Raw genomic sequence first — 72,089 nt, 5'->3', positions numbered from 1 at the left:
AGTAAGGAAATCGAATTAGTAATCAAAAATCTCCCAAAAAACAAGAGTCCAGGGCCAGATGGCTTTCCAGGGGAATTCTATCAAACATTTACGGAAGAGTTAACACCTATTCTCTTGCAACTGTTCTAAAAAACAGAAATGGAAGGAAAACTTCCAAACTCTTCCTACGAAGCCAGCATTACCTTGATTCCAAAACCAGAGACCCCACTAAGAAAGGAGAACTATAGACCAATTTCCCTGATGAACATGGATGCAAAAATCCTCAACAAGATATTAGCCAATTGGATCCAACAATACATTAAAAAGATTATTCACCACGACCAAGTGGGATTTATACTTGGGATGCAGGGCTGGTTCAATATCCACAAAACAATTAACGTGATTCATCACATCAATAAAAGAAAGGACAAGAACCATATGATCTTCTCAATAGATGCAGAGAAAGCATTTAACAAAATGCAGCATCCTTTCTTGATAAAAACCCTCAAGAAGTAGGGATAGAAGGAGTATACCTCGAGATCATAAAAGCCATATATGAGTGACCCAATGCTAATATCATCCTCAGTGGGGAAAAACTGAGAGCTTTCCCCCTAAGGTCAGGAACAAGACAGGGATGTCCACTCTCACCACTGTTATTCAACATAGTATTGGAAGTCTTAGCCTCTGCAATCAGACAACACAAAGAAATAAAAGGCATCCAAATCAGCCAGGAGGAGGTCAAACTTTCACTCTTCCCAGATGACATGATACTCTATATGGAAAACCCAAAAGATTCCACCAAAAAACTGCTAGAACTGATTCATGAATTCAGCAAAGTTGCAGGATATAAAACCAATGCACAGAAATTGGTTGCATTCCTATACACCAACAAGGAAGTGACAGAAAGAGAAATCATGGAATCGATCCCATTTACAGTTGCACCAAAAACCATAAAATACCTAGGAACAAATATAACCAAAGAGGTGAAAAATCTATACACTGAAAACTATAGAAAGCTTATGAAAGAAATTGAAGAAGACACAAAGAAATGGAAAAAGATTCCATGCTCCTGGATAGGAAGAACAAATATTGTTAAAATGTTGATACTATCCAAAGTATCATTTATCAAAGTAAAATGTTGATACTATCCAAAGCACATATTCAATGTGATCCCTATCAAAGTAACACCAGCATTCTTCACAGAGCTAGAACAAATAATCCTAAAATTTGTATGGAATCAGAAAAGACCCCGAATAGCCAAAGCAAACTTGAAAAAGAAAACCAAAGCAGGAGGCATCACAATCCCAGACTTCAAGCTATACTACAAAGTTGTAATCATCAAGACAGTATGGTACTGGCACAAGAACAGACACTCAGATCAATGGAATAGAGAACCCAAAAATGGACCCAAAAAGTATGGGCAAGTAATCTTTGACAAAGCAGGAAAGAATATCCAATGGAATAAAGACAGTCTCTTCAGCAAGTGGTTCTGGGAAAACTGGACAGCGACAGGCAGAAGAATGACCCTGGACCACTTTCTTACATCAGACACAAAAATAAACTCAAAGTGGATGAAAGACCTAAATGTAAGACAGGAAGCCATCAAAATCTTCGAGGAGAAAGCAGGAAAAAACCTCTTTGATCTTGCCCAAAGCAATTTCTTACTTAATACATCTCCGGAGGCAAGGGAACCAAAAGCAAAAATGAACTACTGGGACCTCATCAAAATAAAAAGCTTCTCCACAGCGAAGGAAACAATCAGCAAAACTAAAAGGCAACCGACAGAATGGGAGAAGATATTTGCAAATGACATATCAGATAAAGGGTTAGTATCCAAAATCTACAAAGAACTTATCAAACTCAACACTCAAAAAACAAATAATCCAGTGAAGAAATGGGCAAAAGACATGAGTAGACACTTCTCCAAAGAAGACATCCAGATGGCCAACCGACACATGAAAAAATGCTCAACATCACTCATCATCAGGGAAATACAAATCAAAACCACAATGAGATACCACCTTACACCTCTCAGAATGGCTAACATTAACAACTCAGGCAACAACAGATGTTGGTGAGGATGTGGAGAAAGAGGATCTCTTTTGCATTGTTGGTGGGAATGCAAGCCAGTGCAGCCACTCTGGAAAACAGTATGGAGGTTCCTCAAAAAACTAAAAACAGAACTACCCTACGACCCAGCAATTGCACTACTAAGTATTTATCCAAGGGATGCAGGTGTGCTGTTTCAAAGGGACACATGCACCCCCATATTTACAGCAGCACTATCAACAATAGCCAAAGTATGGAAAGAACCCAATTGTCCAATGATGGATGAATGGATAAAGATGTGGTGTATATATATATATATACATATATATATATATATATATATGTATATGTATATATATATATATGTATATGTATATATATATATATATACACACATAATGGAGTATTACTCAGCAATCAAAAAGAATGATATCTTGCCATTTGCAAGTATGTGGATGGAACTGGAGGGTATTATGCTAAGTGAAATTCGTCAGTCAGAGAAAGACAAAAATCATATGATTTCATTCATATGATGACTGTAAGAGACAAAACAGATTAACATAAAGGAAGGGAAACAAAAATAATATAAAAACAGGGGAGACAAAACAGAAGAGACTCATAAATATGGAGAACAAACTGAGGGTTACTGGAGGGGTTGTGGGAGGGGGGATGTGCTAAATAGGCAGGGGCATTAAGAAATCTACTGAAATCATTGCTTCAGTATATACTAATTTGGATGTAAATTTTAAAAACTAAAAAATAAAGTAAAAAAAAAAAAAGAAAATGATGCAAGAGTCATGCTGTCTCTATGGTTGTAGGAGAAAAAATGAAAATGATACCAAACCATGGGTCTTTGTCTTTGGTATCTCATTCCTCTTTTTTAACAATTCTTTTTAAGCATTTGAAAAACTACCTGTAGGATCATCGGTTTGCTATTTTTTTTTCAGAATGGTGCTCTGTGTATATAAGAAGCTCATCAAAAGCATGGAGTACATACATTTTTAATGAAAACACTAAAATGAAAAGGTATCAGCACCCGCAGGTTCACTGCAGCATTATTTATAATAGCCAAGACATGAAACAACCCAAGGGTCCATCAATGGATGAATGCACAGAGCAAATGTACACAAACATACACATACACACACACATAGTGAATATTGTTCAGGCATTAAAAAAGAAGGAAATCTTGCCCTTTCTGACCACACGCATAGATCTTGAGGACATTGTGCTAAATGAAATAAGTCAGACAGAGAAAGACAATAACCACATGATCTCACTTATCTGTGGAATCTAAAACAAACAAAACAAAAAGAAAAGCCAAAACTCCACGCTCATAGATTGCAGAGCACAGGTTTTCACAGTGGTGGTTGCCAGAAATGAAGGTATGGGGTGGGCAAAATGGGCAAGGGGGATCAAAAGGTACAAACTTCCTGTCACAAAACAAATAAGTCATAGGGATGTAATGTATAAGATTAACTCTAGAGTTAATACAGTTATAGTTAATAATATTTTATTGAATATTTGAAAGTTGCTAAGAGAGTAAATCTTGCAAGTGCTTATCACAAGAAAACACTTTTGTAAGTATGCATAGTTATGGATGTCAACTAGACTTAGTGTAGTGATTTCACAATGTATACAAATATCAAATCATTATGTTATGCATCTGAAACTAATATAAAGGCCATATGTCAATTATACTCAATATATTTTTAATTTAAAAAATAAATCCAGGGAGTAAAAAAATTCTAATATGATTATAGAACTACATTTACTAAAAATACTATTTGGGTGGGAAGAAACAATAGTTTTCTCTGGAAATGAAGAAAAAAAAGATTCTATTACTGACTTCAGAACAAACAAATGTCTTGTGACCTTAGCCCTATTTCATAGACATGACTTCAGACTACATTCAGAAACAATGGCTTCAGAATTTCTATTATAGAAAGATAGGAGGGGCACCTGGGTGGCTCAGGGATTAAGCATCCAACTCTTGACTTTGGCACAGGTCATGATCTTATGGTTCATAGTTTCTAGCCCCACGCTGGGCTCAGTGCTGACAGTGAGGAGCCTTCTTGGGATTCTCCCTCTCCCTCTCTCTCTGCTCCTTCCCTGCTCGTGCTCTTTCTTTCTCTCTCAAAATAAATGAATAAACTAAAAAAATAAAATAAAATAAAATAAAATAAAATAAAATAAAATAAAATAAAATAAAAATAAAAGAAAGTTAGGATTGATTTGCAAGTGACAGTAAATGACACGTTTTGAGGTGTTTTTGCAAAGAACAATGAATGCTGTTTTACTTAATGTGTGTTTATTTGGAGTATTTGAGGAATGCTGATAAAGACAGTGGAGGTGATCAATGCCCTGTCATGCCACTTCATTAGGGAAATATGAATGCATTTATACACCCCAATTTGTCTTTGATGTTCATATATATGCAGTTAAGAAAATAACTGTTTTGTGTGAAATAAGCTGGTTGTCAAGTTTGGGGATCACACTGATCATTTAATTAGTGATAGTTGCCTTGGAGGAATTTCTCATGTCTTCTTGAGTGACCTAAAAGGTTTGGACCTGTTTGTATTTTGTTTGCATTTTGATAAAGAAGTATCTTCCCTAGAGCATAGGGAACTTTTATTTGTTTGTAGAGCCTTTATTTGTTTGTCGTCGCAGAATGAAGGAGCTGAATTTAGTCTCACACACGACAAACTTACAGAACCAAGATTTCAATAGTACCGAGTTCCAATATACAGACTCTTATACGAATAATTACAATTTCTTTCCACACATAGAACATCATCAACTTTCAAACAGAATTAGATATAAGTCTCTGGGGTCATTCCTCACTCTCCAACAGTGGCCATAACCACTTATATATAAGATTCTCATCTAAAACAAATAACAAGACAAAACACATCCAACAATGACTTATGGGTCAGTAGGGCTTCAACTGTTCATTGTTGGAGTTGGACAATAATTTTTTAACAGCTCTGTCAAAGCTTAATACACACATAATTGAAACAGTAAAGGGAAAAAGAAAACTTAATTTTCCGATTCTGAACACGTTTTGTTGCAGTGAGGAGAAATTACAACTATTGTTCAGTTATTTAGTGTGTTATGGCAACATTATATAACACAGAACATTTATTGTTATAGAAAGTGCTTTTCACTTTAAAGGCCCAAGTCATAAAAAGTTGTGCACTGGTTGTTATCATTTACCTTTTCCTTAGGTACATTACTTTTCATATGCTTTCATTAGTGCTCTGCTCCCTAGCGTGCAAGTAACTTAACGTCTACTTGCCAAAAGTCAGCTGGGGAGAAAAAAGGAGCTATTCTTGCTTCAATTCTCTAAGATGGAACAAAGCATTTTGCAAGAGACGGTAGTTGTAAAAGAGCCAGACGGAGGAGCCTATAAAGTGTGGCTAGCGAGCATAGCATTATTCTCCCTGATCTGCAAGGCTTAATAGTCTGCAAGCAATTAATAGATGCTATTAGAGTTTTATGTGATCTTAATTTTGCATAGTGCCCTAACAGTGACGACTCTAAAATGCTTGGTTAATCTTTTTTCACAAAGCTTGATGTTTGCTTTTAATACAAGGTAGTTTGTTGGTGGTTGCTATTCTTGGTAAAAGGGAAAATTATTTGAGGTAGCTATCTGGGATTATTTGCCTAGAACTTGAAGACTGAATAAATCTAGTTATCTTTTCTGCTTACTGAAGGGTCGTTTTCAGGTGACCTGATGTCTGCTTCCTGCTTCAGTTTTGGGCAACGAGTTGATGTCAGCATTAAGTAGAAACTATATGTTTTCAAAAAATTAGATTTGGGGATGAAGCACTTGGAAACACACTTGGAAAGCTGTAGTATAGACGAACAAAGATGATAACACCCAGGCGACCCAATGATTTTACTGGATTTTCCCTCAGAGTTTATGAAGAGAGCAGATGCAAAAAGTCACTCAAGTTGCAACGTTTCAACTGGAGCCACTGGTTATTGAGTGTCAGCAGAGTGTTAGACTATACTTTTGCTAACAATTTCCATCGAGAAAGCTGAGTTCATTTAAAAACAATCATTGGACAATTTGGGGGGAAAACAATAAAGAACACTGAAAATGATTTAACAGGAGAAGAAAATCATGAGGGAAAGAAGACCCACATTTCCTGGCAAGATGGAGGAAGAACTGAGCTCCAGGCTCCCTGCTTGTAACTAAACCTTAGTGATGCCACGGGGGTGAGGGTGATATTGCTGAATCTGGGAAATTAATATAAAATCTCTGAGAAGCCCCTGGAGGAGTGGAATGGATTAGGTCACAACACCAGGGACTCATGGGGGGATAAGGCTTGGATATAAAAGATTTTATTTATTTTCATACCCCTTGTAAAGAGGGTCTGCTTTCAAAATTAGACCTGGGATGAGCAAGCTGAACTTAATTTCCCCCCTCAGAAATCATCACTCACTCTTGCTTTCCAGTTGACTCTGATTTCAGAGACCAGGGGGACTTTGTTTGTTTGGAAGGCAAGAAAAAGCCTTTTTAAGATATACAAATATTTATAATATAAATATAAAAAGACTTACAATATAGAAATATAAATAATAGAATATAAGCATTGGCACAGTGGGGAATGAATTGTCTTATCTTTCCATCACATAGTAGGTACTCAATCATACTTCTTTTATTATCAAAATTAGACTCAGTTCAGGAAAACCTTTCCTGGGTAAATGACACTAGATAAGTGTGTTTTAAAAACACAGGTGGAAATTAGCCTGATGTAGTAGGCAGAAGTCATTCTAGCCACTGGGAACAAGATGTGCAAAGGCAGATGCACGGCACAGAATAATGTTCTCAAACTGATTTCTGTGTTCCTTATTTCTGTATGTCTGTGTGGCTGGAGAAAGGAGGCTGAATTGTATATACTTGGAGTGGAATTGTGATAGAAGAGTTTACGGAACACATCCTGAAGCGGATCTAAGGAATTTAGACATTTTCCTGAGGACCGTTAAAGTGCTATGAGCAGGAGAGTTTCATGTCAGATGTAATATCAGAAAGTTGGCTCAAGCTGTGGTGGGGGAGTTGATAGAGCCAGGGAGTGACGCTCAGACAAGGAGGAGGGATGTAAGAGGCAATCCGGATGAAAACTGAGGAGAGCTGAAATAAGTTTCCAGAAAGAGAACAGACAGAGTTCATTTTATTAAGGATATAGAATTTGCAGAATTTTGCAACTAATGGGATATGGTGCTAGTAAAAAAGAAATAGTTGGCTACATCTTATTTGGTTATTTTCAGCATAAGCTCACTCATTATCCCCTGGGAGAGCCAATCAATTTTTGAAAATGTTTATATGAAGTTGAAACCCCCTTCTCTGCAACTTGATCTTCATTTTTCCTGCTGGAACTATAAAAAATAAATCAGGCTCCCATATGACAGTCTTCCTGATGTTTACATAACAGTTACATTTTCATCTCCACATCTTCATTTTTTTTTCCAGGTAAAAATACGTAATTATTTCTTAAATGGTTTGATTTCTAGACATCTCTCCATCCTAGCCAACCATTTTTAAACATACTTAGGTGTAAATACTTTTAAAATGCAGTAGCTCACATCATTCCGGATACGGGCTAGCCAGTGTAGAGCCTAGAAGAAGCTCCTTTGTTCTGAATGCTGTAAGTCTAGCAGTAGAACTGGAGCTTGCATTAAACTATCCCTGGTCCCTTTGTTTCTTCGTTCCTTTCTCTTTTCTTTCCATGCTTTTTGTCAGTTGTATCATCCACAGTGCTTATGTTGAGTTTGCAGTAGCCTAAAATCGTTCAATTATATTGCATTGAAGAGGCCTCCTCTAATTTACATGTAAGTAGCTACATTATTTTAACCTAATGCAGACAATTTATATGATTGTGCAATCTCAGCACATCAATGGAATTGATAGATATGATTTTGAGTTCTGATTCTTTCATTCACCATATTAGTTATTCCCCATGCTGTCTGCTCCATTTATAAAACATGTGCTTATTTCCAAATAGATAATCTTCTTCTGAATTGCCATGACCCTTAATTCCTGTATTCTAGGACTAATTACTTGAAACCTTGTGTTATAGTTATTTAGTGATAGGATTTATCTTTCACAAATGATAAGTTCCTTGATATCAGAATCCATGCTGATTTATTCACTTTTTATTTTTTCTATGGCCTAGAACATAATAAATATTTTGGCAAACATATGAGTGGATAAAGTTAAAGTAGGAAGGAAATCATTACCATTTTCTTTAAGCATTCTTTCTTTCTGTTTTCACAATCAACTTTGTTCCATCCACTGTAGATTGAAAATCTTTTTGTCTGAGAGAGGGTTTCAAAAGGAAAATTCCAATTGAGTAGCTCTGATTTCCATATTTCATTTATAAACATTTTCTCATCTGCTTCAACTGATAAAGCTGAACTTTCCCTTATTCTAATTTATCTGAACATGTGTAAGTGCCTATTCTTGATTATTCAGCTTCCTTTGTCTGTGACACATACCCTTTGCAAATTCCTCTTCCTGTGCAGCCATATTGGCTTCTAGTCTTCCTTATTTCCTCAAGGGAATAATATGTGATTATCTGTAGAAACTTGATTTTAAAGACTATCAGCCTTCTTCCCTTTTCATATATATATTTTCAATTTCTTGATATGTGAAACTAGTACTATCCCTTCCATGACAATTAGATATTCTTATACAATAGTGTTATCATATTCCAAGATCCTCACATTTTGTTGACTAAAACTTTCTCATCGCTCAAGAGTAAGAATAGCAATTTCTAGTTATTTTATCAACTATCTGAAAGACAAACTATATCAAGAAAAGCTGATAGTCATATATAGCTATAAATATACCTATATTTATACCCAGAAGTAAAGAATATATATTTTAATGTCAAAATATATATTTTTAAAGTATATATATTTTAGTATCATACTCAATTGGCAAATATTGAAGGCAGAAATAAGATGAAGATATTGTCATCATCAATATTAATTATCATTCTTAAACTTTTTGGCAATGCTATTAAATAATGGAAAGGGAAAAAAAATAAGGTTGGAAGATAATCAATAGAGGATAAGCATAATCAATGACAGATGATTTCATGAATTTATCAGGAAACCCAAGACAAGTAAGTGAAAAGCCATATAAATGCTGCTGGGAACAGATAATACACAGAATTCAATCATTTTTATTTCTCCTTCACTTTTGAAGATTACTTTCACTGGATGTAGGATTTCTGGTTAAATAGTATTTTTCTTTAAACATTTTAAATATTCTACTCTATTTTTGCTTGCTTGGTTTCTGATGAAAATTCCTCTGAAATTGTTATCCTTGTTACTTTATAGATAAGGTGATTTTCCTTCTCTAGTTTCTTTCAAGATTTTCTCTTTGTCTTTGGTTTTCCTGAGATTTGAATATAATAGGCTTAGATGTAGATTTTGTTTTGTACTTATCATACTTAAGGCTTTCTGAATTTCATGGATCTGTGGTTTGGAGTCTGTCATTTGTTTTTAGAATGTTCTCAGCCATTATTACTTCAAATATTTCTTCTTCTTCATTCGCTCTTTATTCTCCCTTCTGATATTCCAATGATACTTTTTGCAAATTTTCTCACAGTTTTTGGATGTTCTGTTATGTATGGGGTTTTTTCCCCATTCTTCTCCTTTTTCTCCTTCTCCTTCTTCTCCTTCTCTTTCTCCTTCTCCTCCTCCTACTCCTTCTTCTTCTTCTTTTTTTTTTTTTTTTTTTGTTTTTCCTGTGTATTCCAGTTTGGGAAGTTTCTACTGACCTATCTTCAAGCTCACTGATTCACCTACAGCCACAGCAAATATTAAACACAGCCAACCCCCTAGCAACTAAATACACTAAAGACCTATTACCAAAGTTTCTATTACCCAATACAACATAGCTGAAAATTACAAGTCATGCCAAACACAAGGAAAAACACAGCTGGAAGAGACAAAATGAGCATCAGATAAGACTCAAGACCAATGCTGCAATTATCATACATGGAATTTAAGAAAATGGATATTTATTAATTACCACTAATAATTCATTTGCTAAGTGCTTCAATAAAAAAAAAGTAGATCACATGCAAGAACAGATGGGTAATGTAAGCAGGGAGATGACAGTCTGAAGAGGGAATCCAAAGAAAATACTAGAAATAAAAAACACTATGAGAGAAATGGAGAATGACTTTTATGTGCTCGTCAGTAAACTGGGCATGGCCAACGAAAAGGATCAGTGAACTTGAAGATGCTGGTTTTCCTTGCAAACTCAGTTTCTGAGGAATCCTTGAAAAGTTGGTGATTTTCAGCTTTTTCAGCTTTTTCTTTTACTACAGGAATGACAACTTCCAAGCCATGTCAGAGTTGAATCTGAAAGTAACTCTATGTGGTATGTGTGTGTGTGCAACCCATTAGAAGATACAAAGAAAATATAGCTTAATAGCATCAAAAAATAAATAATTAAATACCTAAATAAATGTGTAAGTTTTATATTAAAAAAAAGTTCAATAGAAACTTCCCAAACTGAAACGCACGCGCACGCGCGCACGCGCACGCGCGCGCGCGCGCGCACACACACACACACACACACACACACAAAGAATGGGAGAAAAATCCCACACATAACAGAACATCCAAAAACTATGGGAAAATTAGCAAAAAGTATAATTGAAAAAAATATATAGAGATGTGTTAAATGTATATGAGGAAGACCAAAAAAATACCCATCAATCAGATGCCAATTCTCTCTCAATGAATCTCTAAATTTAATATAATTCCAACAAAAGTATAAGTATTGTTTTTTTTTTTATTTATTTTTTTTATTTTTATTTTTTTTTTTTAATTTTTTTTTTCAACGTTTATTTATTTTTGGGACAGAGAGAGACAGAGCATGAACGGGGGAGGGACAGAGAGAGAGGGAGACACAGAATCGGAAACAGGCTCCAGGCTCTGAGCCATCAGCCCAGAGCCTGACGCGGGGCTCGAACTCACGGACCATGAGATCGTGACCTGGCTGAAGTCGGACGCTTAACCGACTGCGCCACCCAGGCGCCCCAGTATTGTTTGAAACTAAATTTATTTTATTATTGATATGAAAAACAAAACAATAGGAATGTCTGCCAAAATTCTGAAGCAAAAGCATAAAGGGGGTGTGAATCTAGGTTAAGAGATAAACCAAGGCATATTAAGGATTTTAAGAGTTTATTTGAGCAAAAATTGATTCCAACTGGGTGACACCGAACTGAAGGTGGTTAGTTATGAGGGAGCATAAGGCAGGCTGAGGGCAAAATACAAGCTAGCACCACCCCCTACCAGGTGGTATCTGTGTGACATTCCTCAGGCACTCCTGGCTGCCCAAGGACAAGGGAAAGGAAAGAAGACAAATGGCTAACTGATAGATCAAGTCATACAGGAAGTGAGTCTCCTGCGGTTTGCAAATATCTTAGTAAATTACAAGAAAAAGGCAATCTTATCAATAGCCTAATTACCAGACACGTATAGATTCAGTTTCCTGGAGCCCAAGGTTGTAATGCCTGAAGTTCCAAAACCTCCCACAAAAGACCACCAGAGTCGTAAGTCAAAGCCAAGCGGCAAGGGTCGTTTATTGCAGGTTCGAACCTGGTCCTCTGTGCACTCGTCGCCGGTGACGCAAGAGGTCACGATCAGGGTTGGTACAGCGTTTTTATAGACAGAGACAAATAGCACAGGGGAGGTTTCAAATTATGAGGGACCTGATTAGTTGATTTTAAAGTAAGGACATTTGTTGTTCTCTGATTGGGCGTCCTTTGTCTGTCCTTTGGCGGGAAGGCTTTGTCCCTTACTTGTGGCGGGAGGAAAAAGGGGGAAGGGGGAAGGGGGAAGGGGGAAGGGGAGGAATGTGTTGAGCAAGCAGGTTTACAGAAGCGAGAAATGCCGGTTAGTTTATGTACAATCACTCATTCCATTACATATCAGACTACATTTAGGAAGTTTTACAACCCATTCTACTACACAGCGGGTTACATTCAGGAAAGGCCTCACAATGCTTGTAGCAAACAGCAAGCAAAACAGACTTCTCAGCAATTGTATTTCTTATCAAAGATCCATAATAAGCAGAAAAGAGAACCTAGCTTTAAACTAAGGCAGGGCTGTCATTTGGATTGTCCCTTTCAAGGTCACCCCTCTGTAGTGATGTGGGAAACAAAGGCAAGAAGGAAATGGCAGGTAAAATTAAATTTCCTTATAACCTGCAGCCCATTGACCAATACTTGAGGCAAATACAGAGCACAGCATTTCTCCAGGAATCCCCTGCTGTCATAATGTTAATTCCTTATTAGAGGAAAAACAATCTTAGGTTGACAATAGCAAGGCCTTAGGTATCTTAGGAGTCCTCTTTAGTATCAAAGTCCCTCTGGAGGCTTCTCCTTTGACTTTACCTCCCCACCTTCATAGTATATAAGAAGCCACTCATCACAATCTCAAAGCAACTCTTTCTGCCCTTGGGCCCTGTCCCCAAGCTTTAATAAAATCACCTTTTTGCACCAAAGATGTCTTCAAGAATTCTTTCTTGGTCTTTGGCTCTGGATCCCCACCATCGCCCCAAAACTTCATCAGTTAACAGTGCTCCAACACCTGAGTTTGTGGAGAGATTTTTTAAAGTGAAAAGTGGGAGCAGAGTAAGGAAGTTATTGATTTTCTATAGTTAAAGGTTTTCTTTAACCATTACTGATGAGGTTCTTGGGGTGACAGTGGGGTTCATGGGGTTTGGAGCTCACGACGAAGAAAGAATTCTTGAAGATGTCTTTGGGGCAAAAAGATAATTTTATTAAAGCATGGGGACAGGACTCCTGGGCAGGAAGAGCTGCCCTGGGACCATGAGGAGAGACTGGTTTTATACTATGGAGTTGGGGAGAGGTAAAGTCCAGGGGAAGTTTCCAGTGAGATTTTCATATGCTAAAGAAGACTCCCAGGACATTGGAGGCCTAGCTAGTGTGAAGCTAAGGTTGTTTTCCCTCTAGCCAATCATTAGCATTAAGACAGTAGGGAGTTCCTAGAGAAAAGTTTTACTCTGCCTGCCTCAAGTATTTGTCAATGGGCTGCAGGTTACAAGGAAATTGAGTTCTATCTGCCATTTCCTTCTGCCTTTGTTTCCCACATCACTATGGAGGGGTGATGTTGGGGCTCCAGGAAACAGAGTCTATAGGTTTCTGGAGATTAAGCTAGAATGCCTGGAGGGAGATAAGATTGTGTTTTTCTTATAATTTACTAAGATATTTGTAAACAGATGGAGACTTGGGTCTTGCAGGATTATGATCTCTGTCAGTTAACCCTTTGTTTTCCCCCTTTCCTTTGTTCTTGGACAGCCAGGAGTGCTAAGGAATATCATACACATCCCTTCTGGGGGGTGGAGGTGGGGGTGTTTGCGGCCTGTCAACTGGCCTTATGCTCCCTCATCAATACTATTCAACACAGCTTAAAGTCTATCTGGCTATTTGTGATTGGTTATCCACAGGTTTCAATTTCATAACCTTCAGGCATTTACAGGCTTAGATTTGGGTTTTCTTACCCAGGCATGGCAGCATTAGATCCACATCAATCTAATGGCTTTTTTGATTAATTAATTTAACAAGATCTACCACATTTTAAAACATCATAACAAAAAGTACAGTAAATAAAATAGCATGATAGAATCTAGAATTATTTATTCATTCAATAAGTACTTAATGTGCTCCAATAGTAAGTCAGACACTCTTCTAAGAATTTGGGATAGAGTAGTGAAGAAATCCGAAAAAAAAAAATTTACCTGCCTTCATGGAGTTCATATTCTAATAGGGAAAGACATACAATTTAAAAAATTGATATGCAAAATACCAAATACACGAGATGCTGATAAGTGGGATGGAGAAACAATAAAGCAAAAAGGAGAATAAAAAAGACTGGACAGGGGATGTTAAATATTAAATAGTATAGTTAAGGAAAAGCTTATGATGAAGTGACATTTTAACAAAGGTGTGCAACAAATCATGATATTTGCCATGCAGATACTTGGGGGGATTTTCTAAGCACGGGAAACATGAAATGAAAAGGTTCTGACTCAGAGCATGTTCAGTGTTTTGTAGTAACTTGAAAGAGAACCAGAAGTTAAGAGCCCACAATGAAAATACTAAGCAATGAGGTCAGAGATTAAGAGGTCAAGGTCATCTAAAGTTCTGTCCTGTCTGTCCTTATAAGTATTGTGGTTTTTCATCTGAGTTTGATGGGAGTCCACTGGAGGGTTTTAACCAAAGCAATGACATAATCTGGCATGCATAAAATGGACTCCCCTGGCTTCTGTGTTGTGAATAAACTACTGAAGGGGAAAGTCAGAAGCAAGGAGGTGAGTTAGGATAATAATATGGGTGAAATATGATTTTATATAAATAAAGGTGGTAGCAATAGAGACAATGTGAAAAAGTGATGGTTGGGAGAGCAAGTAGAATCATTCATGGGGATGAAAAATCACGGGGTCATGAGGAAAATTCATGGTCATGGGGAAAAATCAGATGTTAAATTTTGGATTTGTAAAATTTGAGATGCCTATTAGATGTTCAAGTGAAACATGATGTAGGTACTTGCATGTGTGATTCTAGATTTGAAGGGGAAATCTGGGCTGCAGGTATAAATTTGGGTATGTATCAGCATTTAGATGGTATTTGGAGATATAAAAGTAATGAGCTCATGCAGAAAGTAACTGTAGAGAAACAAGGATTAAATCCTGGGACAGCACATTGCTAGAGATTGGAGATATTACAAAGTACTAGCAAAGGCAACAGAGAAGGAAGGAGTTGCCAGTGAAGTAGAACAATTAAGTGTGGGAAGCTGAGTAATACATTTGACTGGCCTTTATCCCCAGTTACTGGGAAGTAACCTGTATATACTTGGAATTTCCTGAGTGATAGGAGTGTCTTTGTTATTCATGAAATGCTACTGGATAGTTTACACTAATGGGATGACTCAGGATGGGGACTATTCTAGCCTTGCCAGAAACACCAACCCTGTGGTTAAAAGGTTGAGTCATGTGATATCAGTCTGATCTTTGATGAGGGGAGGAAGGTTGGATATTGAGTTCAACAGAGTGGCCAGTGACTCAATCAAGTATGCCTATGTAACAAAACCCCAATTAAAGTTCTGGATACTAAAGCTAGACTAAACTTTCCTGGTTGGCAATACTCTGTCAGTGGTTGCACATGAATGTGCCTGGAGGATAATGAGTCCTGAGGACAAAGAGGCTTAATGTTTAGGATCCTCCCAGACTTCACCCTGTGCACATCTCCCTAGACTGGTTTGTTTGTATCCTTTTGTTATTAAGATGGTTAGTAAAATGATATAGCACTTTTCCTGAGTTCTGTGAGTCACTCCAGTGAATTATTAAATCTCAGGAGGTCCTCCACAAATTTGTGTCCTCCACAGATTTGTAGACAGCAGATCAGGAATGAGGGTGGCCTGGGAAACCCTGGATTAGTGAAAGTCTTGTGGAGGACTGTGCCCTTAACGTGTGAAGTTTGGCTCAACTCTAGTGTCAGAAGTCATTGCAGAGGCCAATGGAAAAATATACTGCAGAGACAGGTAATGATTATGTGAATCAGGTTATATGCATACTGAGAATTGATGTCTCTACTCAACAATGTGGAATTATGGACGACTTTGAAAAGAGAATGTTCCACAGAGTTTAAGGGAGTGAAATCTTGATTGCAGAGCATTCTATCTAGAATAGGAGAAGAGAAATTGTAGTTAGCAAGTACTGACTACCCTTTTGAGGAGCTTTGCTGTCAGTGAAAAAAGACATTTGTGGCTTTAGCTGGAGGTAGAAGATATGGGGTTAAGAATATATTTTTTTCTTTGTTAAGATTAAAGGTTTTATAGAATGTTGACATTGATGGAAATAATCCATTGGAAGGAAAACCCAGATGAGGTAGGAAACAGGAAGGATAATGTCTGAACATCATCCTTGAGCATCTGGAAGGCACTGGGTTAGATGCATAGTTTAGGGGTTGGCCTGGGAAAAGAATACAGGCAATGCTTCCATAATAGCAGAAGAGAAGGGAGAGTATGGGCATAGATGCCTTCAAATGGATAGATAGGTGAACTTGCAGAGAAGTTGTCTTTTGATTACTTCTGTTTTTAGTGGAATACAAAACAAGGTCACGGTGTGAAAGTGAGGGTAGTGTAGAAGTTATTGGAGGCTTAAGGTGAGAAAAGTAGGTATGAACCCCAGGCAGCACTAAAGAATGTGAGGATAGTGGTCATGAATTTCATGTGAAACCAGTCAGCATGGCAGCAGTGAGTAGGAATGAGGAGCATGGAGAGTCCCTGCCCCAGAGTTAGAAGTGATGGTGTGGTAAAAACTGACATCATTTGACGGGGCTCCCACGGAAGAAATGCATTCAAGATGCCCTTAGACTAAGAAGGTAACGTGAATATTTAGAAAAAAAGGTGAGGCTATGAGGTATTATCTGATAACAGATTAGGGGAACAAAATAGAAAATCCACAAATAAATCTGTGTGTGTATTTAATAACGGTAGGCTTTCACACCAATTCAGAAAAAAATTGGGTTATTTAGTACATTGTTGTAACTGGAGGAAAAAGGCTAGATCTCTGTCTTACATTTTATATCATGAAAAATTTATACAGGTCAAATATTTAAATGTGAAAAGGTAAATCATAAGTTTGTTATAAAAAACAAAAATTAAAAGTAATTTTGAAATGGATAGAGCCTTTCTAAATATGATACAAAAATATAGAAATTATTGTGAATTGTATAGATCATTTTTACTATTTAAAATTTAAAAATCCATTACAAAACATGTACGGGCAAAGGCCAAAGACAAATGTTAAAATGAACGATACTGTTGTTACTTATATTAGAAAAGATGGCTAACTAATTTTATTATTAGTCAATAGTTACCATTTATAGTCAATAAGACCAATAACCCAATATTAAAATGGGCAAAAAAATATGAACAGACCATTTATTTAAAAAAATAAAGGAAATTTAAGATAGCTCTTGGGCATATTAAAAGTTAGTTAATATCAGCCATATTAAAAATGCACATTAAAACTATAAAACTCCAAATTTCACTGTGGCAAAGATAAAAATTTTGATAAAACACCATAGGGGCAGAGATAACACATTGCAGTATATGAGTGTAAGATGGAAAACAAATGAAATAGTCATTAATAGGGCACTTCCTTAAATAAAATATGGCGTATCATTTTAATAGAACACTGAGGAGCCAATCAAAAGAATGAGATAATTTATATGCTACTTTGAAACGTAACAACAGAAATTTTGTCATCACAATTTAGAGAGGAAGCAACATTGCAAAGAGTAATAATGCAAAGTAATACTATGAAAAGGGCAGCTCAAGAGTCAGACATTGTATATGATAGTTACTTTGGATCAAAATCAAAAGCAAGTATACATACACACACAAATAAATATGTATGTATATTTATATTTGCATAAAATATATAAGAATATATAAAAATGCTAATCATTTGTTTCTGAAACAGGACTTGGGTTCCATGGCAGAAGAATGGAGCAAACTTTTTCTCTGTACACCTTTTTGGAACTTTGAAATTTTAAACAGGTGAGTTTAAAAAATAAAGGTAAGCCAGCATCAAATGAAAATAAAACTTTTGAAAATTTAAAAACAGGGGCGCCTGGGTGGCTCAGTCGGTTAAGCGTCCGACTTCAGCTCAGGTCACGATCTCGCGGTCCGCGAGTTTGAGCCCCGTGTCGGGCTCTGGGCTGATGGCTCAGAGCCTGGAGCCTGCTTCCGATTCTGTGTTCCCCTCTCTCTCTGCCCCTCCCCCGTTCATGCTGTGTCTCTCTCTGTCTCAAAAATAAATAAACGTTTAAAAAAATTTTTTTTTAAATAAAAAAAGAAAAAAAGAAAAAGAAAATTTAAAAACATAGTGTTAAATTTTAGATAATAAAATAATATCATTGTGAGGGTGAATTCACAAGGGAGTTGAAGAATACTGATGAGAACTTACTAAAGAGAATGGTGTGGTTTGTTTAATTCTATCTTGGTTAAAACATTAAAGTTAAGCATGGTTGCTAAAAATTTTCAGGCAATTAATAAAAGAAAGTAAATAGGATGTATACCTTCCAAGCGTGAGATGAAGAACGTAGGAAACATTATCAAGTTGATCAAGAGATGAGGGAAAGAGCCAACCTACAGCTGTCATTCCAAGCAAGGCTATCCGAGTGCAGTCAAAAGACAGCCATCCCCCATGATATGCGAGTAATTCCCACAAGATAAGCAAAATCATCCAATTAACCCACAGATTTGTGAACTAAAAAAAAAAATAAAAAATGCTTATTGTTTTACACCGCTGAATTTTGAGGTGGTTGGTGATATAACAATATGGGGGTAAAAGATTCTTGGTACAGATGACAAGACTTTTTGGATTGGCTTTTTTGGTTAGTATAGAGTAAGTGCAATGGTTCACCAAATGATCAAAATATGATTGGCTTCTTAAAAAGTACCAAGGGTCTAATAACCCCTGTAGTCTACACTTCTTGTTAGCGTTAACTTATGTTCTTTCAACTCTTTTTGCTCAATTGTGAGGTAATTCTTCTCATTTGCCAGCCTTACCCTGCTTCTGACAGTTGCCTTCTCTTTTCTGGCTCTCTTGCCTCTGTTTAACCTGCCACAGCCTTTTGTTTCCCCCCCTGTGCTTCAGAAAAAGGAAGATAACTTGGCATACCTGCCAAAGACTTGTGACAGTAATATATGAGCAGGGTGCTCCCCTGATGTCTTAGAATAAAACGGTACCCTCAAGAAGACAAACTCTCTGTCATTTGGTTTCCAGGGATACAAACATATCTAAAAATGCAGAGCTAAATACATTTAAAGTAAGAAATTCTTTAAAAAATGAAAGTGCAGAGAATGATCTAGAGGAAAAAAACATGGGCTTTGGAGTCAGACACTCCTGGGATTGAATCCTGACAGCCATTTACCTCCAGCAAGTTACTTAGCTGCTTGGGCATCCCTTTTATCTTCTGCAACATGTGAGGATTATATGAGATAGAATAACTGAACTCCTAGCACAACCAGTATATTTCTTCTCCCAAGTCTCTCTGGCCTCACCCACAACTAAGACTGCTTTTACCTTACTCCTAAATATCCCCTAAATCCTTTAGCAATTCTGCCCTGTCTCAGCCCCTCCCAACCACCTCTCTTTCTGAGCAAAAGCCCCGTGGTTATGAGGCTCCAACTACCAAAGACAAAGAGAAGAGAAAGCTATAAATAACATCTTAAAATTCTTATTTAGATACATTTTCAAATTGGAATCCTTTATCCTTTCATTAAGAAATAATGCTTTCATGGGGCACCTGGGTGGCTCAGTCAGTTAAATGTCTGACTCTTGATTTTGGCTCAAGTCATGATCTCACAGTTCATGAGTTCAAGCCCCACACCAGGGATTCTCTGTCTCCCTCCCTCCCTCTCTCTCTCTCTGTCCCTCTCTCTCTCAAAAATAAGTAAACATTAAAAAAAAAAAAGAAATAATGCTTCCATGATTCATTAACAGAACATTATTTTAAATTTCATAGAACTTGCAGAACAAATTGGGAAGATTACTTTGTAAAGCAATTGTGAGGACACTGTTAGATACAATTATATGCCATAATTAATGGGATATGGCTAGTCAATGTGATTTATGCATCTATGGAATGATGACCATTTCCTACAGGTTCTTCTCATGACACAGGTCTTTGACAAAGTAAAAACTGACATCTTGGTTGTCTGATAATCGTTTTCTCAGGTGTTGATTTCACTGGATTACTTACCTTCCATTTAAATATCTTTTCAATTTAAGTCCCTGATTTGTGCCACATCCACTTTCATAAACATTGAATTATAGATGATAAGTGTGCAATTTTTCTTTTGATCAATAGGGTAACTTTCTTGTTCTTACACTACTCTAAATAGGAGAACTACAAAAAGCAAGAAAATCCTGACAAACAAGGTACCAAGCACTTATTCCACGGCTGAGAGATAAAAATAGAAGCTACCATTTATCGAATGCCTCAAATGGGCTAAGTACTTTATGCACATTATTTTATTTAATCCTAATGAAAACTCTTTGGGGCAAATATTTTTAGCCCCATTTTACAGGATGAAGTATTAATGCTTAGAGAATAAGTAAAGTTCTCCAGTTAAAAATGGCCTTTTAAATATATGTTTGGATGCAATACTATTAAACCAACAATAAAATAGGTATAATAACAACGAATCATCCCCTCTTTTGCTGCACCTACCCAAAAACAATGTCCCCTCTCCTCTGCGTTTATACAGTAGGAATTCCAGATGCTATCAATTTCTCCTTATATTTCCTCCTCTCAGCATTCACCTGCCACCCAGCCTTATTCATTTGACTTGCTACATCTGCTTTTCAAGTGAACTGCTTATGCTATTCTTGAAGGATTTTAGAGAAGGGCATTTTCATGTCAGTGCCCAGATGAAGAGTTGAATTTTAAAATGAAGATGAGGAGAAGTCAAAGGTGGGAGGGATCTTTTCAACCTTTCAAAACTGTATGATGATTATGGGTTAAAAATACAATTTTGGTATAAATTCCGTGAATAGGGGTTTGGGTTGCCATCAGAAGGCATGTAAGTGCAATATTATTCTCCGTTGCTTCTATTGTCTTTGGCCGTGACAGTCAGGAAAGCTTTTTACAGCACAATGTAACTAATCAAGGAATTGTTTTAAGTGTATTTTTGGTACATAGATGGTACTAATAAGTAAAGAGCGGTTTATTTAAGCAATTCTTATATGATATATCAAGAAAAAAAGGCGAGGAATCAGACTAGATTTTTATGCAATTAATCTTAAATTCCTTGGAATTTGGATGCCATATTTTCATGTCTACCAGGAACAAAGGAAGAATAGAATACAAAATACTAATTTCATTTGTTGCATGATACTATTTCAACACGATATAAAACTAAACAGAGCACACTGAGTTCTCAGAAATTCTACGATGTTAACATCTTGCTCTGATCCCATAGTGGTGATCCAAGTTAGACTCTACCATCAGAATGTAACTCCTTCTGATAAACTAGATATTCATGAGAAAATACAATTTCTAGGCATCCCCCAAGTCAAACACGTCTTCACTTGCCAGAATCATCTCACTTAAAGAAATCGTAGAAGGTGGGGCTCCTGGGTGGCTCAGTCGGTTAAGCACCGAACTTTTGATTTTGGTTCAGGTCATGATCTCACAGTCATGGGATCAAACCCCACATCGGGGTCTGTGCTGGGTGTGGAGCCTGCTTAGGACTCTCTCCCTCTTTCTGCACCACCCTCCCCTGCAACTTGTGGGCACATGCACTCTCTCTTTCTCTCTCTATAAAAAAAGACAAAAGAAAAAAAGAAAGAAAAATCTGAAAAGGAACTATTCTTTTAAGGAAACATTTTTCTTCTTTATACTACGCTATTGGATTTCCCTACCAGTTCATTCTTAAACATAGCCTGAATCTCAACTCTCTAATTCTCCAGAGGGTGGAACTAAAGGTATATTTTGTAGCACACAGCTTGATATTACAGTCTTGCTTGACTTCTTTCTCTTCCTTGTCTCACTTTTTAATTCCCTGCCCCCCCCAACCCCCCCCCAACCCCCCCCCCCCCCCCCCCCCGCCAACCTCTCACTCAGTTTTTCCAGGCAGTGCTTCCTGAAAAATCACTCATTCTCACATGGATCATCATCTCACGATCTGCTTTGGGGGAACTCAAACTGAGATAAGCATACAATAAAAATGTGAAAGCTTCTGATCATCAGAATAATTTAACCCGACTTTATTTGGCACCTATTCCGTTTCTACACTGGTGAGATGTACTATAATACGCTTAACGCTTTCTCCATTGAAATTTTTCTGGGGCTGAAATTTGGATATCTTTCATTATCTTGTTTCAAGTTTAGGTTATAAAATGGCATTGTGATTTAGTGCCCCGAGGCACTTTTCAGACTAAATTAGTCCAAGCCCTTTATAAATGCCTAGGAGAAATTAAACAGCTTAGCCATAATTGTACAACTGGCTAGAGGTAAAAGTTAAAATGAGAAGCATCTTTAGTGCTTTTTCTAGCCAGTACACAGTGGTGTCTTCCTGCTACAATATGAGCATTCCCCCCCCCCCCCCTTTATCTGCCTTCAGTGGAGGGAAAACAGCTGGTCACCATCTTTCCTATTTGGCTAAAGAGTGCAAGAATGGATTATTATAAAAATCACCTCCTTCCCTCTAGTCTAGTGGGTGATGACTCCACTGAAGGGAAGGAGCCATAGAGGGAAACCTTTCAATGTTACTGGCCTGTTTCCATGCAGTCTGTGGATAATAGAGCTCTTTGATGTCTGGTACTTTCATAGCCACCAAACTCAGCTTTCCAGTCAACAGAAAAGCTATTTTACACTACTTTTGATGTGATGAAATAACTTAACTAGACATGGTTAATCACATAGCTGGTGATTATGCCATGCAAGGAAAAGCCATTAAAATAAGCCAAGTGCCGCCTCTATAAAGAACAAAGGAAAACTCCCTAGCAGGCATGTACATAGCTGACTCAAGTGCTCTGGCATGACTCAGTGTTTTACCATCCAGATTCACTCTCACTATTTTCATAAGGTGAAACATAAACATCACTGCTTCCATGAGAATTCTGCATACCTGCCTAACTTGCTTATTTCTTATTCTGTGAGGCAGTCACAATTTGTCTTTACCCTGTTCCAGACATATCTGGCTTTGATCACACCGCGGGGCTGAACACGACAGATTCTGGGACTAAAGCAGAGAAAGCTCTTTTGTAAAAGTTTAATCCCACTTAGGTCATCTGTTTATTGCTTTGTCCAAAACATCTAGGTTTTCAGATGATTTGACTAGGATCACAAATGCAAATCCTATAATAAATGAGAGTACCTACAGGTTAGCAGCATCAAAGGAAAAGAATGCTCTGGGGGAGAACAGCACTGACAAGTTGGTTTATTAGTTCAGCTGGTTTTTAAAGATCAGCCAAGGTCCTGTTTTCAACTAGATTGTTTATTTGTATCAGTGGATGCTCAACTATTTCAAGAAAATAAGCAAACTAGATCTACTAGAGTGGATTCTTTCTATGTAGAGGAAATTCTAATTTTTATAAATTTAAATAAATCAAATATGACATTTAACCCACACTGAAACTTTTCTCAAAGCCTGGCAACCAAATGAGTCAGTGATCTTGAAATTAAGCTATTAATTGTAATATATAATTACATTAAAAAATTAAGTATAGGCTACATAAAACAATGAACTGTCTTTAAGTAACCTAAGAAGTATTGGGTGGACTACCTATGTTGGTTGAACACAGAGGGCACTGTTGTATAAAAACCATCCAAGGGCCAATATAGTTGTTAAGAAGATAAAATTTTAAAAATTAGGACTTCCCAATTTGAGAGAAAGTTACTCAGGGTTGTAAAAGGAATCTATACTTATACTTTGTGCTTAGACGATTAATCTTTTTAGGAAGAAGTATGACAAATCATGAAAAACTCATTCAATATGAGAAAAATTTCATTTTTCAATAATGGATGGGTTTGTTAACTGTATTCAAAAATAAAATGCCAACAGGTCATTAAAAGCTTAATTACAGATGTTTTCAGTGTCTCTAATCACTGTACGGAATGACAAAGAAACGAATTAAGCATTCTGTGCCCTAATTGCTTCATCAATAAAATGATGAGGCTCATTCATTCAGTCAAAAATATTCATAGTGCTCCCACTATGTGCCACAGGATTTAAAGCGGTGAGTCAGACAGAATCTTTGCCTTCTTGGAACTTACACTCCAGCAAAGGGAAGATGGACAGTAACATGATAGTGGTAATGACTCTGCAACAAATAATAAAAGATGATGTGGGGGCGCCTGGGGGGCTGAGACAGTTGAGTTGAGTGTTTGACTCTTAATTTTGGCTCAGGTCATGATCCCAGGTTTGGGGGATCTAGCACCGAGTTGATCTCCATGTTGAGTGTGGAATCTGCTTAAGATTCTCTCTCTCTCTCTTTCTCTCTCTCTCTCTCTCTCTCTCTGCCCCTCTTCCCTGCTTGCATGCATGCTTTCTTAAAAAAATAAAAAAAATTAAGTAAAACAATAAAATAAAATGATAAGGTGACAGTTACTTGGGGGAGGAAAGCACTGCTTTATTCAGGGATCATCTCACCGAATGGGGGAGGAAAACCTAGCAAAGAGGTCTGGGGCAGTCAGAGGAGAGAATCCCAAAGAGCCAGACCAACCCAACCCAAACCAAACCAAATGCAGGATTGAATCAGGCATGCTAGAACCAGGAGAAAGACAGCATGATAAGCATGATGAGTAAAGGCAAGTGTGAAAAGTGGTTTAAGTCAGAGAAAAAAAGAAGAAGCTAGACATATGGCATTTAGGGTATGGAATTTATATTTGAGTCTAAATGTATGGGTAAAGCATTCAAAATTCTGAAGGGGAGAGTGAGATGGTATTTACACATTCATAGATAACCCTTGTGTTTGAGTGCCAACTAGATCTCAGGATAGCAAGAATTGAGGCAGGAAACCCAGTTAGGAAGATACGAGTTACCAGGAGCGGATTAGACTGTTTGGATGAGGGCAGCTAGACTAGATCAGAAATACTCAATTTCTTGGCAATGGATCATTTTGCCAGTCTGTGGAGACTTCTCAAACGAATGTTTTGTGTTTTTAAAAATTTTTTTTTAATGTTTATTTATTTTTGAGAGAGAGAGAGAGACAGACCATGAGCAGGAGAGGGGCAGAGAGAGGCCGAGACCCAGAATTCAAAGCAGGCTCCATGCTCTGAGCTATCAGCACAGAGCCTGATACAAGGCTGGAACTCGAGCTGTGAGATCATGACCTGAGCCAAAGTTGGACGCTTAACTGACTGAGCCACACAGGCACCCCCAGGCTAATGTTTTTAAATGCATAAAATACAATGTAGAGAATTAAAAAAGGAAAACTAGTATATTAACATGTAATTATATAAATATTTTAAAGTATGTGATCAATACATTAAATAAAATTTAGCATAAATGAAAGTTTGAAATATCTGCACAAACTGTAATATGATATGAAAATATCTGATTAATATCAATAACAAGGTTCTACTAATATTACTATGGTTGGTGCTGCATTCATGATTAAAGAAAATGTTAAATTTAATTAGATGTGTATGGAAATAAAATTGCAAGCTTTTCTATATAAATTTGCACGTCCCTGAACTCTTGAGTGATACATGATCATGATTGCAGCTTCCTTAGTCTATACCACTTTTTTTCTTCTCCATTAAACCCCTTCTAGGAAGCTCGAATTCCAGATAACTATACCATTTCTATCTCTAAAGAGAATCTGTGTCAATAGCAGGATAAACTCTATAGAGATTTTTCAGTTTGCCAAGGTATCCTGACTTCACTGACAGTTGGCTTCCATCATAAGATTTAGATGTCAGATATGAATAAGCAATAAAACCAGGGCTCACGGAAACATGCATCCCCAACTGCTTTGAAAATATTTATTAAATAAATGGAACGTACATGACTTATTTCTTGTTTATGTACAGAAACACTTTCTCTTATCCTCTCGGAAACAATAGAAACAATGGGAAAACTTTAACCAGAAATTAAAAGTGCTGGGTTTTGCTCTTGGGTCTTCTCAATTATTTGATTGCCTTTGACAAGGTTCATGATTCACTGATTTCCTCACTTATACTATAAAGCTAAAGTATATATATTTTACACCCACTGCCCTGCATGCTACTTTCCTGTGAAAAACTAAAAAAGTTAAATAAAATGAAATAAATATTTTCACACTATTGATATCACAGTATGATGCACTCCCCATGGTTATTTAGTTTGGTCTGATTATATTGTACATTGAAGAGTTCTAATTGTTTTGACAGGCTTAACACCTTTCAAAGAAATTATGTATGGAATGGGGAAATTTTAGATCTGATGTCGTCTCTAAGGTAGCAAACAGTTTTATCCTCCGTTTATTTAATATTTAAGCACATTTTGTCCCATACCCATTCGGCCCTTCCCACTTCCAGCAACCATTGCTTTCAAGGTACTTTTTCAGTACAGAATGCAGGGGGAGATCTGGACCAAGGACTTTCATTATAGATAAAAAGAAACTGTGAAAATAAAATTATCTTTCTATTTTCAAAAAGTATATATATATATATATATATATATATATATATATATATATATTTTAGGTATCTAGCCTTAAACACAAATATGGGCTATATATACTAAGCCTTTAAAATCTATACAAATTAACCTAATGAGAAGCAGTTCTTGTAAATCTGTTAACCATTTCAATTAGCAATTTTGTTATCACAAAACTTTAAGTCAGCTGTGATAAAAGACATGAGCTAGCTTAGTGTAAGATGACTTGGGCACTAAAAGGTAACTTTCTGTGACATAAAGAGCCATGACATTGACCATTGCAATCAAAGTGTTTAGGTGTGATGTGGAGCTTTAACTTTCACCTATAGTTTTGGAAACCCACAGGACTGGATTAATGGAAAGAGCACTTCAATCTTTACTTCTTGGCCAAGATCAACAGGCATTCCCTCATCAAGGAAGTGAGCCCAGGATGAAAGCCAAGACTGTGAATAACCAAGGGATCTAACTGACCTGATACTATGTGAGTGAAAGGTGAGGTATTACCAACGGTAAATATAGTTGTTTTTATTACATGTAGAATTTGAGAGAATTAACGGGAAGAAAGCTTAGCTATATTAATGTCATCTATGATAACATATAAACAAAGATAGGAGCGAAATGACATAACTGAACCATGGTCTTTGAGGACAGTTACATATTAACCCAATTGCTCATTCTACAAGCTAACGTGTTGGCCAGTTACTTAAAATGTCTATGGCTCAGATTTCTAATCTATAAGCACAGTCATAACAGTGACTACACAGCCCCCCGAAGGAGCACTGGGATAATCCATGAGAAAAAGCGTCTTGCAATTGAGTATGCAATTTGAGTTCTGCTCTTGTCAAAATAAGCATTTCTTTTTGCTGACTTGGACTAGTACAAATTAAATACTTTTCAGGCATTGTAACATAATAAGATCTTCTGGATGGGAGTCCTTATTTTCTTGGTTTGAATTTTCCATATTTTTATTTCCTCTTTTCCTCACCATTGTCTTACCCTTCTTGTTGTTTCTTTTCCTTATTTTTTATACTCGTCCATCCTATACCAATCATGCCTCAGTCCTCCTTCCCCTCCTTTATTGTTATCTTTTCTTCCTCCTGCTGCCTTTCCTCTTGCCTTCTCATCACTGCCTCCTTCTTCTCTTTGGCTCAGTTTCAACACTCATTTGCACTGTGACCCTATCGGCCAGAGCGTGCTAAGTTGCATGATTGTCTCTCCAACCAATCCCAGAACTCTTTGATCTCACAGAGACCTGACCAACCATGGCATTTCTTTGAACTCAGTGCCTTTGGCTTTTCTCAATAGCTCCTCCTAACTTCTGCCTGTAATTTTGCTGTAGCTAGAATTCCACTTGTTGAAAGGTGCCAGTTGTACAGGTGCCAAATATTTGAGGTTTTGTTATGTGATCAGAAATTTGGATATTTTAAATCAGGGAATTTTAGCAGTGCTCTAGTGCTTAAATGGTTCTTAAATACAGATTTAAGACTTAAGACAATACAACTTTTCTGTGAATAAAATTAAAAGGAAACAATGGCAAATACAAAATGGCTGTTTATATTATATTGTTTCTTATCAGAGCAATATAAACAATTTTCTTAGCTGTGCAAAAATTCCACTAAAATCTCCTCCCTCAAATTGTAAAGTAAAGCAGCTTAATAATTTAATAAAATCCATCTTTACAAGTCTTGTGTGTTTATTTAAACTGGATTATAATTAAGATGGAGAAGTAATGGTATAAAGGAGATTAGAAGATTATAACATGCAAAAATATAGAAAAACTACATAATAGCAAGTCCTAAAAAAGGAATAGTGAAGTAATTAGTTGCCTTGACTCGAAAAAGTTAATAACAGATTTGCATGTTACATCAGTCAAGATTTTTTTTTTAATTTGCAAAGTAGAAACAATGTAACTCAGTTGTTTCTCTCCCTCCTTGATTATACTTAAAGAATTGATTGTTTATCTGGAGAAGGATAAAAAAACCTGATTGAATTCTCTAGAAAACTACAACACAAAATCATGTGAGACTGCACTGTTACCATATTGATTGTAAATGTGAAAAACAGTGGGTTGGCCCTTTACGTAATGTAGCTGGAGGCTCTGTGGTTCAGCTTTATTTATAAATAAAAGTGGGAAAGGAAGCAAATTATAATTTTAGAGTGTGTGAATATTTTTCTAAAACGTTCACAAAGGAAGAAAGGTTAGGAAGGGAGGAAGGAAGGAAGCCAACCAGCCAGGCAAGGAAATAAAACACTTTCCTCTTTCTTTTACTGAGAGTTGAACCTAAAGATACTCTAAAAGCTTTGGTCTACAGAATGTAATTGTTAAAACTGTACCAATTTTGGGCGCGTGGGTGCCTCAGTCGGTTAAGTGTCTGACTCTCGATATCAGCTCAGGTCATGATCTCACTGCTCATGAGTTCGAGCCCTGCATCAGGCATGGCACTATCAGCCTGAGGGATTCTTCCTCTTTCTCTCTCCCAATCTCTCTGCCCCTCCCCTGCTCACACTCATGCTCTCTCTCTCTCTCTCTCTCTCTCTCTCAGTAAATAAAGAACATTAAAACAAGTGCACCAATTTGACATGTCTGAGACCTGGACTCTGCTGCTCCTAGAGGAAGACTGAGTATGTATGGTGTTTGTGAGTCAGGTCACAAATTGCTCTACCTTTGACACGGACTAGAACTTGAAATTCAATCTGTTAAGTTTATCCTTTTACTTGAAGCTGTTGTTCCTTTGTAAAACATACCTTTCCCTAGGATGGGAATCACTTATGCTGTTTTAATCACTTATCATGTGACAGAGGAAACTAAAAGTTTATTTTGACAAGAAAGAAAAGGATGGCTCCAGAAGAGATGGTGCTACCAAAGAATAATTATTAGAAAAGTAAAAAAAAAAAAAAAAATATTTGTAACATACATAATTTTTAATGGGAAAGACCTATTTAATCCATATCATATCAAGATCTATATTCCTATTTTTATTTTTTTTACTGAATAAATATCCAATGAGTTTTTCCTATGTGCAAGTCATTGTCCTAGGCTCTGCTGATATCAAACACACACACACACACACACACACACACACACACACACACACACACAGTTATGATGTTCATTCATCTTACCTTCTTTCAGTATGCAGTTATTGAATTTCTAATATGTGCCCAGTAATGGTCCGGGTTAGGGACACTGACATGAATACTAGAGTAAATTTCCCATTTTTCTTTGTGTTTATGTTCTTTGGGGAATGATAGGAAGAGACAAAAAATGTCAAAGTGTTGTCATATTAAATGAAGAGTATTTGAGATCAGGGAATAACTGAGGGAGAGTGGGCATTTCAGATGTGAACTGAATGAAGAAGGGGCCAACCATACAAAGATTTTGAGACAGAACATTCCAGCTATAGGAAAACAACTCAGAGACAGGAGGAAGTCTAGTAAATTAAAATAGGAGCTACCTGTGTTATAGGCTTCATGAGAGAGAGCTAGAGGCAGAATGTTATGAGTTAAGAGTGCTGAGGTAGACAGCAGCCAGATTATGAAGAGAATTATGGCTTGTATGACATCTGTATTTTGAGTGTGCTGAAAACCACTGTAGAGGTTTTCAGCAGAAAAAGGGACAAGAGAAAATGTATGCTTTAAAATTTTTATTCTGCCTGAAAATAAACTATGTATAGACTCTGTGTTGGGGCCACTGCTTACCAAATGCCTTTTAAAAAGCCATTGCCATTTTCATTTCTACTTAAGATGTAGAAAATCACAACGGAACATCATTCCCATCTTCACAACAAGAAAATGGTGGATAATCTACAAAATCTTGACTTCCTTGAATTCATTAGAGCTCTGAGGTGGCAAGACAGCAAAGTGAACTGAATCCCAAGCAGTGACAAGCACCTCTGAGGAGACCCTGGACTATTTCACCTTTGGCAGAGTATGGGAGGAAGAGGTGACTGCCATAGAAGTGAATAATATATAATCAGCCAAAACAAAACAAAATCTAAAAGACTGAATGTGGGATAGCACATCAGTTTAGAATGACACAAAGCCCCTCTCACAATGGTGAGAAGAGGTACTTGTCACTCACTCACCAAATCCTCTTCATGGGCTTCCACCAGGTAATCATAAGAAAAATGGGTGCAAGGCAGGAGAACAGAGTAACTTCCCTGCAATGGCACAACTATGTAAGAGGTGACCGGCTGCCGCTGAGGGACAAGCACACAACACTTATTCCCCAGATCCTGTCTCCATGAGAAGCAAAATCCTAAGCCACTGAGAAAAAGGCAGCAAATCTTTCTGCTCCCGTGCCTGCTGGAGAGTGATACAAGCAAAGCCACTGGAGGAAGGGGAGGAAACCCTCCTTTGTGCCTAAACAACCAGGCAAAGATTCACTGCCTCTGGGGGAAAGGTAGAAACAAAAGCTGTCTGCCCGTTGGGGAAAGGGCAGGAAATCTCCCCAAGGCTCAGAAGCTTGACTGATATCAATCAGGGGTATACTACTTCTGAGGGAGGGGCAGAAAACTCTTTCCTTCTCAAGACCTTTCAAAGATAGATGACAGAGTTTGGCTGTCATGGGAAGAACAGGCAGGAACGATGAAGAGACTCAAAGCTCAGACACAAAGACCTTGCTTAAGACTAAACCTGAACCAGGAGAATAGAGATTCACGGCCCCTATCACAAGCTTAGCAAGGCTACCAAGCAGTAACGATGCACCACAGTGTGGATTTTAAAGCATTGTGAGCAGTAATTGTGAATGTAGAGAAAGACCCTCAATGTGATAAAGATATCTAGGACCTACAGAAAACCGTAGGCAAAGCAGGAAAAAAATAAAATCCTTTGGCACGCCAGCCTTCACACTAAGCACAAAATGACAAACACTTACCATTGGAGAAATTTGAAACTCGTGGTACGTTGGAGGTGACAACAGCAATCACAAAATCTACAGTTTGCTCAACTACTGGATGGATTGGCTCCATCTTCCACATCAACAGCCTGGCGTTATTCTAGGCATAAATACTATTGATTTCAATTTCAACTGATTTCCATGAAACATGTTTAGCATCAAATTGAAATTGGGGACATGCAAAAAAAAGCAAGGGTGAAAAAAAGATCCATTCTCAAAAGAGAAAGCAACTAATAGAAGCAAACTCAGAAATGACTCAGATGTTAAAACAATCAGAGATTTTAAAACAACTGTGAGTAATATATCAAAGACTCAAATAAAAAAAAAGGACATTATGCAGGAACAAATGGGGAATCTCAGCAGAGACGGAAACTATAAAAAATGTCAAATACAAATGTGTACAATTTAAAAAACACTCTTGGGTATCAAGAATTCCTTTGATAGCCTTATAAATAGACTGGACACAGCTGAGGAAAGAAACAATCGACTTGGGTCTGAAGAGAGGTAAAGAGAAATTATTGAAAATGAAGCAAAAGAGAAAAGAATGAAAAAAAAGTCCACTAGAATTATGGGACAATCACAAATAGTTGAACATATAGGTAAGTGAAGTTCCAGAAGAAAAAAATTAGGAGGTTGAAGAGATATTTAAAGAGATATAGGATAAGAATTTTCCAAAACTAATGAATACAACAAACCACAGATCCAAAAAGATAAGAGAACACCATGCAGGATAATTACGAACTATATATATTATATATATATATAATAATATATATAATATATATAATATATATACACATACATATATATACTTTATACATATATAATTATATATGTTATATTATTATGTATCTATGTATTATATATATATATACTATATATATAGTTTGTAATATATATATTATATAGCATATGTGTGTGTGTGTGTGTGTATATATATATATATATTATAGAGGTAAACAAAACAAAAATGTAAACAAAGTGTAGGCACATCATAGTTAAACTTTGGAAAGCCAAATACAAAGTGAAAATCTTGAAGAACAAAAAAATAAACAGAAGAACAAAGGTAATAGCTATGGAAGACTTTTCATCCTTTGTTATACTACCCAGAGATAATGGAGTGACATCTTTAAAGTACTGACAAGGCTAAACATAACAAAACTATCGATACAGAATTTTATGCCCAGCAGAAATCGTTTACAGAAGTGAAGGCAAAGTACAGACATTTTTAGACAGAGAAAAGCTGAAAAATTTCATTGCCAGTAGATGTGCATTACAAGAAATATTAAAGGAATTTCTTCAGACAGAAAGACTATAACACAAATGTAAATTTGGATCTCTATAAAGAAGAGCACCAGAAATGGTAAAAATGCAGGTGAATATAAAAGATATTCTTTTTCCTGTTTTTAAATAGGCAAATGTAAAAGATAAGTGAGTCTTTAATACAAAATAGTCACAATATATTGTGGGGTTTATAACATAGAGAAGTGAAATGCACAATAAGAGAAGCAAAAGAAGTGGGAAGGAGGAAATGGATTTAAAATTCTTACTGTCACACAGTTCTTACACCATGAAGTGATATCATGCTATTGAAGATAGACTTTCATAAATAATTTATAGGGGGGCCTGGGTGGCTCAGTTGGTTAAGCGTCCAACTTTGGCTCAGGTCATGATCTCATGGTTCATGAGTTTGAGCCTTGCGGCAGGCTCTGTGCTGACAGCTGGGAGCCTGGAGGCTGCTTCAGATTCTGTGTCTCCCTCTCTCTCTCCCCCTTTCCTACTAATGCTCTCTCTCTCTCTCTCAAAAATAAATAAACATTAAAATTTTTAATAAAAAATAATAATTTATATTAAAAATTTAGAACAATTTGCACATGCACAAACGCATAAACCTGTGGCTGTCACTTTATATGGCAAAAGGGATTTTGAAGATGTTAAAGATCTGGAGATGGGGAGGTTATTCCGGATTATCCAGGAAAGCCTAATATAAACATAAGGGTCCTTAAAAGAAAAGGCAGATCAGAGTCAGTAGTGGGTATGTAGCCACAAGACAAGAAATGCAGGTGGTCTCTAAAACTGAAAAATATAAGGAATGGAAGGCTTCTGAAGGAATACAGCCCTCCCAAAACCGTGACATTAGACTTTGGAATTCCAGGTATGTAGGAAAATAAATTCATGATATGTTAAGCCGCTAAGGTTTGTGGTAGTTTATTGCAATGGGAATCAGGAAACCAATACAACTAGTTAAGTAACAGTATGGGTAAAATGCAATAATAGAAATACTCAGATAATTTTAAAAAGTTCAGAAGAGGCAGAAAAGAACAGAGAACAGATGGGAAGACTACAAAAACAAAAATATAAAAATAAAAAATAAAAAAGCAAGACGGTGGATTTAAATCCTGTAACATTGATAATTATATTAAATATAAAAGCTCTAAACAGAAAATATAAAAGGCAAAAATTGTGACATTGGGCAAAAAGGCAAATCCCAGCTATTTGTTGTCTACTAGAAAACCACGTTAAAGGAAAACACACACAAAAATAAAAGGATGGAAGAAAATATGCAATGAAACCAGAAACATCGAAGAGTTATAGTAACATTCAACAAAATAGTCTTAAAAAGAAAGAATCATGGGGCGCCTGGGTGGCTCGGTCGGTTGAGCGTCCGACTTCGGCTCAGGTCATGATCTCACGGTCCGTGAGTTTGAGCCCCGTGTCGGGCTCTGTGCTGACAGCTCAGAGCCTGGAGCCTGTTTCAGATTCTGTCTCCCTCTCTCTCTGCCCCTCCCCTGTTCATGCTCTGTCTCTCTCTGTCTCAAAAATAAATAAACGTTAAAAAAAATTAAAAAAAAAAAAGAAAGAATCTTAGCAGGGATTCTGAACAAATCCTCTCATAAAACAGAAAACAAAATAGCATTTCCAAACTCATATCATAATACAAAATGCTGGCAAGAATGTGGAAGAACAGGGGCATCTGGGTGGCTCAGTCGGTTGAGCATCAGGTTTCTGCTTGGTTTCAGCTCAGGTCATGATCTCACGGCTCCTGAGTTTAAGCCCCGCATGGGCTCTATTCTGACAGTGCAGAGCCTGCTTGGGATTTCTCTCTCTCTCTTTCTCTCTTTCTCTCTCTCTCAATCTCTCTTCCCCTCCCTGGATTTTTCTCTCTCTCTCTCAAAAAAGAAAAAAATAAATAAACATTAAAAAAAAAAAAGAATGTAGAAGAACAACACACATCCATTGTGGATGGTACAGCCATTTTGCTAAAATAGTTTAGCACATTTTTTTATAAAGTTACATTTAACCATACGATTCGTCACTTCTATTCCTAGGTATTTATTCAAGAGAAATTAAAACATACGCTTCCTTCTATACCTGCATGTGAACGTTTCATGGTAGGTTTAGAAATCACTGCTTGTAGGGGCGCCTGGGTGGCTTGGTTGGTTAAGCGTCCGACTTCGGCTCAGGTCATGATCTCACGGTCCATGAGTTGGAGCCCCGAGTTGGGCTCTGTGCTGACAGCTCAGAGCCTGGAGCCTGTTTCGATTCTGTGTCTCCCTCTCTCTCTGCCCCTCCCCCGCTCATGCTCTGTCTCTCTCTGTCTCAAAAATAAATAAACGTTAAAAAAGAATTAAAAAAAAAAAAAAAAAAGAAATCACTGCTTGTAGAATTCCTTATTTGTATTTAGTTTTCTATTCCTGCAGTAAGGAGTTACAAATTCAGTGATTTAAAACAACACCCACTTCTTATCTCCCAGTGTTGTAAGTCAGAAGAAGTCTGGGTTCCCTGTTCAGGGTTTCGTAAGGTTGAAATCAAGGTACCGACTAGGCTTGGCAGTTATCAGAAGGCTTGGGGGAAAAGTTTCCTTCCAAGTTTATTCAAGTGGTTGGCAGAATCCAGTTCCTTGTGATTGTCGGTTTGAAGTCCCAACTCTCTTGATAGCTGTCAGGTGTCTGCTCTCCGTTAACAAAGGCCTCCCGCATTTCTTCTCAGGTGACCCCCTCCACATTCAAAGCCATCAACAGTACATGAAATCTTCCTCGTGTTTAGATTTTCTGCACTGCACTTCTGCTACCAGCATAACAAAACTTCTGCCTTTAAGGGGCTCATAGATCAGATTAGGCCCACCTGGGCTCTTTACCCTATAATCCTCTTATCCCTATGGTCAACTGTGCCATATAACAATACAATGACAAGCGTGGTATTTTATCATATTCACTAGTTCTGTCCACACCCAAATGGGAGGGAATTACACAAGGATGAAGGTCATTGTGGTCGTTCACAGAATTCTGCCTACATATATAATTCCAGAATTGATAGATAGGCTAGAATATTTGTTAAGAAGCATTAATCTGACTTGTATAATTTTATATATATATATATATATATATATATATATATATATATATATATATATTTGCATCTCTTGTACTTTGATATTTTACAGACCGCTATTGGGCAAAGTATCTAGAATGAACTGGTGATAGGTTTTAACCATGGATGTTCAGGATCACATCAATGGCAAGGTTTTGCTTTGCAGGTTTGTTCCAAAGCAATTTCATTGACTGGATTTACAGTAAGAGCTAATTTCTAGGTGAGTAGTACTGACCATATTTTCTCTAGGTATGAAAGGAGAGATACAAAGAAAGCCATGAACCCAACTATTCAAGCAGTAATTTAAGAGGAAAATCAGTCTTGAGTTCCATCGCTGGATATACATCTGATTCTGAAATGTGATGAAGAGGGGAAAGCAGATGAACTAAAATGGGACCCTGCAGGAATGCAGTGTGGTACTAAGTCTCAGAAGTATCATTAGCTCTCCTTTATATCACCTCTTTTTTAAGTGCCATTAAGGGATGAGTAAGACTATCTTCTCTGAGACCTTTAAATTTTGGCCATGGAAGTGTGGATTTTGACCCTTATTTAAGGATTTAATGATCCAATACTAGCTGACTTGTGTTTGCTCTTGTTTTTTGCTCTAATCTGGTCCCACTGAAGGGCCAAATGAGACATTATCTTTTTTTTCCCCCTAATTGCATTTCGTTGGTGCTTCTCTCATATATATATATTTGACCTACATTGTCTTAAATACTCCTAACACATTTCAATCTAAGAAGTATTGTTCCCACTTAGAAGAAACTGAGGGTTGGAATTAATTAAGATTATCTTCGTTAAATGACGCAAATAGAAAGAACCAAGAATCTGAATTAGGAAACAGGTGCATCTGAATTCAAAGTTTGTGGTCTTACCATTTTCCTTCATTACTTCTCATACAACACATAGCATTAGGCCTCCTTGGACTTTGTCTCCTTTTCCAAGGTTCATATGGCCTTGAACTAATGAATGATTAATTGAACTAAGGATGAATAATTACATCATTAGGTGTAATCCTATGCATTTTACTTTGGCTATGTGTGTAGTTTATGTTGCAATTTGCTTTTCGGCTTTAGTCTTAGCATTGTGAATTTTTATTCTTGGTTTTCTATGATAAATACTGTGATTCAGGTTACTATGATCTATCACTATATTTGTTTGTTGTGCTTATTTGCTCTTTTGTTGGGGAACCCCAGATCCAGAAAGCTGAGTTAACCATACTGCTTTTTTCATGGCATGAAAACATCATTCCACTCTCCAAAGTTCCTAAACTGTTTGGCATCTTTTAAAAATGCCTTCACTTTATCTCTATTCCCTCTTCTCATTCCACCCCTCCCTCCCCATAGGCTACTATTCCAATTGTTTGAGATATTTTCAAAATTCGTAGATGTCTTTTACATGTGGGGTTTTTGTGTATTTTAAAAATACATACTTATAATATTCATCTAATTCTGTTTTACTCTTTTTCACCCAGCACTGTGTTTTTAAGATCTACTGAATCTCTTGACCACCGCTTCTAACATCTGAAAAATATTCCATAGTGTGCATTTTACTGTGGGAAAAACTTAGGTTGCCATCAATTTCCCACTTCTGGAAGTAATGCTGCAGTGAACATTCTCAAACTGCAGAGATCTGAGGTGGAAGTGAGGGATAAGCAAACTTTTCTGGACCATATGCTCCAGAGTGAGACTGCTGGGTTACAGGTTATACATTAACTCAGTCTGACAGCAAACTCCTCAACCAGCAGTGGCCAGGGTTCCTGTATCTCTGTATTCCTTCCAGCTCTCGGCATCAGTTTTAGGTTTTTGTAATTCTATGGATTTAAAATTCTTTCTCTCTTTTTTTCTTTTCTTTTTGTTTCGTACTAATGAGTTAAAGTTATTAATAATATAGATTTCTCCCGTTGAGAATTACCGCTTTGTAATCTTTGTCAATTTCTCTATTCATTTACTTGTTGATTTTTAAGAGTTTCAGATATTAATTCCTTATTGTTAGACATTGTAAATATTTTCTTCCAACATGCTATCTGTCTGTTAACTTTGTCAGTAACATTCTTTATTGAATAAGAATATTTAATATTGATAAAACAAGACAGACTTTTTCCCTTTTGTTTTGTGCTGTGGAGGGTTGGTTTACGAAATCCTTTCTCAACTGTAGATCACAAAGATATTCTAATATATAAACTATTATTTATAGTTTACATTACAATTTTTTAATGTTTATTTACTATTGAGAGAGACAGCAAGTGGGGGTTGCAGAGAGAGAAGACACAGATTCTGAAGGAGGCTCTAGGCTCTGAGCTGTCAGTACAGAGCCCATCACAGGGCTTCAAATCACAGACCGAGAGATCATGACCTGAGCCACCGATGGACGCTTAACTGACTGAGCCACTCAGGAGCCCCTATAATTTATCTTTTATACTTGGCCCTTAATCCTTCTGAAGCTTATGTTTCTAGATGTTGCTAAATGAAAAAATGTTTCATATTTTTCTACTTGGTGAGACAATATACTGTCTTCTAATTCTTTTCTCATTTCTTTCTTCAAGATTTTTTATCATATATCAAATTCTTATATATGAATGAGTCCATCTCCAATTTCTATTTACTTAAGTATTAATATTTATATCTGATTATATAATAATCTTTATACTTATATATAAAGATAATTTATATAAAGATAAAAATAATATATATTTATATATAAATTAGTATTTATATCTGATTATATAATAATCTTTATCACAGAGAATTATTTTAAAGGATTGGTATAAATAAATTTCATTTCTAGAATAGTGTTACTGAGAGTTTCTACTAAAATATTTTTTACATGTACATATCTCCGAAATTTAAAATTTAGGGAGATTTAAAAAAAAATCTTCACTGGTTGATTTGAAGACATGTCTCTGATCTGTCACTGATAAGGAAAGGCAAAGTCATTCAACATCCTAAAATAGATGGTCCATAAAATTCCTTACTACTCTAAAACTCAGTTTCTAGGGTGGAAAACTAAGGGAATTTGAATAACTGGGACAGTATATGGATATAGTGAAAATTGATAGTGTCTCACTAATGCCCTGAGAAGCGCTACTGTGAAATTCCATTTTTACTTTTAGACCCTCCTCTGTTCTGGATTCTCACTAAAGCATTTGCAATCTATAACTTTTCCTAGAATTTCACGGAATCCAGATTTCCTGCCTGATTGCCAAGACCATCAATGTTGCATCAATGGGATATACTAAGTTATCAGTGGATTACATAGATTTTCTGATTTATAATATCATACAGCACATTTCTTAACCACATTCTTCACTGGAAGGTGATTTTGTTGCTTGCTGATGGCTATTTCATTATATTAAAGTGGACTGCAATATGGCCAAATAAGCACTAGCCGGTTGCTTAGTGTGGTAATAGGCCTAAGAATCTATTTATATATCAAAACACACTTTGGAACAGCCTGGATATATCCTGGAAAGGAATAACATGTGTATATAGATCTGGGTGGCATGCTCGTAATTTGGATAATCTCATCTGCTCTGTATTCTCCTTGTCACCATAATATGTGGTTTAGGATTGAGTTTATCTGACAGTAACAAAAAACCTTACTATAATGACTTTAAAAAAGTAGAATGCTTAATTATGTCAGAGAAAAATAAAATAGGAGGCCATTCAGCTATATTGATTTAAATAAAGTCATCAATGAATCATGCTTTTTTCCCTTCTACTCTGTGGCTTTTGTCATAGTGGCATCACAGCAGATACTGCATTTTTAAAAAATGAGCATTTCAGAAGGATTACCCTTATTAATATTTGAAGGCATGTTATCTTTCAATCTGCCTTCTTAATATTCTAGACACTTTAGAAGTTCCTTTTATAATATTATTTACCCATTTTTAATTATCTAGTCCCCTTTCTTATGCAGTCCCCTTCCTTAAATGTCCTTTTGAAATGTGTTGTGCAGTGATGATACAGATATATCTTGATTAATGGATTATCGCTCTTGATTTAAACACTATGATAAAAACAAGGCATTATAATTACATGACATATTTAAATAATGCGTAATATGCATAATACCAAATAACATATACTATAAAAGGCATAATATTTGTTGAGAACTTATGATGTGGCAGCTTTAATCAAGCAGATGCCTGACATAAAATAATCTAATTAATCTCAATTTAAGTTTCAGATATAAGTAGTAGTAATATCCCCTTTTACAAATGAGGAAATTGAATCTCAGAGAGAACAAGCACTTGCCCAATGTGACATAGCTAGTGAGTGGTTCTTCTGGTGTTTGAATCTAGGCAATCTGGCTCTAGAGTCATGCTCTTCTTAAACACCATGCTACGCCGCTATGCTTCTATAATAAAATTTGGTTCCATATGGCAATTTTTGCCAAGTTGTATTATGTGATTGTTTCATACTCAACTACTCAACTTGTAGTCACTAAATCCCCAGATATTTTCTCTTATAACATTTAAAAACTACATACGTGCCTGTGGTAGAGACATTTGTGACCTTTATCTGTGTGTGTTTATGTTATTAAATCAATTTTATAACATACTAAGTGGTTCAGTTAAGGACCTTGAAATGCACATGGGCTCTAGGTTTTTTGCCAAGTTTTACAATTACATTTTTTCTCTTAATTAGTCTAACCTCATCCATCTGAATTTTGGTTCACTTTTGGCAGGATAAGTAAAGGCCTTGCTACAAAGAATGCATAAGTCAGATGAAGCCTTTGATTATTATTCATGCCAATAAAACGTACAGATGTGGCCTTAATAACGTATATTAAAAATTCCAATTTTTGTAAACCAAGAAATTTGGGACAGCTCAGCAACCTTCTTAGGGGGAATATCAACCATCACAATACCAGTTAAGTAACAGCTCTCAAATCCACACTGTTCAGCTTTCAAAAGTTTAAATTCATTTATGTACTGAAGTTATTTTAAAAAGCTATTGAAGTGTGGGCCACTCTTTTCAGTGTTGTTGGAGAGGAGATAAAAAATAGTTTTTACAAAATTAAAAAAAAATTTTTTTTTCAACGTTTTTAATTTATTTTTGGGACAGAGAGAGACAGAGCATGAACGGGGGAGGGGCAGAGAGAGAGGGAGACACAGAATCGGAAACAGGCTCCAGGCTCCGAGCCATCAGCCCAGAGCCTGACACGGGGCTCGAACTCACAGACCGCGAGATTGTGACCTGGCTGAAGTCGGACGCTTAACCGACTGCGCCACCCAGGCGCCCCTACAAAATGTTTAATGTTTGTTTATTTTTGAGAGACACATAGAGACAGAGCACGGGTGGGGGAGGGGCAGAGAGCAAGGGAAACATAGAATCCAAACAGGCTCCAGGCTCTGAGATGTCAGCACAGAGCCTGAAGCGGGGTTCGAACCCATGAGCCAGGGGATCATGACCCGAGCCAAAGTCAGATGCTCAACTGACTGAGCCACCCAGGTGCCCCCCAAAATAAAGTTTTGACTCATATAAGAAATGCAAAATATTTTGTTTATAATTATCATGAATGTTCCTGCCAGCCCATGGGTTAAGGACAATTTGACTGAGGAACAACAACAAAACCCATGTAAATTAATCACTGCGGAAAGCCTGAAAAATGATGAATTTCAGCAGTAGCTTTATTTGTAGTCAACAAGAAAATTAGATTATCCTTCTGCAGCAGAAGAGGTTATAATTTGTTATATCCCATTGACAGCCTTTAAAATATACAAACCTTTTACCTAACAAAGATAACACATCTTTAGGAGAAATAAAATAACTTGATTTGCTTTATGAACCAATGGGTGTCATATCAGTATTAAACAACATAAAATATTGTACTGTTGCTCTTGATTGGTGTTGTATCTATATTTTAGAAGAGCAGAGGAGTAATAAAAGATGTTTGCCTACTGTCATGCAACTGGGATCAAGGCTCCTCTTAGTACCAACTGCTGAGAGAAGCATACTGTATTCAGAAATATTAGATATTCAATAAATACATAGAAACAAAAATTTCAAGTTAAAGAGGGTCGTAGGGACTGTCTACCCATGATGATTTTCTTTCTTCAAGAGAAAAACCTTCGAAAAACACATTTTTTTATATTTTACTATAAGTAAAACATAGTCATGAGACACTGCTCTCCTTAAAGAGAGTACTCTAAGGTCCACCTTAGAAAGTGGGAGACCCCTCACTTCCCCATATGATGGCTCCTACCTTATGAGGTAACACTGGGACGTAGTTTTAAATGATTAGTAATTCCACTATTTGATAGAAATGAGGAAATCAAGGGACAAAGATGTTAGTGAGTAGAATTCACATTTACTTTTCCTGGTTCTTAGATGAGTATTCCATCATCTGAAATGTTGTATTGAAGATTAATGCTGAAGGATAGATGTTAGCACAATGTAATTGTAGGCCAAATGGAATAGATCTTTATATTACCTGTATTTTGGAATTATTGATGCTACTGTCCTGCTCCATTAGTAGGGATAATTGCTATATGACTGCACTGAGTCATTTTGAAAGCTATTAGATTCAATTGAATGCTAAATGCATTTTGTTACAACTAATAGGTTTGTTTGGCACTGAAACAGCTATCAACAGCAAATTCTGAGATCTTCATAAAGATCATAAAACCAAACATACATCCTCTTCATATGCCAAGGATAGCTTAAGAAAAGTATAACTGGAAAGCCTAGATTCAGAGTAGATGGCCTTTGTAGGGCTAGTGAGATTAAGATTTTAGTTAAATTTTAGTCCCAATTATAAATGAGAATCCATAGGATTCTCAAGTATCACGGGCAAATGGCTAATCTCATCACACGCTACTCTCACTCCCTTCCATTCAATAAAATATGAATAAAAGTATGAACAAAAATATGAAAGAAAATAATTTTATCTAGGATGGTGCAATCCTAAAATAATTTCTGTAAATTTGAAACTCATATACAACATTAAATCCAGACCTAAAGAAATGTAACTGTGTTAACATTTTTTTTTTAATTTTTTTTTTTAACATTTATTTATTTTTGAGACAGAGAGAGACAGAGCATGAATGGGGGAGGGTCAGAGAGAGGGAGACACAGAATCCGAAACAGGCTCCAGGCTCTGAGCTGTCAGCACAGAGCCCGACGCGGGGCTTGAACCCACGGACCGCGAGATCATGACCTGAGCCGAAGTCGGCCGCTTAACTGACTGAGCCACCCAGGCGCCCCTGTAACTGTGTTAACATTTAAAAACTCAGTGACACACACTTCTTACAGGTTTTATTAATTTTCCTTTTATCAATAATTCTATGGAACCAAATCTCTTTTCATCTAGAAATGTTTTTATACTTGAATGGTAGTCCAGAAAAAAGGAGCTCTGGTGTCCATAGTTGAAAGAAGTTCTGATGTCTAAAGTTGAGTACATCTTTTCTCCTTTGCTTGTTTACCACCTTTTTTTCTGTCCCTCTTCAATTGGTCTAACTTGGACGTTCTCCAGATGTGGAATTCCAGCCTCAAGGCCATCTCCCTACTTGCTAGCTGTGACCTGAGGCCCCATCAATCTTGCCAAAGCATGGAAAACTCTTTACTTAGTTCAGCCAAAGAGAATAAATTTAAATTCAAAGTGAGGTATAAAACACTTGCAAATGTAGAGAAATAAAGTAGTTCAATAAGGGAAGTCTCTGATTCTATTTTAATCTAAGTTTGACACGAGTGTAGATTGACAGACAGTGTGGGGGACACCTAACTGTATTTCTTTCCTTTGTTCTATTTTCTTCTCTCCTAATTTTCCTGTTTTCCCTTTTCTTTTGTAAAACTGGTTCTTATTATTGGCTATGAGGCCAAAGGGCTTTCATGATGGCAAAACTTCTTTGTAAGACCTTTTCTTTTTCTGTTTTGAAGTCTCTGATCCTATTTTAACATCTCTGATTCCTGGTGAGCTCCTCATTCCATTTCAATTTCTTAGGTGATGATCTGCTTCAAACTATCAGAAAATTTACATAGGAGAAGCAACTGATAAGCTCTGACCTCACTGAATGATCAGCCTGGCTCAGGTGGTCTATTTCCATTCACTCCTTAAAGTTCTTTTTGATAAGTTCTCCCCTCATTCTTCCAGGAAAAGGGTTTCAAGAAAATATCATTAAGCCTTCACATATCCCTCCAAATTAATAAGATTTACCACTTACTCATGTCAATATCCCTGGACTTGGGGGTTAGCACAAACAGAGCTGTCACACTGAGACTTCTAGATGACAAAAAACCATTCCCGTTAAGAGAAAAAAAAAATTCATCTTCTCCTCAAAGCCATTGTTTTTCTATTAGTTCAAAGATATTATTTTCAGCTAAAGAGAGACCAATTCCAAGGCAATATCTATAAATGGAAAACATTGGAAAAAGAAGAATGTTCCATTGAGTTTTTTACTGTTGATGAAGTATGTTGCTCTCAGACTAGAAATGCCATGATGCAAATTTCAAAGTTGTAAAGATTATCAGAAAACTAGAGTTCCTATACAGATTTATCTATGTCTTTATTTTAATTTGAATTTCCTCGAAAGAAGTCATATTTTATTTTATTCAATATATTTAAGCTAAAAAAAACCTCAAAAACATTTCACCCATCTTACCCTACCTTGCTCCAACCACCAATCTGTTCTCTATATCTATGAGCTTTAATACTATAACATATATATATGTTATATATGTATATATATATGCTATATATATGTATATATATGCTATATATATGTATATGGTATATATGTATATACGTATAATACTATATACATGTGTATATATATATGTAATCGTACATATAAGAGAGATCATACAGCATTCGTATTTCTCTGTCTGATATATTTGCATTTCTCTGTCTCACATGTTATCTTCTAATAGGATTAGTGCAGTAGCCTCCCAAGTGTTGGGCTGGCCCCTAGTTTCTCTTTCCTCCCAACCATTCTCTATATACTAATCAGAGTGATCTTGCTAAAACAGGACTCTTCTACTTAAGCCATTCAGTGACTCTAAGATAACTCTTAATTGGGGGACACACCTGGCCCCCACCTCCACCTTCCCCCTGCTTTGCATTCCTGTGACAAGTCTTTTACTTCCATAATTACACTATGCTACTCATCCCCAAATCTTTACATGGGCACTTCTCTCTTCCTAGAATGATTTTACCCACCCACTCCCTCCAAATACCCACCCCCCTACATAATTAAGTCCTCATCATGCTTATAAGTAAGCACTTCTCTCCTCTTCATGTCTATCTACCTGGCCCAAGTGCACAGCTCTATTCAGTTCACTGAACCTACTGGACCTTACTGGACCTACTGAGCAACTTTGTCCCCAGGAACTGCACTGGTCAAGGGGAGGAGACAGGGCACTGCGCATGCAGAGCTCCAAATTCAAACCACCATTTCCAGAGGCTGAGGAAAAAAAAGAAATCCTTAAAGATTAACATATGCCTATAAATTCCTGATAAATACCTGTGGTAGGAATCTATGAATAGAGCCAAGCATGAGAAATAGATGCATTAGCTAACCTTGCCTCAGAAACAAATCTTCATCCTAAGACAAGAAATTAGATATAACATTTATTGAAAATGAGCACATTTTCTATGAGATTTTCCTTAAGAAACTCCAGATGGATTTGGAATTGGAATTACAGCTAATGCCACATAAGCATTCCTAATGTTGTCAGCTCCACTGGGACGAAGTGTCTCACCCCAACCCCTCAGATGGTCAATTATGACTTAAATCCTCTTGAAAGCCCCCTTAAGACTCCATCGTTACCTAATGTCAATTGTTCAATTACAAATCAGGTTTCAAATGTCTCCAAATTCTGCACATTGAAGAGGTAAGTGGAAAAAAATTTGAGAGATGGAGAAGGACCAGATCAATTTGGACTTTCATTAAACTACATATAATTAACACAGAACAGATGCTTCCCAATTAATTGTACTGGCTTCAGACACAGGCAAATCTTTACTGATTTGTCTTGGACAGAACTTAGCAGGGGGAGAAAGCTAATAGAATCAACATATATTTTACAATAATTTATAATAATATTACCATTACCTTAAAATACTTATATGCCTCTGTGCATATCATGGAGTTAAGTGCTACATAAAGTTATTTAGACAGAGGTAGGCACTTCATTCTAATAGTTCAAGATCTAAAGCACAGGATATTGATAAGGTCATATGAATAACAAAAAATACCAAGTAAAATGTGAAGCAAAATCTATCTATCTAAAGAAAGAACACTCTATCTGTCTATCATCTATCTATCGATCATCTATCTATCTAATCTATCTATTTCTCAAATATTTTATGTATAAATCTTTACTATTTACCTATGAGTCTAAGTGCAAAATCTGTATGGCATTCACAAAATATGAGTACAGAATATAACTTTAACACATAGAAAATATCATACACACATTTTCTCACAATAAATAAAAAGGGTCTCAGACCCTGAAAAAACACCATCTACTAGAAAAATAGACCAAGGCTTTGTCTAAATGACAGTTCCAAAGAGGATACAAATTTTAAAAAAGCAATACAATTATGAGTATGGGGTCATTATGATGCTCAATACATTGTTTCTAGTTTAAAAAAATTAAAAGTATCTGGGACACCTGGGTGGCCCTGAAAAAACACCATCTACTAGAAAAATAGACCAAGGCTTTGTCTAAATGACAGTTCCAAAGAGGATACAAATTTTAAAAAAGCAATACAATTATGAGTATGGGGTCATTATGATGCTCAATACATTGTTTCTAGTTTAAAAAAATTAAAAGTATCTGGGACACCTGGGTGGCATTAGTTAAATCAGTTAAGTATCCAACTCTTGATTTCAGCTCAGGTCATGATCTCACAGTTCATGGGTTTGAGCCCCGCATCAGGCTCCACCTTGACAGTGCAGAACCTGCTTGAAATTCTCTCTCTCTCTCTCTCTCTGCCCCTCCCCACCTCATGCTTTCTGTCTTTCTGTCTAAAAATAAGTAAATAAACTTTTGAAAAAATCAAAAGGATTTGTCCTTTCCATCCCTTTCAAAACTGTGACTTTTTAGAATTTTTATTTACCTGTATAGTTATAAATGTTTAGAGTGACATTAATTACTTTTGTAATAAGGATGTAAACATATTTTGTTTCTAAAAACAATTATAATTTCATTTCCTGGGTTAGGATGTGTTCATTAGAGATGATGCAATTTTTTTTTTCGTATGAAGAAAACAAAAAAATGGTAAGAATGGAAATTTAATTGGAAAGTGGGATAAAAGATGTACAATTTATCCATCTGTACAAGCACATACACACACAAAGTAGCCTAAAGTGTGCCAAAATATTCATAGCAGACACATCAACATGGTAGGAATTAAAGTTTATTTTGATGATCTGTATTTTCAGAATTTTCTACAATTCAGTTGTAGCATAGCACATAAGATCTACAGTTAGATTCTTTGTGATCTGATTTTCAGTTCTGTCATTCATTGGATCCCTGACATTAACTACATAAACTAGCAGAGGCTCCATATCACTATTTTTAAATTACTGGCAATAGTGCCTACACCACAGTACTGTTGTAGGAATCTAACTGTATGAGAACATTCAAGAAAAAAATACTTACCAAAATGTTTAGCACTTAGCACAAACTATTTTAGTTACGGTAATGATGCTGATAACATAGATTACAATGAAGATATAATTAACTTCATAATGATAATAGGTATGATGGTAAAGAGGATTTGACTATCATAAGGACAAACAAAATTGACTTTCAAAAAACCTAGAATTTGATGACTTCTGCTTGATCAGTTAGTCTACTGTGCATATTTCATAGCCAATATATGTTCAGCAAATAATCAATCAATAATTCAAACCTCAGATAGAATGCCACTAAAAGACCTTTAGCAAAATACCAATGTAAAACAACCACCTCTAAATTAGTAACACACATAGAACTTGATTCTTGGTATATTGCTAAGTTTTAAGAGCCCTCACTATCCCTTCCTGTGGGCTCTTCTGTTCCTCGGCACCTATCAAAACTGAACCACAGGCTTATTTACATTACACATACAGAAATGTTGAATCCCAAACATAGCAATTTCTTCCTAGACACTTTTACATTGAAGTTGGAGCTGATTTTTCTTTTACCAGTCCTGCCTATCATTAAGGTAATGCAAAGGAGCATTCCTTAATTATTTATTTAATAATTCTTTATCAAACATTTATTATGCACCAGCTATTATGCTGGCAGAGGAAAGAAGGCACAATTCTCACAGATACTAGGTTTTAATATGGAATACATAGCAGAAAAGAAAAATTATAGCACAGTGTGATAAATATTATAAAAGGGGGGCACTGACTCCCCATATTAGGGAGTCCCTGGATCTGGGAAGGGGACACAGAAGGCTTTTCTGAAGGAACTGATGTTAAAGTTTAGACCTGAATTCTTAGTTGAAATTAATTAAGTGAAGAAAGAGAGAGAGAAAGATAGAAAGAATGATAGGTGCATATGCCCTGAGTAAAGACAGATCATACTGTGTTCTGGAAACTGAAATACAGCATAGTTAAAGAACAGTATGGAAAAAATCAGCTGAAGAAGTTAACAAGGGGAAGTCACAACAGTATATCTCCATTATAAAGAATAGCTCCATAATACTGTACATATGTGATGCCCTCTGAAAATACCCATTGAAGATGAGCTCAGAGTCAAAACCACAAATCATGAAAAGAATGCTGCATAGAAAGTTTTAGAAACAATGATGTTTATGATTTATCATTACATACATATATGTCAGTTAGGGTTCTAGCAAGAAACAGAATTCACCCCCGATGCTTCAAATGAGTATATTTAAATAGAATCTACTTACAGATGTGTGTTAAGTGAACAAACAAGTATGGTAAAGCACCCAATTGATTAGCAACAGTAGAATGGCACTGCAACCTAATAGCTGAGGAGACCAAAAAAGGAAATAGAGTATCACTAGTTTAGTAAGAGTTGTAACTCTGGAGAAGAGGCCATGTAGCAGATATTGCTGTTATGGACAAAAGTGATATGTTCATCTGGAGATATATGTCAAAAGCAGGGAGACAGTAGGGAGGAAGTATCCTAACTTCTGTCTTTTTCTACCTGTTTGATTTCCAGCCAGGACATCACGTTGTCTAAAACCAAGTAAAAGCCGGTTGGCAAGGGAGCTTGGGGGATACAATCTGTATAAGACAGCATCCTGGGGCACAGGCCAGGCAGGAATGGAGGAACATGGCATGGAGTGAAGGTGGGGGCAGTAAGAGGAAAACCATCACACGTACATAGTAAATTACTTTTTAAAATAAATGTTAAGTTATCAGACCAGTTTTAGAAAGGCATTGCCACCTTTGGAGAATGAAGAAAAAAAGACTGGTTTATTAAGCAAGGAAAAGACATCTGGCACACGGATGAGATGGTTACATGGAGGGATGAAAGAAAAATGGTTATATTTTTGCTCATTGAAATGAAATTGGATGAGAACGTGTTATGGTGCAGGTTTTCTACGGCTAACTCTAATGTCTTCATTCTTAAGAAAATTTGGGAAGAATATAGCAAAATGGTAGCATTTGTTAAATATGGGTGGTGAAAAGAATTGGTGATTGGTTTTTGTACTTTTTATACTCCCTTCTATGAATAAAGTAGCTTGTAAATTTTTTTAAAGAAAGCATTCTGCTAGTTTAGTGGGCCCGAACTCCCTCTAGACTAGTAATCCAAAATTTGATGGGTCACATATCCCTTTGAGAAACTGAATAAAGGCACTTTTTTTCCCCTCCATAATACCTTGCCTAGCCCAACAGAGATACACACTGAATACAAAAACTGACAAATGTTTACATAATTTTAGAGAATTTATTGACCGGCCCATTGAGCAGCCTTTGGGTCTATATACCCCAGAGACATTGGATATCCCCTAGTACCCAGTAGACAATGTATACCTTAATAGCAAGGCTAAATAAAGAACTTCAATGTGTTATGTAACACTTTGACAGAAGGAAGTTTGCAAATTTGTTGAACTAAAATACTCAAGTATAAATTAGCATGATTTCAGGGGCGTCTGGGTGGCTCAGTCAGTTAAGTGTCTGACTTCGGCTCAGGTCATGATCTCATGGTTCATGAGTTTGAGCCCTGCGTCAGCCTCTGTGCTGATGGCTCAGAGCCTGAAACCTGCTTCAGATTCTGTATCTCCCTCTCTCTGCCCCTCCCCCGTTCACACCCTGTCTCTCTCTCTCTCTCTCAAAAATAAGCATTAAAAAAATTAAATAAGCATGATTTCTAATAATATAACATAATATAATTAATATAATATAAAATAGAATGATTTCACTATGTCCATTTATATAGTAAGGATAAAGATATATTGTGAAACTTTCTAAGATCTAACGTAAGTAAAGAAATCTCAAAAGAACCTATGTTTTTGTAGATAGGAAATACGTGAGAAAAGTAAGTTCTAGTGTTTTCTCTGGGTGTCAGAGCAAGAAAAAATATCATCACTTTTTCTACCTCGGCACTGAGGTAAACAAAGGAAAGGAGAAAAGCGTATGGATATTTTTGCCAACTGTGGGTGAAATTAAAGACCCAGAATATTGTGAGCCTGTATTGGAAGAAGATTTGGAAATATGAGGTGTGTGACAGAAGATAATGAATAAAAATATAGTAATTAGACAAATAGTAGAAAGTAGAATGTCCGATCACGGTGAAAAGGTCATGGATTTAGTTGTTTTAAAAGGGCATACTTAATGAATGCCTGAAGACAGATCTCGTATCTGTTAATAGAGTGCATAGGAGGTAGAAAGCACTTAAGGTACAAGTACCATGAAAAAAAAAATCCAGAACAGTGCTAAGAATCACGTGTGTGTAACAGACGGTGACAATCTCCAGCCTCATCCTGTTGCACTCCAACTTTTGAGCCGATGGAAGGATGACTGACACATCATTTACTTTGGAAATGAAATTTCTTTGGGTGTTGTATTATCTAATTCAAGGGTAAAGTGTAGATTTTCTCCTGTTTTCTTATAAAAAGTTTATGATTTATTTTTACATTTGGGTCAGTTTGAACTAATTTTGTATAATGTGTGAGGTATAGGGCAATAATCTTTTCTCTCTCTCTCTCTCTCTCTTTGCATATTAATGTACAACTGTTACAGCATCGTTTGTTGAAAGATTGTGTTCTCCATATTAAGTTGCCTTTGAATGTTTGTCAAAATCTGTTGAATATTCTTCTGGGCTTTTCTGTTCTGCTCTATTGATTGATGTATCTCTCTTTTCACCAACACCATATTATCTTGATTACCATAGTTTTATAGTAGTTCTTGAAATTAGGCAGTGTGGTCCTCATTGTCTTTCAAAATATTCTGTCTTTTCTAATTCTTTTACCTTCCCATATACATTTTATTTTTATTTTTTTTTTAATGCTTATTTATTTTTGAGAGTGAGGGAGGGGCAGAGCGAGAGAAAACAGAGGATCAGAAGCAGGCTTTGCACTGCAGCAGAGAGCCCAATGCGGGGCTCGAACCCAGAAATTGTGAGATCACGAACTGAGCCAAAGTTGGACCCTTAACCGACTGAGCCACCCAGGTGCCCCTATCCATATATGCATCTTAGAATCAGCTTGTTAATACCCATAAAAAGATTGTCTAAAATTTTGATTGAGATTATGTTGAATCTGCAGATCAAATTGGGGAGAATTGACATCTTGATGATTATTGAGTCTTCCAATCTATGTATATAGTATAGATCTCCATTTATTTAGGTCATCTTTTATTACTTTTATCAAAATTTTATAGTTTCCAGCACACATATCCTGCATATATTTTGTTATAATTATACCTAAATATTTAATTTTGCTTGATACTGTTATATATTATATGACATATATAGGATACATATGTCACTATGTAATATGTTATAACAGTGTATATATTGCATACAATGTGTATGATATATGAATATATATAGTTAGAATTTTGTATTCCAATTATTTATAACTAGTCTATAGAAATATAACTGATCTTTGTATGTTGATTTTGCATTCTGTAACCCTACCCAAATAATTTGACAGTTCTAGGAATAATTTTGTTGATATTCAGGGATTCTTTATATAGACAGTTAAGTCCTCTATGAATAAACTGTTTTCTTTAAAACAATTTTTTTAATGTTTATTTATTTTTGAGAGATATGGAGACAGAATGAGAGCAGGTTAGGGGCAGAGAGAGAAGGAGATACAGAATCTGAAGCAAGCTCTAGGCTCCAAGCTGTCAGCACAGAGCCTGATGTGGGGCTCAATCTCTGGACCGTGAGATCATGACCTGAGCTGAAGTTGGTCGCTCACCAACTGAGCCCCCCAGGTGTCCCTAAATAAATTGTTTTCTTATTTTCCAGTCTATATACTTTTTTTCTTACCTTATTACACAGGTTAGAACTTCCAGTATGATATTAAACAGGAGTAGTAAGAGACGATATATGCCATCATCTCAATATTAGAGGAAAACATTGTGTTTCCATTAAGTATGATGTTATCTACATATACATTTATAAATGCCTTTATCAGGTTAAAGATGTTCTATTCCTAGTTTTCTGAAAGTTTTCATTGTGAATGGATGTGGAATTTTGACAAATGCTTTCTTCTGCATCTACTTAGATGATTGTATGGTTTTCTTTCCTTAGTTAATATGGTGAATGACATCAATTTTTAAATGTTGAATCTCGCTTGCATTCTTTGAATGAACCTCATTTGATCATGATGAGTTATTTTATAGGATAATATCTTTATTTATAGAATAATCTTTATCCTGGAAATAGATTTGATATTTTTAAAGAACTTTTCTGTCTATATTCAGGAGATAGATTATAGTTTTCATTCTTGTAATATCTTTATCTTGTTTTGCTATTACAGCAATGTTAGTTTCATAAAGTAAATTTGGAAGCACTCTCTTCTCTCCTATTTTCTTAATAAGATTATGTAATATTACTTCTTCCTTAAATATTTGGTACAATTCACAAGTAAAATTATTGGGCATGGGAGTTTTATTTTTTTGTGATGTTTTCAAATAAAAACTACAAACTCAATTCCTGTAGTAGACAAGGGCTTTTCAGGTTATAAATTTTATCTTGAGTGGGTTTTAACAGTTTGTGTTTCAAGAAATCATTTCATTTCACCTGCTTGTTAAATTTATGGGCATAAAATTATTCATTGCACTTTTAAAATCGTTTTAATGTTAGAGTCTGCACTTCTAGACTTTTTCATTTCTAACATTGGTAATGTAAAGGTAACATTGGTAACATTAGTGTCTTCTGTTTTTGTTTTGTTCTTCATGGTCGGTTTCATCAGATAATCCACTTAATGGTTTTTGGGTTTGTTTTTTGTTCTTAGGAAGAATCCGCTCTTGTTTCACTGATTTCCTGTTTTTAACTTCATTGAATTTTATGCTTATCTTTAGTCTTTCTTTCTTTCTTTCTTTCTTTCTTTCTTTCTTTCTTTCTTTCTTTCTTTCTTTCTTTCTTTCTTTCTTTCTTTCTTTTGCTTTATATTTAGATTCCTCATTTTTACCTGCTTATAGTCAAACTGATACACTATGGTCCAAGGCTCCTGCAATAAATCACATTGTTGGCATAAAATATCTGGAATGACCCAAAACTTTATCAGGCAGGATAGCCCAAGAATTTAGATTTTATCTCCCAGGATCTGGTCAAGGGACAGTTTCTTTTCAGGCTTTTCTTATTCAGGGTTTTAACACCCAAACTGGCTGAATTAACTTTTTATGTGTAACAACATTTCTTTGTTCTCTGGATACCATCAAAATTTTTTCTCCTTCATATTCATCAGTTTGTTTGTATAAAATATGCTTAGATTTGTGTTGTTGTTTTTGTATGTAACTTCCTTGGTGCTCTTTAAACTTCTTGACTCTATGTTCTGTCTTTTAATTTGGAAAATTCTTGGTCAGTATTCTTCAAATACTTCTATATGTCTGTCTCTTTTTCTTCTGGGATACCAATCATGCATGTGCTAGAATGTGTAAGTTTGCTTATACAGACATGCAGTTTGAGTGATATCTATTGAACTATTTTCATATTCACTGAGTCTTTCTTCACCTGTGTTGAGTCTTCTTTTAAGGCTATTTAACACATTCTTCATCTCTGTTGCTATGTTTATTTCATTTTCATTTTCATACGATTCTTATAGTTTTCATCTATGTCCTGAAATTACCCACCAGTTTGCATTTTATCTATGTTTTCAACAGGAGTTTTTGACATATTAATCATAGTAAGTTATGTTTCCAGTCATGTAGCTTCAGTATCTACACCATATCTAAGTCCTGGTCCTGTTGATCACTTAATCTCTTCTAATTGTTTTTTTTTCTTGCCTATTTATATGTCTTTTCATATTTTCTTGTTGAAAAGCCAGACCTCTGACATAAGATAATTGACCTGCAATAAATATATTCTGTGCCTGAGCACATCTTTCTTTCTGCTAGGTCTTTCTCCAAGGCGATTATATTAATATAGTTAGGAATTGGGTGGGATTTGAGAATGGTTGTAGCTGTGGTTATAACCCTCAGTGCAATATGGGCCTCAGATTCCTAAAGAGGTATCTTGTGTTTATGATGGGCTTGTTTTACCACCACCATAAGTAGTTTTCTTATGGTTTTTAGGTCTTTTCACTCTGCTTCAGAGAAGTTCTCTTAACATGGAGTTGGTTGTTTCCTTACCCTCTTCCCGCAATATTCTGCTTTTAAACTTGTTATTCAGATGTGTTTAATTGGTGATGAAAATTATAGAGGAGGAGTACCGTCTCTTTAAAAAAAATTTTTTAATGTTTATTTATTTTTTACAGAGAGAGACAGAGCATAGGTGAGGGAGGGGCAGAGGGAGACACAGAATCTGAAACAGGCTCCAGGCTCCGAGCTGTCAGCACAGAGCCTGATGCAGGGCTTGAACTCATGGACAGCGAAATCGTGATCTGAGCTGAAGTCGGACGTTCAAACGACTGAGCCACCTGGCGCCCCTGGTCTTTGTTGTTGTTTTGAGTAAACCTTAGTCTTAGGGTGTGGACTTCTTGGTTCTACTGCCTATACCCTATCTTTATTTATGGGATCCACTTATAATCTTGCCCTTCCAAAAAGCAGGGTTCTCCTGTTTTTTTCCCAGCTATATGTTTTTTTCTTTAACTTTTTATTTTAATTCCAGTTAGCTAACATACAGTGTTATATTAGTTTCAGGTGTACAAAATAGTACATTTCTATGTAACACCTGGTGCTTATCATGACAAGTGCACTCCTTAATCCCCATCACCGATTTAATCCATTTTACCACCCTCCTCCTTTTGGTAACCATCAGTTTGTTCACTCTAACTAAAAGTCTGTTTCTTGATTTGTCTCTCTCTCTCTCTGCACTGTGTGTTTGTTTTGTTCCTTAAATTCCACATATAAGTGAAATCATATCGTATTTGTCTTTCTCTGACTTATTTCACTCAGTATTATATTCTCTAGCTCCATGCATGTCATTCCAAATGGCAAGATTTCATTCTTTTCCATGGCTGAATAATATTCCTTTGTGTGTGTGTGTGTGTGTGTGTGTGTGTGTGTGTGTGTGTATCTATATCTATCTGTATATCACATCTTCTTTACCCATTTATCAGTGGACACTTGAGCTGCTTCTATATCTTTACTATTATAAATAATGCAGCTATAAACATAAGGGTTCATGTATCCCTTTGAATTAGTGTTTTTGTATTTTTTTGTGTCAATACCCAGTAGTGCAATTGCTGGATCATAAGGTAGTCTATATTTAACTTTTTGAGGAAACTCCATACTGTTTTCCACAGTGGCTGCACCAGTGTGCATTCCCATTAACAGGGCAAGAGGGTTGCCCTTTCTCCACATCCTTGCCAACACCTGTTGTTTCTTGTGTTGTTGATTTTGGCCATTTTGACAGGTGTGAGATGATATCTCATTGTACTTTTGATTTGCATTTCCCTGATGATAAGTGATGATGAGCATCTTTTCATGTGTCTGTTGGTCAACTGTATATCTTCTTTGGAGAAATGTCTGTTCATGTGTTTGCCCGTTTTAAATTGAATTATTTGTTTTTACAGCATTGAGTTTTAGAAGTTCTTTATATATTTTGGACACTAACCCTTTATTGGATAGATCATTTTGCAAATATCTCCACCCATTCTGTAGGTTGTCTTTTAGTTTTGTTGATTATTTCTTTCACTGCACAGAAACTTTTTATTTTGATGTAGTCCCAATAGTTTGTTTTTGCTTTTATTTCCCTTGCCTCAGGAGATTTATTTGGAAAGAAATGCTACAGGCAATGTCAAAGAAGTTAGTGCCTTTGTTCTGTTCTAGGATTTTTATGGATTAAGATCTCATATTTAGATCTTTAATTCATTTTGAATTTATTTTTATGTATGGTATAAATTTAATTCTTTTTCATGTCACTGTCCATTTTTCCCAACCCCATTTGTTGAAGAGACCATCCTTTTCTCATTGCATATTCTTTCCTGCTTTGTCAAAGATTAATTGACCATATAGTTGTGGGTTTTTTTTCTAATTTTTTCTATTCTGTTTCATTAATCTGTGTGTTTATTTTTGTGCCAGTACTATACTGTTTTGATTACATCTTAAAAAAATTTTTTTAACGTTTATTTTTGAGAGACACAGAGAGACAGAATGTGAGTAGGGGGAGGGGCAGAAAGAGAGGGAGACACAGAATCTCAAGCAGGCTCCAGGCTCTGAACTGTCAACCCAGAGCCCAACGCGGGGCTCAAACTCACAAACCGTGAGATCATGACCTGAGCAGAAGGTGGATGCTTAACTGACTGAGCCACCCAGGCACTGCAATTATTACATCTTTGTGATATAATGTAAAGTCCAGAATTGTGATGCCTCTAGCTTTGCTTTTCCTTTTCAAGATTACTTTGGTTAATCAGGGTCTTTTGTGGTTCCATACAAACTTTGGGATTGTTTGTTCAAGTTCTGTGAAAAATGTTGGCATTTTGATAGGAATTGCATTAAATTCTTGGGTAGTATAGATATTTTAACAATATTTGTTCTTACAATCCATGAGCATGGAATGTCTTTCCATTTCTTTGTGTCATCTTCAACTTCTTTCATCAGTGTTTTATACTTTTCAGAGTATAGATCTTTTACCTCTTTGGTTAGGTTTATTTCCTAGATATCTTATATTTGGTGCAAATGTAAATAGGAGTTTTTCTTAATTTCTCTTTCTGCTGCTTTGTTATTGGTATATAGAAATGCAACAGAGTTCTGTACGTTGGTTTTGTGTACTGCCTTTGCTCAGTTTGTTTATCAGTCAGTTATACCAGGGTTTTTTTTTTGTGTGTGTGTGTGTGTAGTATCATGTCATCTGCAAAGAGTGAAAGTTTTACTTGTTCCTTACCAATTTGGATTCCCTTTATTTCTTTTCTGTTGTCTGATTGCTGTGACTAGGACTTCCAGTACTATGTTGGATAAAAGTGGTGCGCACGGACATCTTTGTCTTGTTCCTGATCTTAGGAGGAAAATCTCTTTTTCTCCCATTAAGGATGGTATTAGCTGTGGGGTTTTCGTATATAGTCTTTATTATGTTGAGAATTATTCCCTCTTACCCCAATTTTTTGAGAGTTTTTATCATGAATTGATGTTATACTTTATCAAATGCTTTTTCTGCATCTATTGAAATAATCATATGGTTCTTCTCCTCTCATCGATGTGATATATCATGTTGATCGATTTGCCAATATTGACTCACCCTTGCCACCAAGGAATAAATCCCACTTGATCATAGTGAATGATTTTTTAATGTATTGTTGGATTCAGTTTGCTAGTATTTTGTTTAGAAATTTTGTATCTATGTTCATCAGGGATATTGGCTGCAGTTCTCTTTTCTAGTGGTGTTTTTATCTGCCTTTGGTATCAGGGTAATGCTGACCTCATAGAATGAATTTGGAAGTTTCTTTATCTATTTTTTGGAATAGTTTGAGATGAATAGGTGTTAACACTTCTTTAAATGTTTGGTAAAATTGAATGTTTGGTTCTGGACTTTTGTTTGTTGTGAGTTTTTTGATTACTGATTCAATTTCTTTGCTGGTTATCAGTCTGTTCAAATTTTCTGTTTCTTCTTGTTTCAGTTTTGGTATTTTACATGTTTCTAGGAATTTATTAATTTTTTTAGGTTATCCAATTTGCTGGCATATAGTTTTTCATAATCTCTTATGATTGTATTTCTATGGTATTGCTATTTCTCTTCTCTCATTTGTGATTGTATGTGTGTGAGTTCTCTCTCTTTTTTTCTTGATAAGTGTTGCTAGAGATGTATAAATTTTGTTGATTTTTTTTCAAAGAACCAGATCCTCATTTCACAGATCTGTTCTATTGTGGGTTTTGTTTGTTTGTTTATTTGTTTGTTTTGTTTTTTTAGTTTCTATATTACTTATTTCTGCTCTAATCTTTATTATTTTCTTCCTTCTGCTGGTTTTAGGTTTTGTTTGTTGTTCTTTTTCTAGCTTCTTTAGGTGTAAGGTTAGCTTGTTTATTTGAGATTTTTCTTGCGGCTTGAGGTAGACCTATATTGCTGTAAACTTTCCATTTAGAACTGCTTTTGCTGCATCTCAGGGGTTTGGGACTGTTTTGGTTTTATTTTAATTTGTTTCCATGGACTTTTTAATTTCTTCATTTATTTCCTGGTTGACCCATTAATTGTTTACTAGCATGTTATTTAACCTCCCTGTATTTGTGGTCTTTCCAGATTTTTCTTGTGTACGTTTATCACAGCTGTATGTCTTGACCAATGTCCTAAGTGCAACAGTGCTTGTTGTCATTATCTCACATATTAAGGCTTTTGTTCCATGGTAGAAATATGGAAAAAGGATCCAGTCGGAGCATGTGTCCTTCCTTCACAGCTGCTGCTTCCCTTCCTTAGTCTGTGCCACAACAGATGTTTCTTATGTCTCATTCCAGTCCTTACTGTAAGTGCTTCCTGAAGGAAGACCCTGCAGGAGGATGCAGACTGCCCCAATTTCTATGGATTCCAGGGTCTGACACTGCCCATCAGCTTGAATTTTACTTTTATCAATTTGTCAGCTATCGTAGCTGAACTCTTAGCAATTTTTTGGCTGTTTCTACCGTAGTTTAGTGTATATTTGCACCGATTCTCCTCAGATTTGGGATCAGTTGGTTGCTCTGCAACATCAGCTCTCAATGGATTAAAAAAAAAAAAGGTATGATTTTGATGTTAGTCCGACTAATTTTTATTTGAATACTGAGAGAAAACCTCCTTCCAGCTTTCTATATCTTGGCAGTAAGCCACAAATGAGGCCAGTGAAACATTAGCTGAAGCGAAATATTAGTAAGTGTTTTTCGTTGCTGGTACTTGACCTGCTCGCCTACTCTAATTCTGCTGTAGTGATCTTGGAAACATACATTTGTATAGAAGAGCTATTCATATGAAAGAAAGACAGCTGCCCCAGAGAACTTTCCATATTCATAACAGACATTGTGAGTGATAAAACTTCATTTTAACCCTCAGATACTGTGGAGGTATTTATCACAACAGCAACATCTAGCATGTCCTGACTAATGTAGCATTGAAGCTAGGATGTCTGAGGTGACAACACAGGCACAGATAGTAGAACAGGGGCAGAGATAAAGATACACGTATAGCATATAGGATGAAAGAAAACCCAGAGGCCTTGGGAACTTTGTTGAGGACCACAGGGTTCTGGCGAAAAAGCAGGAATCCAGTGATTAGGAACCAATGTGTAAGGCAAAGACTGACAGAGTTAATGAAATAATTGCAGAGATTTAGTTACAATAAAACTGCGGGCAAGGTCAAAATACATCGCCTAGGAAATGGAAACAAGGTAAGAACAAGTCACTCAGCAAAACTGACTCAGTGTGAGTGGAGAGTTAGTGAGTTCCTTCTGATTCTCAGCATCTTGGACAGATCTCTTTCTAGAGCAGTTTAATTGGCCCCAGCATCTAGGACCGCATGAATATACACAGGATGCCAAATAATCGTTATAACCGACAACATGACTAAGAGCCTCTGTTGGAGGAAAAGTCCCTTCAATGACGGAATATATCATGTTGCTCAAAATGCCATCATGAACTTCTCCTTCTGTGGCAAACAGCTTGAATGCTAAGACACTACCACCCACATCCATATGTCTCAGTGTAGGCTCTGCCAAGGTATCTGCTTGCCATTTGCTCCATCTCTCCAATGCCAAACACCCAGGTGAAAAGTGAAAGATTCAGTCAGTGTTTCTCAACATCCAGATGTTTGGCACCAAGTAAGCGAAATATCTGGATGCCTGACAGAGTTTCTCACTTTTTCATCTGGCCGTTTGGCGTCATAAAACACAAACCATTGTGTAGATGCTTAGGACTAAGAAAATACAAAACATTGTCACAAATTAGCACATTTTTTTCTAAAGTATTGCAGAATGATAGCCTTGAAATGGGCTTGGAGGACCTCTAATGTAACTTTGCCCAAAATGTACTTGTGGTATCTCTGTAAGGAAACCAAGAGAACTCCAGACAAACCTATTAGGTATCTGGAAAGATTAACATCTGTTCTCTGGTTTTAGGTTATAAGCATGCATACAATTTCATTCAAAAAGCACTTGTTGGGTGATTCCTCTGATCCAGGCCCCAAGGTACAATAAGGCAAATAAGATAGGTTCTCAAGGAGCTTACCTCAGTCTAGTAGAGTGGAGAAGTAAGGCAGCAACAAGGGAAATGGAGAGAAAGGGACTGTTTGGAGTGATATTTAAGACATTGAGTCAAGAGGACTTGATGACTGAGAGGACATAATCTACCACTGCTTGAGCATATCTTAGCTCTAGGCATATGGGAGGTACATACCAATCTCCCTCCCCCATTTAATCTGCATAAAACCCACATGTAGGCATTGTTATTCCTCTTGTATGATCAGTTCAGAGGGATTAAGTGACATTTCCAACATGACGCCACTTGAAAATGCAGAGGATGGTTTGTAAAATGACCTTTTGCCCCTGCATTTCTTTCCCTGATTTGCTTTGCCTCCCTTCAAATTTCTGGAACAAAGCTCAAGTCCTAGGTAGTTTAATCTTGTCATCCCAGGGCATGATCAGACCCTGGAGAAGGCCTAGATCCTGATGCGTTTGGATATTTCTCCAAATGGAATACAAATGGCTCAAGAAAGACAAACCAGCCAAAAGAAAGTCATAATTCATAAAAGGAATGATTGACACGTAAAGGGGAAAGAGAACTCAGACTTCAACATTAGAAAACCAGAGAAAATGGAATAGGCATAGACGTTAAGAGCAAGAGACAGAGCTACTCAGATAGAATTGGGTTGTTTCCTAACCAAGAAAACCCATTTCCCATCTTTAGGGTGTCAGATAAAAACACTTCTGTACTTAGGTAAGGAAAGATCCTATTCAAAGAGACAACCGCAATAGGGAAAACATTCCAATCTCAAGATCTGCAAGTGTCTCAGAAATCAGCATATGTTCACCATACCTCAACAAAGCAGTTGAAACAAAAAAGAAAAAAAGGAGAAAAAAAGCTTTTCTTTTATAAGGAGGGGTCATTAGGACTAGCGGGAACTCTTAAAGGGACTAGCAGGAACAGAGCAAGGGATAACATGATAGAGGAGATCTGACGGGAAACATTTTGGCCGTGGTCAGCTGAATCTGAGGGTGCGCTGTTAAAGGGAAATGTTCTGTATTTTAGTGCTTGCTCAGACTTGGGGGACAACCAGAATTCTGGGGTCCTAGGGAGGAGAGAAGTCTGACCAAAGTTTGGTCAAGCCAAGGCAGAGGGTAAGAAACGGGCAATTGTAAACACTTGATCAGGAGTCATTTGTAGTACTGACCTCTGAAAAAAACTCATCTATTTTATCTGCCTTTTTTTTACTTTATGTGCCTTTCTCCCTACAGTGCAGGTTCATTCCTGCCTCTTTTCTTTAATGCTGCTATAATTAGAAAACCCTGTTATTAATTATAACATGTAGGATCCTACTTGCCCAACCCTGACCTCACCCTACTGCTAAACCAAATTTCCCTGGATAGAGACATAAATGATCCACCCAATTCTGAGGTCTGCTCTGCCCCATTATAGAAGGTGGGCCCAGGCTGGCTGGTGGATTCCCATGAAGTGGTGACTAAGCCTTGGCACAGGAAGCCCTGCTGGACTGCATTTCCTGGATTTCAGTTTGAACTGGAACATTCCTCAGATTTACTCATTTTCGTTCTGATGGAGCAACTTTTTGAAGTGGCAATTCTGAATCCTTACCACTGGCCTGTTATGAGACTCGATGACCCTACTCCTGAATTCCTTGGAAAGCTTAATTTAGAATGTAAATGATTTCAGAGTAGACAATGTTTATTGCCTCCTCAAGTTTCTGGTAAGAGATAAGTGGTTCTTTTGACCATGTGGAATCTTGCTTTAAGAATCCCCAGTTCAATGTAGTCTATGACCTTCACAGTAGATAAAAACACATCTTGGGGTGCCCGGGTGGCTCAGTCGGTTGGCCTTCCGACTTCGGCTCAGGTCTGTGAGTTTGAGCCCAGGGTCAGGCTCTGTGCTGTCAGTTCGGAGCCTGAAGCCTGCTTTGGATTCGGTGTCTCCCTCTCTCTCTGCCCCTCCTCCACTCACACTCTGTCTCTATCAAAAAAAAAAAAAAAATGAATAAACGTTAAAAAAAAAATTTTAAAAACACAAAACACATCTTAGCCCCACCAGTAGTTTTTAAAATCAAGACTGGAGACATTCAGTAAAAGTTCAATTATTAAGATGCACATTTTATTCTGCAATATGAGTGAACTGAAAGGTGCAACAAAACTTGTAGAATTCCTTTATATTGTTGTTTCTTTTATGTTGTTATTTTAGAGGAGTTACAGAAAGACAAGAAACTACTTGAAGAACAGTTTATGATCTCTTTAATGCAGCTCCTCCTTTCCTATCCCAAGGATATTTCTTTACATCTTCTCCTTATTTCTAGCTTTTACTGTGATAATTGTTAATTGTAATCCAAATTCCTCTTACAGAGATTAAATTATATCCCCAAAGAAGGCGAGGTAGTTCCTAGGGACTGCATCAGTCAAATCAATTTGGATTAATGCTGTTCTTACAAGTGCAGGATGCAAGTTACAATGAAACACGGGGCGGGGGGGGGGGGGGGTCTTGATAATTTACTGCAATATACCAAAGGCCACCATACATATCCCAGAGGTGAAGGCTTAAAATGCTCAAAGCTCAAAAAGGCAAATTAAAGAGACACTTTTTATATCTAAAAAAAACTAAGATTAAAATGTGTGTCTGGATTACTGGCAACAATTTTAATTCCCTGGGTCTGTCAGAGAGAGAGACAGAGACAGAGAGAAGAAAGGAATATGTGAGACGAACACCATAATGTCAGGATGTGGTCATGGAGAAAGATAATGGCAATGACTCAGGCCTGATTAAAGTTAAGGAGAAAAAAAAATAACTTACATAAATGGTATGGTGTTGTTCTTCTGTAAATGAATCATTAGAAAACGATGGAAAAGTTCATTTCCCACAGCCCACCATATATTCTTCCTGAGTCTGATGCCAGAGTGCATCTTATTTACTGTTCTGTGTATTAAAACCTGTCATTTTATAAAGGAAAACCATGTCTGAAGTTGATCAAGAGTGTATAGTTGTTACCTAGGAAACAAATATAATTCCTACCACTATTGTGTACTTTATTTTAAATGAGGAATTGTATCCTTCTCAATTATTCAGTAAGATGGGAAAGTGGTAAACAATGCTATAAATCTCTAGAATTCACTCATGGTAATAGCACATTAAACACTTGGGCAACTAGAATTCACACAGCCAAACAGAACTGATTCTATAAGGACCACGAACAAAACAGGGGAAGGAAATTGGCTACTGAGCACGAGTACTGCTCTGCGTCTTATCTAATTGTACGTGGCCTAGGTTAGCTGAGCTGGGACATCTCCTGCTGTGTCAGAAATAGATAACAGTTCGTAAAGTTGATAATAATTGACAAAGAAAAAAACTGTGCTGCAAATGACAGGATGCCTCAGAGGATTATCAAATGTATTATCTTGAAAAGATTGGATTTTCACAAGACTATCAAATGGGCGGAGGGAAATAGGAGAGTAAGAAAACTAAGACAGTTAATTGAATTTGCAAGACACATTGACTGTGACAAGGAGAAAATCAAGGGAATTACATGGATAATTCAAGGAAAAAAGGACACCCTCTCTGAAACCCTTGAAGTTTCACTTTATAGTTTATAAAGTGTGTGTTTGTGTGTGTGTGTGTGTGTGTGTGTGAGAGAGAGAGAGAGAGAGAGAGAGAGAGAGAGAGAGAGAGAGAATTTAGTGAGTTTTGGAACTATCTTAATATTTTTTTAAGTAATTAAAAATATTTTTTTCACTTATTTATTTTTGCGAGAAAGAGAGCTTGAGAGAAAGAGAGCAGGGGCAGAGACAGAGGGAGACACAGAAACTGAAGTAGGCTCCAGGTTCTGCACTGTCAGCACAGAACCTGACGCAAGCCTGGAACTCAAGAAACCTGAGATCATAACCTGAGCCAAAGTCTGACGCTTACCCGACTGAGCCACCCAGGCGCCCCTGGGACTATCTTAATGGTAATGGTAATGGAACCAATACTATTCTCACCATGGCTTTATTCACATGAGAAAAATGCTCTATATATTTGCGTGATGAAGTGGAAAGAATATCGTCTTAGGAATTAGGGAAACTGCACTTTGCTGCTCACTAATTGTGTAACTTGGCAAAGCCACTTAACTTAAAATTATGTTTTCCTGCTTTGAAGTGGTCCACATAATCTTTTTATTAATTTGACTTGGAAGCCAGATACTCACATAGATACCTAGTATTGGGTTAGAACTAAACCCAGCCACGTAATTGATTTTAAGCATCCTCAACTCTACAATCTGCAGCTGCCTTTCCCTCTAACAATTTGGATTTCCATTAAAAAAGAAAAGTTTAGAAGTGAGATTGCTGGATCATATGGTAGTTCTATTTTTATTTTTTGGAAGGAACTCCATACTGGTTCCCATAATGTCTATGTCAATTTTCATTCCAATTACATAAAATTACATACAATGCCAATCTACATACCAATTACATTACAGTGCACAAGGGGTCCCTTTTCTCCACATCCTCACCAACGCTTGCTACCTTTTAACTTTTTGATAAGAGGTATTTTAACAGTTGTGTAGTGATGTCTCGCCGTGATTTTGATTTGCGTTTTTGGATGATTAGTGATGTTGAGTGATTTTTCATATACCTGTTGGTCATTTATATGTCTTCTTTGGAAACATGTCTATTCAGGTCCTTTGCCCATTTTTTAATCAGGTTGCATAGAAGTCCCAAAGACCCTAATAAAAAGCATGCGCCCTAGGTCCTGCCATGCTTTCTCTGCCTGCACCCTGCCTTGACCTCCCCCCTCAAGGTGTGCTGAGCACCTCTTCCAGGACTTGTGAGTAATAGATACCACTATTTCACTTGTAGTCTTTTGTTGAACCATGGCTCATCACTGGTACCCCAGGGCTCTATATAAATGTTAATTTAACAAAATCACAACAACATACAATTGAATTTTATTCAACTTTAAAAAACAGTTTTTTTAATGTTTATTTATTTTTGAGAGAGACAGAGACAGAGAGAGACAGAGAGAGAGACAGAGCGTGAGCAGGTTAGGGACAGAGAGAGAGGGAGAGACAGAATCCAAGCAGGCTCCAGGCTCTGAGCTGTCAGAGCCTGACACAGGGCTTGAACTTATGAACTGCGAAATCATGACCTGAACTGGAGTCAGACACCTAACTGACTGAGCCACCCGGACGCCCCAGAATTTTATTCAACTTTAAAAAGAAGGAAATCCTGCCATTTGTGACAACATAGATAAACCTTGAAGACATTATGCTAAGTGAGGTAAGCCCAAGAAATGTATGATCTCGCTTATATGTGGAATAAAAAAAGAAATTGAACTCATAGAAGTAGAGAGTAGAATGGCGGTTATGGGTAGGAGGTAGGAGCTGTCTATTGGTCAATGGGTACAAAGTTGCAATTATGTAGGATGAATAAGTCTAGAGGCCTAATGTACAATATGATGACTACGGCTAATAATACAACACTGAATACTGGGAACATGAGAGGTGCTCTAATTACATACACAAAAAGGTAACTCTGAGAGGAGACATGTTAATTAGCTAAAGTATAGTAATCATTTCACTATATATAGGTATATCTGGTCATTATGTTGTACACTTAAAATACATACAATGGTTTTTTAAATAAATAAAAAGAAAAAAGAAAAGCAAACATAATAATTTTGGTAACAGCTGCCTATTTATGTTGTCAGTGATTACAACTGTTTATTAATTGAAATGAAGAAAACAATCTATGTTTCTTGCTGTAATATCAGTACATTACTAGGTTTATATCCCAAGTAATATTTTTTGGTGATAATTTCAGTAATAGCTTAGCCTTAGACTTTATCCTTCAAACTTAATGTGACACATCATGGAAGTCAGCCTTAATTTTCTTGAGCTGTATATGGATCTAATAAAATAAAATCAACTCCAATATCTTACATTTGCCTCCTTCATATTAAGCTGGCCCTCATGGGAATTACAAAGACATCGTGGAAATGGTCCTGAACCAGTTAATAATAAAAATCTTTTTCCCTGAAGAAATTAATATACCATTTTGGGTACAATTTATTATTACATATTCATTTTAGATGGAACAGCAGGCAGCCTCAAGTAGAGATATTATAATAGTGTCCTCAAAGTCCCTGCCTGCTACTGCTGATCAGAACCTACATGCTTAATTCTTATTACACATCAATTATCTGCAGACTTTGAAATAACCACCTAATGCATCAGTTAATTAAATTTAAAGTCAGCATGTAAATGACCGAAATATCATTTAAAAATTTTACTTATAGATATTTTCCTTATTTGATGAATCTTGGATCATCATAGATGAAAATAAAACTACGTAAAAGGGAAGCACATAATGGCCTATAAAATATTGACATTGAAGAAAATGTTCTTAAATACAGAGAAATACCAGTCCTTAATTTCTGTAAAGACTCCTCGTTGTTCAGCATAGAAAAAAACAAGAAAACGTCAGCTAATAGTAAAAAAGAATCGGACTTCATTCCTCACATGGAGGTACAATTCTTCAAAGGGTTTACTAGTTATCCCAACTGAAATAGCACTCCTCTGTAGCCTGGATGAAAGGCCGATTTACCTCTACTTATCCTGTTTACACAAGAATGCACTGAACAACTAGAGGGGATTTTTTTTTTTTTTTTTACTTGAACATCTACTTTTTTTTAAATTTAATTTATTTTTTAAATTTGCATCCAAGGTAGTTAGCATATAGTGCAACAATGATTTCAGGAGTAGATTCCTTAGTGCCCCTAACCCATTTAGCCCATCCCCCCTCCCACAACCCTTCCAGTAACCCTCTGTTTGTTCTCCATATGTAAGAGTCTGTTATGTTTGGTCCCCCTCCCTGTTTTTATATTATTTTTGCTTCCCTTCCCTTATGTTCATCTGTTTGGTATCTTAAAGTCCTCATATGAGTGAAATCATATGATATTTGTCTTTCTATGACTGACTAATTTCACTTAGCATAATACCCTCTAGTTCCATCCATGTAGTTGCAAATGGCAAGATTTCATTCTTTTTGATTGCCGAGTAATACTCCATTTGATTGCCGAGTGTGTATATATATACACACACCACATCTTCTTTATCCATTCATCCATCGATGGACATTTGGGCTCTTTCCATACTTTGGCTATTGTTGAGAGTGCTGCTATAAACATTAGGGTGCATGTGCCCCTCAAAACAGCATACCTATATCCCTTGGATAAGTACCTAGAAGTGCGATTGCTGGGTGGTAGGGTAGTTCAATTTTTTGAGGAACCTCCATACTGTTTTCCAGAGTGGCTGCTGCACCAGTGTGCATTCAGCAGTGCAAAAGAGATCTTCTTTCTCCACATCCTCGCCAACATCTGTTGTTGCCTGAGTTGTTAATGATAGCCATTCTGACAGGTGTGAGGTGGTATCTCATTGTTGTTTTGATTTGTATTTCCCAGATGATGAGTGATGTTGAGAATCTTTTCATGTGTCAGTTGGCCATCTGGATGTTTTCTTTGGAGAAGTATCTATTCATGTCTTTTGCCCATTTCTTCACTGGATTATTTGTATTTTGGGTGCTGAGTTTGATAAGTTCTTTATTTCTTTTTAATAATTAAAAAAATTTTTTTAATGTTTGTTCATTTTTGAGAGACAGAAAGAGAGAGAGACATTGCATGAGTGGGGGAAGGGCAGAGAGAGAGGGAGACACAGAATCCAAATCAGGCTCCAGGCTCTGAGCTCTCAGCACAAAGCCTGACGTGGGGCTAGACCTCACTGACCACAAGATCATGACCTGAGCTGAAGTTGGGCACTTAACTGACTGAGCCACCCAGGCATGCCTGATATGTTTTTTTATAGATTTTGGATACTAACCCTTTATCTGATATGTCATTTGTAAATATCTTCTCCTATTCCATTGGCTGCCTTTTAGTTTTGCTGATCATTTCCTTCTCTGTGCAGAAGTCTTATATTTTAATGAGGTCCCAATAGTTCATTTTTGCTTTTGTTTCCCTTGCCTCTGGAGACGTGTTGAGTAAGAAGTTGCTGTGGCCAAGATCAAAGAGGTTTTTGCCTGCTTTCTCCTTGAGGATTTTGATGGCTTCTTGTCTTACATTTAGGTCTTTCATCCATTTTAAGTTTATTTTTGTGTATGGTGTAAGAAAGTGGTCCAGGTTCATTTTTCTGCATGTTGCTGTCCTTTTTTCCCAGCACCACTGGCTGCAGAGACTATCTTTATTCCATTGGATATTCTTTCCTGTTTTGTCAAAGATTAGTTGGCCACACATTTGTGGGTCCATTTCTAGGTTCTCTATTCTGTTTCATTGAAATGAGTGTCTGTTTTTGTGCCAGTACCATACTGTCTTGATGTTTACAGCTTTGTAATACAGCTTGAAGTCTGGAGAATTTTTGAAAACCATAGTGAAATCCTGGTCTGGTTTTGAGCAAAGAAAGAGGGCATTGAGAGCTGCTACAACACTGAGCAGAGGAACACTGCCGGGAGTGTGCAGGCCTCTGGTGGAGGAAAATCAGGCACCTGACCAGAATTTGGGGATGATTCCAAGTCACGGGACACAATGCTTTTGGCTCTAACAATGGGTGAGACCACTAGAACATTTTCTGACGTAGTCCTAAAGATTCTTTCCTCAAGATTCAAGAGAAAAGTCACAAAATCAAAGAAAACTGATCATGGGTCTCCATTTGGGAATCCAATAACCCTCAGGCAACATCTGCGGCTGTGAGAGAAGCTAGACTGATGTCAGTGAAGACAAGTGTCAGGTGCTGAAAGAGGGATACTAAATAAACGTGTTACTGACCACACAACAGAATGGCCAGTAACCCATCCAAAACCAGTTTAAAGCTGCCAAGGAGAAGACATGAGGCATCAAGAACTCTACTACGGAGAGGAATTGGTTTGGGGATTTGGGATTCCAACTGGCTTGTCATATCCAAAGATATGAACTGGAATCAAAGATATTTTATTTTTATTTATTTATTTAAAAGCAATTTTTTAATGTTTATTTATTTCTGAGAGAGAGACAGACAGAGCGCAAGCAGGGGAAGGGCAGAGAGAGGGAGACACAGAATCCCAAGCAGACTCCAGGCTCTGAGCTGTCAGCACAGAGCCCAAAGCGGGGCTCGAATCCACAAACTGTGAGATCATGACCTGAGCCGAATTTGGACACTTAACCGACTAAGGCACCCCAAAGATGTTTTAGTTATACGCACTTCTCTAGAATATTTACGTCTTTATTATATTTACTTATCTTGCTCCACTGGATTAAAACACTGGGAAGGCAGGATGGATTTTTAAGGATTATCTGAAATATCTGTCAAATCAGGAGGCCCTCAAAACTCTTTCCCTCAAAAGATTTAGTATGGCAACACTAACATATGGAAGCACATATCTTGGATGAAAGATTCAGCTTCTGGCTATCACTTCTTTTTTCCTAGTTGCATACCATTAAGTGAAATGACATTTTAAACAAGTCACCTCAAGAAGCAACAGCTTTACAAACTGTTTCTACCGACTGTCCTAGCAGTAAAAAGAAGCTGCCCAGAGGGGCCCTGTCACCAGTGAGATGCTCCTTCTTCAGACATATCAAGCAAGCCCAGAACCTATGCGCTAGTTTTAACTCCTTTCTCTCGAGCTCCAGGAAATTTAATACCAATTTACACCTTGTTGAAGAAACCAAAGGCCTGTGCCTTTGTTCTCTACAGGCTCCCAAATACCCCTGGCATAAAATAACACTGTCAAGGAGGAAAGTTAAGACATCCTAAATACGTTTGTGGTTTGTTTTTAAAATTTCAGACCTTATGTAAAACTCTTCCAAGTCTGTTACCCAGAACAATTTGACTTTTCCACGGGTAAGTACAGTAATCCCCGCCCCCTTACCCAGAGTTACTGTTACCTGCGGTCAACTGGTCAACCAGCGTCTGGAAGCAGATGATCCTCCTTCTGACGTATCATCAGAAGGTAACAGTAGTAGGCCTACTGTGCCTATGTCATTCACCTCCCTTCATCTCATCACACAGGCATTTTATCATCTCACATAATCACAAGGAAAAGGTGAGTACACTACAATAACATATTTAGAGAGAGAGAGAGAGGCCACATTCACATAACTTTTATTGCAGTATATTGTTATAATTATCCTATTTTATTACTAGTCATTGCTGTTAATTTCTTACAGTGCCTAATTTATAAATTACACTTTATCATAGGCATGCATATATAAGGCAAACATCGTATATACAGGGTTAGGACGATCTGTGGTTTCAGGTTTCCTCTGAGGGGGTTTTGGAATAAAACCTGCAAAGAAGGAGGGACTACTGCATCTCATTTTCCCAGACCCAATGCCAGGTCCTCTCCTTTGAAGAGAAATTTTTAAAAAATGCATTGTCACTCATGATCCAGACCTACCCTTCTGCCAGTGGTCATCCTAGATTATGTTTCTCCTTCCAGGTCACACTGGGATGAAAGAGCCTGAGTCTCAATGGTAATGTGGAGCTAGTCATCTAAGCATCTAAGTGTCTACCCACCAGGGACCTAAATACATGGGAAACAGGACCCACTCTGAAAATGTGACTTGGAGGATAAGTGATCATTATTTGTTCTCAAGTTTAATGTATAAATTTCCTAAATTCCTGTCATTCATTTGGCTGAATTTTTATTTTTAATTTGTTTTTAATGTTGGAATTATGTAATCTTTGTGCATATCAATTATGACTGACATGAAAACAATATTTGAGCTGCATAGGTTTATTGGGTAGAGATTCCCAATTTAGGAAAACACCCTTTGTATAAATGTCTGTGATCAATAATTCTTTGTCAGATGTCAACCTCATGCATAAAACATCTTACATATGCATAATTGGTGGCACATTAAAATAGCCTTTAAAATAATTTTCTTCTCTTTTCTTTGTCTGTTCCAATCTTCTTCATTTTTTTTCCAAATAAAATAGGCACCCACTTTGTTTTCCATGAAATTACTCTCCAGACTCTTCAAATGTATTCCTCTCAGAGCTGTCCTCTTAGAGTATTCATTTAGTTCTGAAAGCAGCATTCATCTGATTTGTCTCTGCAATCATTGTTTCAGATGAGCGCATTCCCAAGGACAAATTTAAAAGCACTAATGCAGCTTTATCTCTTTGAAGTGGCCTACTCTGTCACAGGCATTCGGCATTACGGAGCTCTCTGGTCCAGCTCTAGCGTTCTCAGTAAGTACCTCCAAGTTTTTATTCTGCTTTCACAAAGGCACTGCACTCTTTGCTCTCAGTATGTTATGGAAGGTGCTTCTCCAAGGAGGGTGAACAGGGGATCCCAGAAAGAAAGGAAATGATTCCAGCTGGAGGAAATGAGAAAGCTTTGTCAGTTTCCCAGTCTTGATGAAATCCGTATTTCACGGAAGTGACCGTGAATCTTGCTGTTGGCAAGGTTGAAAACAAACATTTAATTAGGGCTATATGGAGTTAAGCTGACAGCCTCAATATATCTGTGTGTGTGTGTGTGGTGTAATATCTGTAAACATGTGACTTTTATTTCAAAATCAAGTGATTCCTAGTTAAAAGTGATTCAGTTGTGTAGTACACTATACCCTATTAGAAATAAGACTTGTTGTTAAGTGTGCATTTGCTAAGAAGTGCTTCTTATCAACTCTAAGAAACATATCTTGAGTATAATTTTCAGGCAGCCCCATCCTGTTCACATTGCCTTTCTTAACAGTACCTGAAAAGGTTTTTTAACTCAAGATTTTATAGCAACAAAAAAGATTAGCTGAGAATGATTGAGCCCACTCTATGGCTTGAACTCTGGTGCTTAATAAACATTTAACTTAACATCAAGCAACAACTAGAATTTATACAGAGAGGATTTTATTGTGATCCCTAAAAAAAAT

This window comes from Panthera pardus, unplaced genomic scaffold (genome assembly GCF_024362965.1).
Source record: "Panthera pardus isolate Hobbes unplaced genomic scaffold, ASM2436296v1 HiC_scaffold_20, whole genome shotgun sequence".
NCBI classification, from domain to species: domain Eukaryota; kingdom Metazoa; phylum Chordata; class Mammalia; order Carnivora; family Felidae; genus Panthera; species Panthera pardus.
This window is presented reverse-complemented; position numbering follows the sequence as displayed.